We start from the raw sequence: 72,089 nt of genomic DNA, 5'->3' as shown, positions 1-72,089 counted from the left end.
GCATTTCCTTTATGGCCAAGGATGGTAAGCATTTTCTCATGTGTTTTTTCAGCCATTTGGATTTCTACCTTTGAAAAGGCTCTGTTCAGTTCATTTGTCCATTTCTTTATTGGTTCATTGATTTTGGGAGAGTTTAGTTTTTTGAGCTTCCTGTATATTCTGGTTATCAGTCCCTTGTCTGATGTATAGCTGGCAAAACTGAGCAAAAAGTGCAATGCTGTTCTACTTTCAACTTCAATGAGGTCACTTTTTAGATTTTGCCTGTGAATCAGGTCATGTGTGGTAGTGTTTGTCTTTCTCTGCCTGATTTATTTCTCTTATGTCATCCACATTGTTGCAAATGACAGGATTTTTATGCTTTCTTATGGCTCTATTGTATATATACAACATTTCCTTTATTTATTTGCCCATAGAAGGAGAATTAGGTTGAATCCATATGGTAGCAATAGTGCTGCAATAAACATGGGAGTACTGTTTGAGTGCACATGTTTTCATTTCTCCTGGGTATATAGTACAAGAAACTTGAGCCATGTCTCAAGTGGTAGAGTGCCAGCCTAGAAAGCTTGAGGTCCTGAGTTCAGCTCCCAGCATTGCAAAATATGGTTACATCTCTGGAAAAGTAAAGTATAATAAAAACAAAATTCTTCTTTTTTTGGGGGGGGAAGTGGTACTAGAGGTTGAACACAGGGCTTGTGCTTGCTAGGCAGGCACTTTAGCACTCCAGCCTTTATGTGTTGATTATTTTTGAGACAGGACTTTACTTTGTGCCTCGGGACCCTCCTGTGTTGCTGGGGATGACAGGCATACACTACAATGTCCAGCCATTTGTGGAAATGAGGTCTCATGAACTTTTTGTCTGGGCTGATATCCAATTGTGAGCCTCCTATTCTCTGCCTAATCATTCTTCTTTTAATTTTTATATAGTTATTGGTTACTAACATTCATAATATTAAAAAATCTTACCATTTTAAAAACATATTTCATTTTTAACTTTTAAGTTATATTTGAGTTTTGAGTTTATTCAAGAAAAGATACCATTTGGATTATTATTATTATTTTTACAATTTATGAGAAAGGATTAAGAACAGAATATCAGTTTGCTACTTCAAATATTTCAGGAGATGAAATACTCTCAAATCATGCACATTTTTCAACATAATAAAGAATATAAAAATTATGATAACAAGGAAAAAGTATTAGAGAAAAATATCTTTGTTTTCCACTTACCTCAGATAAGTGTCTATTTAGTGAAATAGATACGCAATGTAGTGACTATGGGAGCTAGTAGCAGCCAACAGTGGTTGGAAATTTGTGATTCTTCACTCCATGTTAAACTTTTAAATCTTCTCTGCCAACCCAATCCATGTGTAGTTATTCTTTTATACTAGGAGTTCATTTCATGATGGGATATTCACCATACAGTATCAGTTTTATCACACTGCCTTTTGACATTGGTTACTTATGCATGCACATACTTGCATGTATGTATTATAACACCTCTAAACTATGCGAGCATAAAGAAGTAAAAAGTTGTTTTTTTTTTTCTAAAAAAAAAAGTCATTGTGAGAACATTTCTTTAGGCGACAACACAGTCTTGCTCCCTCATGGACCGCAGTCCAGAATCAAGCAGATTCTCAGTAGGCTTTACTTCCCACACCCCCAAATCCCAAACCTTGTCTCGAATGTCCGTGGGGGATAGAATAGTCAGTTTACTTTGGTTTGAGCCTAAACGAACTCTTTAAAGAATCTCTTTTAAAGAAACCCATTAAAAATCCTCCCACCCTGAAAATGTCTTGCCAAGACTAACTCAAAGCCGCAAAAGATTTAGGGTTGGTTCTATACTGGAAACTGTGTGGGCCTTGAGCTCAGCAAAAATCCATCTGTAACAAAAACTCAGAATATTAAACATAAGAACACAAAGTAATTTTCTAGACCCAAGAGAATTTGGGACAAAACCATGAAACTCTACAAGGGAATTCCCCAAATGAAAGTTGTTGTTTTTTTTTCCAAGTGAAATGAAAGAATCACAGTGCTCTCTAGAGAAGGGTTGGGTCTTGGACAAGGCAGAAATCTGACCTTGCCATGGAATCCATTAGAGATCTGGGTCTAGCTACATAGTCTCTTCATGTTTACTGTTTTCTAATAAAGTAAGTGGCTATAAAGGTAATTAATCCTTTATCCATTAGCTATCTGCTTATATTAGGAAAAATTTCATTGCTTTACCCTCAAAGTTAGCAATAAGAATAATAGCTCCCATTATGAGCACTCAGTTTGTGCACTGTGAGAAATAAATATTAATTATTCAATAAATATTTTCACTTGCTTGTCAATAGTATGCTCTGTAAATAACTTCTGGCTAGAACTGAACAAGCAAACAAGTTGCTGCCTTTCCCATTTGAATTTTATAAAGGGTCCTGAACTCTTTTCTAATCTACAAGAGGGAAAATTACTTTTTCTTAGACTACTTACAGTATTTTATTTACATTAAACCAGATTATAAATATTTCTGTAGACCGCAAATGAAACTTAATGAACTTTAATTATTCCAGGTTTTCCCAAAAGAACATGGAAGTAGTCCATTTAAAAATAGTCTCCATGGAGTTTTGTTTTCCTAAAAATGTATTTTATCCTGAATATTGTCAAGTCCTAGATTAATAATGTATTTACTAATAAAAACTAATTTTTTAACAGATTAGTTAATAGTATTAAGGAGTGCTTAAATTTTTAATTTAGTATGGCGAAACTAAAGACCCCAGAATTATTACCATGAAGAAGGAAGTTTGCCCTCACAGATGCTTATGATCAGGAGGCCTGGCACAATGTGAAGGGCCCACATGGCCCAGCACCGTGGGTGGTTATGCTGCGGAGAGAATGCAGAGGATATGGACAAGAGCCTTTGTTGTGTTTTCCTGAGGAAAAGCAGGGCAAGCCAAGAGATTTATGATTGGCTGGTTTGAATAATGTCGGTGGGTTCTGGGGCATTGGGGCTGTAGCTAGTTGTCTGGTGTCTGCCTTGGGGTAATTAGGGCAGAGAATAGTATGAGAACCTGATAAGGTGGTCAGAGGTATGGACTCTGCATCTGCTGGCTTGTATATAAACAGTGTGCCCACTTGGGGGGGTAAGTTCTCTGTCTTTAGGAATTAGGTGATCCTGGGAGAAGCAGTCCCTTCAAGGTCAGTCCATCTCCAAGATATCAAAACATCAGAAAACACAGACACTAAAAACATGATTAGTGCTGGGCGGAGTTTTGGTGCTATCATTAAAGAACAAGACAAATGTTTGAATTCATACATGAGATTTTAAATGGCAACAAAATTGAGCCTTCCAGAGGGGAGTTGTTAGTTAGAAGTCTTTAGCAACTTCACTGCAAACTAATTTCAGCCACTAAAGTCGTGGCTCCAGGCATAGCCAGTCTGAAGGACTAGAGTTGTGTCTCTCACCCTACCTAAGGGAAGATGTGGGACTGTGGAATGTGAAAGCTTTCCTGTTGGAAGCGTGAGGCATCCTTGGGTTGGGATGATTGCTCCTGGGGACAGAAAGGCAGAATTCTGAAAAGTGACCAGAGAAGTTAAATGCCTGGTGGACACAGATTCTGGAAGTCAATCAGGAGGTCCTAAATTCCTCTGTTTTGGTTGTCAGATAAATATTTATTGGCCATGTAGTTTGTGTTATTCACTGAGGATGTAGTGCTGAGTAAATGAAAGAGAGTTTTTATATTCAACTTGCTCTAAGACTGTAAAGGCCATATTAGATATCTAACTGGTAAGTACACATGTTTCTCTTGATGTTCCCAAAGGGCCAAAAATGACCACAGGGAAATGGAGTAGCTATGTGATCCCCCATGGCAGACATTATTGGAACCTGGCAATGATAGTGGGGAACAGAATAGCATCTCTTGCAGAAGTCTGCTGTCCTGGTGAAACTTTCTTTCTGGGAATGACTTTGACCTCTTTACTGTTAAAACACTTTTGTGTCACAAGCCTGAGATACCTGGATATTTTACAAAAAGATTCTCTAGCTAGGTTTTAGTTTTTGTTTTGTACTTGCTATGAAATGGTCTCATTATGAGCTATTTTTTTTAACTTAGTTTAAGAAAGCTTATTCATAGGAAACTGGGCCATCATGTCACTACTCTGATTAAATAACTCAATTAGCATGGCTATAGACTTGGTGGAGAGCTGGGGATTGGTCAGGGTTGGGAGTGGAAAGGATTTGTGAATTATGAAAAAGATTCATGATTCAAATACTGGCATGTTTGGAAGTACTCTCTTGACAGAACAAGATGTGCCCATCTTAAGATTCATATCGGTAATGTGACTTTTCACAGAACTCTTAGGAATGCTTATTTTGAAAGGATTTTGAACCATGGAATCCTGAGTCACCTCCTATCTCTAGGTTTTTGGTTTGCTCATGAGCAAAATGAGGAAGTTGCATAGATGTCATTGGAACCTGAGAATGCTGATCCTAGGGCAGCATTCAATACGTACCTCAGAATGTAATGGAGTGAACACTAATTTGTAGTCAGATCTGGGTCAGATGGACTTTCTACGTGTTTGCTGAAGCATTTTAGGTGACTATTTCTCAACCACAAGTTAGTTTGTTTTCCAGAGATTTTGACAACATCTGGAGACATTTTTGATGGTCATAATTGGTGGTAGGTGGTGAGTTGAGCATGCACCTATTTGGTAAAATCAATCCACAGATGATCCTATACACACTATAGAGCCCATAACAAAGAATTATCCAGTCCAAGAATACCTCGGTTGGAAAACCCTGATTTACACAAATCACCTCAATCCTTGGCTTCTGTGTTTGTCAAATACTACTTGTGTTGTATGTGTGTTTTGAGATTAGTAAAAGAGATAGCTGTGAACACACACAGGAATGATACAGTGTAGTGACATTTGTGGTCATGTTGCCTTCAAAGGGGCAACAGCAAAGAGGGAGGTCTGCAGAGAGGAAGTCAGCAATGAGGGAGACCACTGATATGCTGCCCCCCAGAAGGTGTTACAAAGACAAACTGTTTCCCTGACACTTCTGTTACTGTTGGTTTTTCTTTTCTTCCTGTGGCCTTGATCATAGTATTTCATGGAAGGCATGGTGGACACTGATATCTGGGCAGTTGTGTGGTTGAGGTCTTAATCTCTCAAGCTAGAGAGACATAAGTGTGAATCTTGCTTTTCCATTTCTGGGCTCTTATCTGTCCACTCATTTTTTTTAGCTCTTTCATCAGACTAGAATGTCCATGTTAGTGGCTGCTTCTTTAGCCTGGATCCTAGAATGAGAAGTCCTGCAACGTCACCACTCTTCAAAGATCATTAATAAGAGCATGAAATAGACCTTTGTTGTTTTAGCCTCCTGATATCTGAGGTTTGGACTACATCATGGGTAACAAATGGAAAGTTGAGAATTAGAACCCAGGCCTCTGCCCAAGCCCTGTTGGGCAAGGGGGCAAGACCACTGAACTTGTCCTAGGTGGGGAGGGTATAATTTGCTCCCATTGTCAGGACAGAAGCTCAGAGAAGGTGTGTTTTTGTTATACTCAGTCAGAATTTAGAATAGAGAGTCTAAATTCATTACAACTTAGAAATTCTATTATTCTTTGACATCCCCAAAGAGACATTACTGATTGTCCATTGTTACTACTAACCTCAGTACTGTGTGTGGAATGATACAGTTGAAATCTACCTATGGTATTAATCTATGGGAATGACGGAAAAAAAAAAACCCACTGTACATTGTATTCTTTATATGAAAAAAGTGTAGAAAATAGGCAAAAAAAAAGGTATACTTCTGAAACAAGCTCTTGCTTTACCTTAGGATTCATATAAAACTGAGAAACCTCAGGTGATGTTTTCTGATGAAAATCACAGGTTTTAAGGGGGTGAGTGTGATTCACATTCTATCCACAAGGGGGCAACACAAGTCAGTACAGACTCACACACTATTTTCTTCTGATAAATTTATGTATTTTATCCCTAGCCTTGTTTTCTCTTTCCTCAAATCCAGTTTTCTTGAGTTAAGGAAGTTATTTTTTCCAACTACTATAGTTAAAGATAATTATAGTCTCTTCCAATTTTTTTTAAAGTCTTCATTATAATCACCTTCTGAGTTCTAGGGATTAGTTTAATTTCTACTTGACTTTCAGGTATTTTAGGTGGTTTTCCCATACTCTTTATCCTGAGGATATGCATCTAAAACCAGGAGAGATGAGGTAATTTGAATTACTCAGAATTACTTAGTGACAATTTCAAGTTTACAAACCAGCAATTTGCCTTTAAAAACTAGATTGAAAAGATGAAGGTAATTGTTCTTTGCAAAATGTAAAATAATGATAACAGCTATTTATCAGTCATCGGTTACATACTCCAGGCCAGAATTTTATTGCACAGGATTCTATTTGACCCTGTCCAGAGCATCTGGGAAGCTGTATCTCATACTCCCATATCCTCATTGTTTGGGATGAGGACTATGAGTCCTAGAGATGTCACTCTGTCATAATACTGTGGGATTTCAATAGGGGAGAGCAGCATCTAATCTCACATCCTTCAGAAGTCACAGTCCACAAGTTTTCCTCTGCACCACACTGCCTTTCTCATATTTGGCTTTGAAATGAGTTTCTACTCTGGCTATCATACTTGCCATCTCGAGTTTCTTCCTCAATTACATATTTTATTTCCAAAATAAATATTTATTCACACAAAGCTCCATCTGCACAGGAAGCAGAAAGTTAAAAGTCGCATAATCACTGAGAATTTATCTTCCTACGGGAAAGGGAAGTTGTGGTTTGCAAGAAACACACGCAGGACCCTTGTGGCCATTGGACCAAAGGAAGGTGAAGAAGCCATTGAGAAGGCAGAGAACATATGTCCATATTTGAAATTACTTCATAATTGATGGGGATAATTTGAGTTCATTAAACAATTTGTGACAATCTCTTTAAAAATAAATGCTTTATCTTTGTTCCACTATTAAAATTAGAAAAATCCATGTAACCTTCCAACCACTAGATGACGCTGTTGTTTATGAAATAGAACTGCTCATTCTCTGGTCAAGTGTCAGTGTGGTGTGTTGGGTGACTCTTGTCCTCTTCTCTGAAGTTTATCCTTCAACCAAGAGCTGTGAATGATATAAAAGAGCTAAAATACATGGTTCTTGCCCACAACGTATTTGTGCTTTTCCTCAAACAGGCAGGATAAACCTATGTGAACAGTTACAGAATATCCCAAGAGTGTGCATTCATTTATGAGTAATTGCAAGTATGCAGGCCTACGCTCTCAGATGCATGTAGGTTACAGTGGCCATAAAGCATCCACATGTTGTAAGTTGGGTGACACTCTAATGGAGGAGTAGGAGTAGAATAGGAAAAGTTCCAGATCATTCCAAGGAGGACTCATGGAGGCAGAAATAAAGTTTGGGTGAAGTGGAAGATTCATCTGAGAAAGAGTAGGAGGTGGTTGTGTGTGTGTGAGGGGAGGATTGTCCAGGACCACAAAAAACGGGAGCTTTTGAACTTAACTTCCCTCCTGAATTTACCTCTAAATGTGTTTGAGGAGAGAGAGAGAGAGAAAGAGAAATAATTGAAGTTGATTGATTAACTGTCAGTGGTGGAATGAAAAGATCTAGGGGAGTGAATCATGATAAGAAGTACACACATTGCTAAGAAACGAGGACAACTGCTACTTTCTTAGCCCTACGTGACTTTCTCTAGTTGACAATTACATGTTCTTCAATGGAATAAATTTAAAAATCTAGAGGCCTAAAACTTCTTAATAGCTGTCTATTATTCTCAGGTCAAGGACTGTCCACACTATGCAGTAATGTCCTGTGTATTGTACCCTCTGTCCTTCTTTGGTTCCCAATGTTACCATGCTGCCTCCTGCTTACAGGCCCTTTCTTGCTTATATTGTTTGTCCCTGACTAGAACTCCCCTCTCCACTCCCCTCCTCTCCCTGACTCCAGGTTTACTCACACTCATTCTTTAGCTTCAGCTCAGCCAGCACTTCATCAGAGAACCTTTCCCCCTGTATATGTCAGCTTCTTCATAACATGCACTCTCTTAGTCAGCTTTTGCCACCATGATGAAACACCTGAAGCGGCTACTTATAGTGAAAACAGGTTAATTTAACCTTCACAGTTTTGGAGGTTCAAGGACAAAATGTTAGCATTGGCTCCGTTTTTGTGAGGCCCTCTCAACTGTGTCCCATCATGGAGGATGGAAATGGTGGGAACACATGCATGAGGAAGAGATCACATCTCAGACAGGAAGCTGGAGGTAGACTAGGTAGAGCCCGGCTCACTTTCCTACCAAAGGGTGTGTGAAAGATGTTCTCTCAATTGACCTAAGGACATCCTACCTGGCCCTACCTCTTAAAGGTTCCATATCGTCTCTCAATATTCTCACCCTACACACTAAACTTTCAATATGTGAACCTTTGAGGGGCATCCAAACCATATTCAAACAACCACACTCACAGAATCAGGTGCTTTTCCTTCACAGAGTAAAAGGATTCCTTTTCATTTATATCCTGTTTTTTATGATGATTATTAGACTAACCTCTGTCACTCACAAATTCTATAGCAAGAGGGTCCATTTTGTATTTTTTCATCATTATTTGTATTTTTATTACTTTGGAAGACAGAACAATTGCTTTTCTACTCTATGTCTCTGATGATCCCTCAGAGAGGAGAGGAGGTAGTTAAGAAGCTAGAAATTCAAAGTTAAATAACTCCAACTGAGTGTTGTAATAATTTTAATATTACTGCAAATTGCAGGAAAGAAGCATCTATGTGGGTCATTAACATGACTTGCAATACTGAGCAACTCATATTCTGCTCCTTGTACAACATAGAAGCATTAGTGTCTTATAATCTTTTTAAATTAAATGTCATAGAGTTATGACTGTTGTACCCAGTAAATGAGATGAAGCTAAAAGAATTCAAGCCCTTCTGAGGACATTTTCGCAAACAATGAGGATCTTTCCTAAAATGGCTCTGCAAAGTCATTAGGAACTCTTGGTCAAGACTTACCAATATTGCCTTCAGAGAAAGAGGTCCCCATGGCAATCTGGGACTAATAGCCTGACATACTCTTTTGATTGCAAACATCAAATTCATGCCTTCGAACAAAATTTGTAAGTAAGTCTTTCTTGTAAATAATTCATGAATGTGTTGTTTGACATGTGGCCAAGATAACACAACAAGCATTTTGTGAAGTGATGCTAAGATTTCCCATACCCACCCTACTGTATGGGAAACTCCTGTTGATGTCTTACGAATGACATAAATTCTTTTCTTGGCTCCATGCTGGGAACCCCCTTCTAGAAAGCAATGAACTGATCAATGATCTCATGCAAGCTATTAGTGTGATTAGATCAGGACACAATAGAGTCATGGAAAGTGGCTCTATTTGCATTTTATATTGCTCTTTCATGTTTAGAATTAAGTCATATTGTATATTTAATAAATGATCAAAGCCATAGTTCCAGTTCCATATGCTCTTACAAAACACTGCCACATCCCCTCAAGGGCTGAGGTCTCCCTCCTACCTTTGAAATTGGGCATCATTTTGTAGATGTCTCAACAAGTACAACATGAAAGTGACACTGAATGACTTATGCACAAGGTCAAAATGTGTTAAGGATTCTACATGGTTTATTCACTCACATGATGTTCCTACTTGGAACCTAGCCACCATGTTGTGAGGAAGCTCAAGCTACATGGACAGGCCAAAAATAGGTTTATCAGCACTCAGTCCTGAGCTAGAGTCTCAGCCTTATCACTTCACATGTTAGTGAGACTTTAGTCAGTTCTTTCCTTCACCAGATGATGCCAGACAGAGCCCAGATGAACTATTTTCACTTTGCCCTGTTCCAATTTCAGATTCATTAGCAAAGTAACTTGCTGTAGGCATTTGTTTGCTGACTACTTGTAGCTAACTGGAGAAATAGTCAAAAACAGAGAAAAACTTTCTATTTCAGCTTGCCTTTCTGCTTCTTTTGTTGAGGCTATATCATAGGACTAAAATACCCTCTCTGCCTTTTTATTTTACTTTCCTGTTCTTCTCTCTTGTGTAACCTTCAGGCTGGTCCTTCACGAATGCATTCAGGTGTGAATCTCTGTAGGAAGTCTTCTAAAATCTTTAGTCAAATGCCCCTCCTGCTTTGTACATAAACCTCAATTACAGTCCCAGTCAAATGAGCTGCCAGGATCCACTTAAATGCTCGATGTCTATACCAGCCAGCACACTCATCTTTGCATTATTCATCTTTGGATCATTAATCTTCATACATCCAGGGACTAACAGTGCCTGGTTCTACCACCTACTACCTCTGTGAACTTTGGGAAGTAATGAATGTCTCCAAGACTCCCTTTCCTTATCTGTGAAAGGAGATAAGGGGGCCAACTCACGGTGTTGTGAGGCTTAAAAGATAAAGTCATCCAAGGTGCTGGCACATAGCAAATACTACATGAATTTTGCTATTTGCTATTATAGTTATTAGGGTAACTTGAAGATAGAAGAAAACATTGAACATTGCAAAAAGCAGAGCTAACAAATACTATTTGAGATACATTAGCCAGAGATCTTGACTTTACTTTCTGTTCCTCTGCTTGGCAGTTTTGAGCCCATTACCTTTAATCTACCATGTAATTCTCTTTACACATTGTTCTCAGAAGGGCTTATTCTTATTCAGCTTAGAAGAATAATTCCAGTTGGATTGATGACTGGAGTTTTAAACTCATAGCAAAGACAAAAGTCTGGAAAGCCAATTGCTTGAGACAGATAATTCATTTTAAAGTTCAAAGACTTGGCTTTGGTATCAGAGTACAAAGTCTTGAAGGTAACAAGATGTGGAGATTTTGCCAAAACCAGTAGAATGTTTGGTGGTGTAAGAGTAATGAGAGAGGCCTGAATTTGGCCTAGCTGCCTCTTCTTTCTCCATCTCCCAAGCAGAAAAGATTTGATTTGTTGTATCTGAGAATTTCACAGTTTAGCCAGGGGAGACTAGAAAACTGTTAGAAGTTCCTTGATCATCACAGTGTTAGAATGCCAGTCATGGCACAATAGAACCTGAAATAAGATCATGATGACCTTTGAAGAGTGCTGTGTACCCCAGGGGTAATTGTATAGATCTAAGCAAGGTGACATAACAACAAACACCCATTGAAAAGGTTTACAGATTAGCAGACACCAGACATTACAATAGTTACATTTTATTTTGATATGGTTATTATAAATTTCTAGCTGTGTGGTGAATAATATTTATACAACTTATTTACACCCTTTTCCTTCAGTCATTCCTCCTTTAGAATGGAAAAGATCTTTTAGTCTTCAAGTGAGTTGTCAGCATGGTTGTCCAGACAGAGTGGCAGCAGAGTTCTGTGGCAGTTTAGTGGATTTAGGGCAATCTATTGACCATTTCCTGTTGACAGCCCTTCCAACTGCATGAATCTGTTGGATGTGGTTTTTCTAGTTTTCTAAGCCAGCTCCTCTCCAAGAAGCCAACGCACAGGCTTTAGTGGAGGCCAGCGGAAATGTCCCTGTCTCAGAGATGTGCTGCCTGGTCAGGACTTGCAGCTCTCAGCAACCTCACCCTCTTATCACTATAATCTGGAGGAGCACATGCTGTTCTCCATGATCTTGGCAACAGGCTTTATGAGAAAATTTTATGCAAGTTGTCTTTTCCAGTTATAGCTAAGCCACCAGGGTCAAATTCTATTTTGCATTCAAGATCCACTGGTGAATACTGTTGCAAAGGCTGCAATATTCAGAGACGAAGTGCTCTAAACTCTGAATCTTGTGCAATTCAGAAGGGAAGCACAATAGAGGAGCAGTTCTAAGAAGGACAGTTGAGTAAACTCTCCTTATCTCAGCTTCAACATTTAGTAGATGGAAGACCACCGGAGGTGTTTTTACTGTGCTCTTCAGTTTTCTTTTTCTGTACAACAGGCAGTAAAGTGCTTACCTTGTAAGAGTTGGAGATCGAATGAGAAAATGCATCCAAATTCGGTGCCTGGCTTGTTGTGAGTGCCCAGGAAAAGTTGCTATTGTTCTTGTGTTTATTATTATTACTGGGATTGAGGGTGACAAGATATCTGGGCTGGACGCCATACAGACATTGCCTGCTGCTCTGTCTTCCTTGTAATTAGCCACTGACTTTGTATTTTTGTCTTCTGTGCCTGAGAATACAGAGGGCTAGCATTTCCCAACCTGCTGCTAAGCATGGCCATGGGACTTACTTGTGGCTATGAAATATGAGATGAAGTTTGTCACCTCAGACAATCACACAGCAGATTTGGAAAGTCTCAGGGGAGACAACATGCCAAGAGCAAACTTCATGAAATATATTCTACTCTTCAATAAATAGTTTTTGTGGCATCCTTTTACTACTGTCCTCCCCATCCTCTGCTTTTTTTGCAGTACTGGTGGGGTTTAAACTCAGGGCCTTACAATTGTAAGCAGGTACTCTACCACCTGAGCCATGTCCCCAGTACTTTTTTTACTTTAGTCATGTTTTGCATAGGGTCTCACATTTTTCACCTAAGGCCAGCCTTAGATCATGATCCCCTACTGACACCTTTCACATTGCTAGAATTACAGGTGCCACCAAGCCCAGCTTGTTCATTGAGATTGGTCTTGCTAACTTTTTGCTTAGGCTGGCCTCAAGTCACAGTCCTCTCTGTCTCAGCTTCCTGAGTAGTGGGATTATAGCCACGAGCCACTGTGCTTGGTCCTCCACTTACTCATTTTCATTTTGATTTTTTCAGCAGTTGTTATCCCTACAACCATCAGTTTTTGGTGCAGATTCTTGGAGATTATGATCATTTTTGCTCTTGTTATTATTATTACTACCACTTTTTTGACGATGGGGATTGAACCTAGGGCCTTGTTCATGCTAAGCATATGCTGGACTATACCCCCCTCAGCCCTCCTAGAAATTATTAAATCATAGTGCATATCATGCTGCATTCTTTTTAGGTTTTATCATTGGGAGCTTTCCTTTGTGTCTACTATCTCTAGCAAAGTCAATTTGCTTGTGCCAAATAGTGTGAATCTAAATTATGATAAAATATGTAAGCCCACTAATTTTCTCATCAATAAAAAAGCCTTGGTAGAAAGGGAACAGAACACAGAACAGATTCTGGACTATAACTGATATGTTCCAGGCCTGGCTCCATCATTGCCTGCTGAACCACTTGGAAAAAGTTACTTAACTACTCTGTGTTTCACTGTTTTCATCTATAAAAGAAACAATATTAGCATCTATCTCAGAGGACACTGCATGATAGTTAATGAGTCGCCTTCTTAAAAGCTCTTAGAATAGTGTGCAGAACTATAAAAGCTATATTGCATTTTTATATGAAATATATACATATAAAGACTTTTTAAGTGAACAACATACATAGGTTTATCTATTGTCAATTTTATTTTTTATTATTTGTACAAAGTATAATTTTTACTTGCTGCGACTATCAGTTCTATCAATGAGATGTAGGAATTAGTTTTTTAATCTATAAAAATATCACTATGAGTAGAATATTTGTGTTGATTATTTCTACAATAATGTTAATTATACATTATTTAAGGCATATATTTAAATTTTATCAAAGCTATCAGAAATTAGTGAATATACAAATATTCAGATTATTCTAGGTCTCCACAAATATTTTCAGATTAGTCTATGTCCAGGATTGGTTTGTGGTATTACAATTTAATTTTCTATATACTTTGAGTCGATTTGTAAGTGATGGGTCCTGCTAAGACAAACAGCAGAGTCAAAATGTCAGGTTAAATAGCAGTGGTGTCAAAAAAGCAGTGCAGAAAGAGTGAAGTCAAAATCTATGTCTGCTTTCACACACATGCTCATCTTCTACCTGGTAATGTTTATCTTTATTCAATCTGTAATCGGTTCTCCAGCAGATGATAAGTGACTACCTGCACTCAACAAAGAGCAGGGCACAAACGACAGAGCCTTTGTGTCATGGGATTTATATCATAAATGGTGGGAGATAGACAAAAGCAACCAACAGATGCATATATTATATACAGATCGCAGTAAGTACTCTGTAGAAAAGTAAGGGAGAGTATAGAAGACAGGCCACTCCTGGGTGTGAGTGAGAGAAGGTATTCAGGAGACTAAGCAAGCAAGCTTAGTGAGCATTGAACAGAACCTGAAGTGGGAGATTGCTTGGTTTGTGTAAGGTAAACCAGTGATATGTAGTACCTAGAAAATCACTGCGGGGACCTTGGCTTTCACTCTGTGTAGCATGGGAAGGTAATAGGCACTCTTAGGTAGGGAATGATGTACAGTGAAAGGACTCTGGAGCTATGGCTGCCTTTGTTGGGTCCTGGCTCCCTGACCTGTGAGCTGGGTGACTTAGGGGAAATGATTATTGTTTTTTCCTCAATGTCTCTATTTTTCATTTTACCTGTAAAGTGGGATGAAAAAAGCCAGGCATGTTGGTATATTCCACCCACTCAGGAGGCTGAGGCAGGAGAATTGGTGGTTCAAGGCTAGCTGGGTAACAAACAAGACTCTGTCTCAAAAGAAAAGAAAAAAAAAGATAAACCTAATACATTCCATATGATGTTAGAATAAGAATAAAAAGAATTGATATTTACAAAGGGCTTGAGTGGCTTATGACATGTACTGAATGCCGTGGAAGTATCTACTTAAGTAAAGATGTGTTGACGGTTATCATTTTGGCTCTGGAGTGGAAGATTTATGTGAGTTTGGGGAGTGGTAGGAGGAGTATTCAAGATGGAAGCATGAAACCTGCTAGGAATCTAAACAAATGTGAAAACAATGTTGACTTGGACCCAGATGGAAATACCAAATGTGCTTAGCAGGGCTTAGATTTGGGTTATCTTTGAAGGTGAAATTCATGGACCAGAGGTGGGGTGTGAGAGAAAGGCAAGAGTTGAAGCTATCTCCAAGGTTTTCAGCTTGATCTACTAGAAGAACAAAATTGCCATTTTCAAAGGAAAGAATGACTACAGGGAGAGCTGTGGACAGTTGGTGATCCAAGAACGATCACATCCTCTTACCAGTGATCAAGAAAGGATTGTACAGATCCTGAGTGCAGAGCCCTCTGAGTGTTTAATGGATTTAAAAGGGTAAAACTTTCATTAATGCCTTCAAGGTAACCAGAGTGCAAGTTAGTCCCCATGTGTGGAGATTAGTTGGGTGTGGAACATTCCAGGGAATTAAAGACACAACAATAACTTTCAGGAACTTGATGGTGGACTATGAAATTTTGCACCAGTGGATTCATAGGTATATTTCAAGTAATATTTCAGAAATCCTTTGGAAAGTGGAGCTTATAGAAAATGAAAAATTGCCAAACTCCTGATCTGTAGATGTAGCCAAATAAGATAGAGGTTAAAAAAAACCAAACAAGCAGCAACCATCAATCACCATTACCAACTACACCACAAAGGATAGGCATTCTTCCTCTCAGTTGCCAAGCTTTAGTAGAAAATGCGTTATTTCCAAAGATGAAGTAGAAGCTATACTGATCTTTTTATGGTTTATATTCACTAATTATAGACTTTCCGTTATAGCTAAAATTGTTGAGTTCTGGAGCCTTTAAACTATCTATTCATAGACATTGAGGAAATTAGTTTGAGAAAACATATACAGATAATAACTGAAGTTGAATTTCTTTGTCAAAAAAGAGTTGAGGTACAAATTATCCTTTGTGATTTGTCACATTTTGGACTTATATTGATTTCTCTGAACACAAATAAAAAATCCCTTAACCACCTTTGTTTCAGAGTGCAGAAGAACCACTATATTTCTTTTCAATGAGGAAACTTCTGTTCTTGTTCATTGTGCTTCTTCTTTTTCTTCTCCTCCTCCTCCTTCTTTTTCTTCTTTTAGTTTGTTTTTCTTTTTCTTTTCTTCCTTTCTTCTTTCTTCTCGTCTTCCTTTCCTTCCCTTTCTCCTCCCCCCCCCTTTCTTTCTCTTTCTTTCTTTTCAGCACTGGGAATGGAAACCAGGGTCTTGCACATTGTAGGCACTCAACTACTGAGCTACATCACCAGCCCTCTTACAGTGCTTCTTATTGCTGATTTAATACATCTACCTTATTTCTTCCTTAATTCCAGGTTACTGGAATCAGATTAAGACAGCTCCAACAGCGAGAACACTAGGAATGATTTTGTACTTCATTGTTAACTGAAGTGGCTTGTGATTTATGAAGTGTTAGAAACAGAAAGGAGGAGTACTATACAAAGAATGATAAACTTGGAAGACTAAAAGTTCTGATGCTACTTTTTCATTGACATTCTGAGTTTCCTAGTCATGTCCTTGAGCTAAAGGGAACTCATGCTTATATTCTCTAATTTTCTTATTTGGAATCTAATTTAGATAGTGCAATATTTTTTTCAGTAAATGATTTGAAATTGAGTAAATTGCAGTGTCTTTATGTTTGCCTTTCTTGGGGTAAAATATTTGTGGCAGTGGATATGGGGAGGCGGAGTGCCATGGTAGCATTAAGATGAAGATGACCTGACTGGAGCCTGATTTCCTAGGCAGCTGCTCCAGCACAACCTGCACATTCACCCCAGTTACACCTCCTCATTCAGAGCCACAGTGCACCATTAGCAGAGAGCTTGCAAGATATGTTAACTTGAGGTCAAGGCTCCTGGTTTCTTATGGCCTAAGCTGTCATGCACAGGATTCAGATGCTTGCCTCACATGCCTGTCACCTGTGCACGTGTGTGTGTGTGTGTGTGTGTGTGTGTGTGTGCATTTGTGGTTGGGTATGGCAGTGCAGCAATGCAGAGAAGGAAGATGAGTTTGTTCAGGCCTACGGCCAGGATGAAGAGTGCAGGGATTTTTCTACTGGTGGCCAGTGGCTGGAGACACCAGCAGACACCACCAGGAGATCTCAATGGTGCCAGAGAAACCAGTGGCAATTTAGTAGATAACAGCACAAGTAATTTGAGATGTGGCCAGGTGAGCCACCTTACTTTAGATGCCAACATAAAAACCCAAAAGTAGTACACAGGCCTGAGGGGTAGAGCAGTAGCCACGAATTTTTCAGCAGGAAGCTTTGCATAAACTCCTGTTTGTTTTTTGTTTTGTTGCTGCTTTTTGAGACAGGGTCTTACTATGTTGCCCAGGCTAGCCTTGAAATCATGATCCTTCTGACTCCTTTCTTCTGCCAAGTACTGGGATTAGAAGCATGAGTCACCAAGCCTGGCCATAAACTCCTTCATGGTCCCAGATGCCAGAAGTGGGGGAAGAACCTGAAAGGCTGAATATTTATTTCAAGTAAATTACTTTGTGCTCACTTTTAAAACAAAATTGTTAGGTGAGGGTTTCAAACAGGTAAAAAAAACAAAGAAAATAATGTAATAAACCACCATATATCTCAATTCTAGAATTATTAAGATATTGTTATGTTCACATGTTCAGATCACCTTTCTTTTTCTTTTCTTTCTCATTAAACTTTGTTTTAATGGGTCTTAAGATTCTGTGATAGATTTTTGGTAAAGTTGTTTTCATTAAAAAGTACTGATTTAAAGCTGGGTGTATAGCTCAGTGGTAAAGCACTTGCCTAGTATGCACAAAACACTGGATTCAATCTGCACCATTGCAAAACAAAACAAAACAAAACCTTAAAGTAGTTAAAAAACCTAATAACTTAAAATTCACACACACACACACACACACACACACACACACACACATTACACCAAGCATTCTCCTTCCCTTCTGATGGTTTTGTGATACACTATTACAATTAGTCAGTCTTCACTATTAAACTTAAATGGCCAGCAGAGACAACAGCTCTGAGATGTTCTTCCACCACTGACGGAGACAGGGTGGCAGGGTTAGGAGTAATATTGATTTAGTCTTCTGTGCTATCTGGTCAGACTTGGTGACTTTGCTAGCTCTAGCAGCCTTCCTGTCCTCTGTTTTGATGACACTCACAGCAACTGGCTGTCTCATGTCAAGAACAGCAGAACAGTCCAGTGGAGGAAGAGTCAGAAACTCTCAACACACATGGCAGTATATGTTAACAATGGCAGTGTCATCAGATTTTAAGAATTTAGGGTAATTTTCCAGCTTTTTACCAGAATGGCAGTCCCTTCTTTCAACTCAGCAATCTTGTAAGCAATGTGACTTGTGTGGTGACCCAGGACAGGGGCACGGCCAGTGCTGACTTAGCAGAGGTGCTTTAGGTTAATTACCTGAGCAGTGAAACCAGCTTGAATTAGTGAGGCATTTTTGCTGTCACCAGCAACATTGCCACAACAAATATCACATTCTTGACATTGTCTGCAGGAAGAGATACACTCAGAACATCATGGTGCCTTTCAACAAACTTTACTTCACTTATGATATTGACTGGAGCAAAGGTGACCACCATGCTGGATGTGAGAACACCAGTCTCTTTCTGACCTACATGAAGAGTGCCAGTGACACCAATTTCGCAGAGAACCTTGGAGGGGCAGGTTCAAGGGGATGATGAGTTGAATTAATTAATGATAGGATGTGATCTAGAGCTTAAAGCAAATGGATTTCACAGCATTGCCATTCCAACCATAAAGCCGGCCAAATGCTAATGTGTCAGATTTATAGCCAATTTTCTTAATGTTGCTGCTAATTTCCTTTATGATTTTCTCCTATCTTTTCTGGCTCTAGAGTGGCTCAGTAGAAATCATTTTGTGAACATCAGCAATGAGTTGTTTCACACTTGGTGTACAAGCCAGGGGGCATGCTCAGTGTCTGCCCATTCTTGGAGATGCCAGCTTCACACTCAGTGACACCACCAGAAACAATCAGGACAACACAGTTCATCTGAGATGTGCTGGCAGTCATGTGTTTGATGAAGTTTCTGTGTCTTGAGGCATCAGAATCACCACCTAATACTTGCTGTCCTCAAATTTCCACAGGGAGATATCAATGGTGCTCACGTTCAGCTTTCAGTTTATTCAAGACCCAGGCATCTGTGAGGAGCCCCTTCCCAGTATCCTCCTTTCACAGCTTTCCATGGTTCTTTTGTTGATCACACCACACTTGTAGATTAGGTGGCTAGTACTGGGGAACCTGCCCAAATCTGTGACTCCAATAATGATAACGATATGAGTCTTTCTTTTTCCTTTTTGGCTTTAATTTGGGGATAATTTTCATGATAACTAGGTTTTGGTTGCACAAAAGCTCTTTTTTTCTATTTGTTTCCTTTTTTCTCCCCTTTACTCTTTTCTCATCCTCTGCCCTCCCCTTTATCATCTTTTTCTTTCCTTCAAAACCATTTTAAAGCAAATCCCTGATACAATGCCACTTGAATTTCTGCATGTTTCATTATTCCCAACAAAAGAATACAGACTTTGTATGAGTTCTCTATTAGATCAGAAGATATGTGATGCTTTCACTTGGGAAATTTAATGTTTTCCCCTCTTAATATCCAGCAGTAAGTGTCTTGAGACAAGATCAAATCAATTATAGAAAGAAATGAAGCTATTTTTTCTTTGTACATGTTCTTTTAGGATAAAACCTTGTTGGACATCTTTATATGATATGTAGTAAATTTCTAATTTGAAGCATATTAATTTAAATAATTCATAAGACCACTTCTTCACAGAAATGGTGATTATAGAAACTATAATTTTTTTGGTTTGTTTGTTTTGGATGGGAACTAGATCTTAGTTTACTTGAAAATCTTGAAGAGGATTTTCAACAACTCTTTATAGTGCTGACATTTACTATATTTGAAGAGTCTTGTAAGGGGGATAAGAAAGAATAATAGATGTGGCAAATATGGTAGAAATATGCACATATGTGAAAATATCATGATGTAACCCATTTGTACAATTAACATACCCTAATTTGAAATGTTTGTAAAAAAAGTAGTATAGTGGTAAATATAGAAACACCAACAATTTGGGGGGCAGGGAACATAAGCTAGTGACAGAAGACATTATATATCTTTCCCTTTCTATCTATCTATCATCTATCTATCTACCTATCTATCTATCTATCTATCTATCTATAATTTATCCATCCATCCATCCATTCTGGGGCCATTTGACATTTTGATAATTTGATGAAAGGTAAGGATGCTATTTCTCAAAATTAAACATAATTACAAAAATCTGCATATATTTTGTCTATTCCCTGAAATGAAGTCTTATGTCTACAGGCTACTCCTCTAGAAGTCATGAACATTTTCATCTCACTTTTTTTTCTCTACACATATTTTGCCTCTGTTAGCTGACTCATAGCATGTGTTTGCAACAAGTTTAAGTACCAGGGATGTCTTTTATCAGTAATGCTGAAGAATGTTTCCCTTCCAAGAAGGTCATTGCCCCACTCACTTGGCACTTTGCACTGTGTATTCTGCTTGCCAATCCAAATGCCTGTCTCCCCTTTGAAACCATAAATCTCTCAAGAACAGAGACAGGGTCTAGTTTAGAGGGTTATCGCCAATCTCAAGACGTATCTGGCCTTAGAAGACTCTAATTACTTCTTGAATTATGCATATGGGCAAGTATTATTCTAATTAAATACTCAAGAAAACTGAAATTATGTAAGTTTCAGCAATTTCCCCAAAGTCAATCAGCTAATAAATGGCTTAGTGGATATGACACTGCTGATTACTAGTTCAAGGTCTTTCCAGTGTATGACCTGTCAGGGGCAGACGAACAAATCACTGTTAGTATGTGAACCCTTGCCAGAGACAAGGTCTCACAGCTTGAGACATGGGGCTGAAGGAGTGGCTCAAGCAGTAGAGTGCTTGCCTAGAAAGTGGGAGGCCCTGAGTTCAAATCTCATTACCACCAAAAAAGATATCATGGCTTAGGGCTGACTGTAGGGATGGAGCCCCAAGATATACAGGGCAAGGAAAGGAAACTTGAGTTGGAGAGATGCTTCCAGAGAATAAGGCAACAAATATCTTAGAGAAACTCTGTTACATTCTTCAAAACAATGGCAAGTTTAGGATGTATAAACTACTTTTTATTTAAATACTTAAAAATTGAAGTATTTAAGGATGTGTAATTCCATGGGTCTTAAGCATTTTCTTCTTTCATTACTTTAAGAAAGATTTTACCCAGGACATCAAATTGCAAACCCAGTAAATTGATTAATTGTTGACTCTTATTCTTATTGGCTCACGTCTCTCCATCCACCTCCTCTCCACCCACCAATTTCCACAAAGAGATCTCATAATGTCTTTCATTCTTAGCAAGTCCATGTTTTCTATAATTTTTATTTACAATGCTAAGCATGCTGCCTCTTGTTTTATGAAGGAGAATGTTGGATGTTTGTGAAAACAAGGGATGGACCTCATTGTTGCCTTAGTCTTTATCCCTTACTCACCTCGACTGGCTTAGGACAGTCCCTTTATTGGGAGTGGCACAGAAGACCTAACATGTCTTTGTAGCTTAGTAGGTGATACAACCCATTGCGTTACTGATTTGTTTTTGTATTTTATTGCTTTTACATTTTCATAATATGTCCTTCATGAAAGTTGCTATGTCTTCTCAAAATAGAAAACAAGCCAATAGAAAATTATTCTCAGAAAAGGCAGTCACTAAAGTGAGCAAAATCAATAAGAACATATTGCTGTATGTTGTACTCAAATAATGAACTCATGTTTAACATGGACAACTTCATGGAAAAGGTTGAAGAGATATGTTCAGAGAACAGTCTAACTTTGAGAAGAATTTCAGCCATTCCCTCTTTGGGAAATACGTGAAATATACAATAAAGTTGTGTTTTTGTTTAGTTTGGTTAAAAACCTATTTGAGTATAGGGTCCTTTTAGTTCTCTTGGATAATTTATTTTAAAGTTTGACTTAAGAAAGCAATAGAAAAGAACAAAAGCATTCAGAAAATATTGAGAAACGTAAAGCCCACCCCATCTATTCCTAAGGCATAAAAATCCTTCTCTTTGTCATTCTATATTATTCCTTAATTTTTAGAGAATCATCTGCTAATAGTGAACACCCCTATCCCTAAACATCAAGCAACAGTTATAAAATATCTCTTTATGTAGAAGTACATTCTTGGCATGTAATTATGAATAAATTTGTATTTAAGGTTGGACAAATTCATAGGTGGTACAAGTTGTTTTGGGGAGAGACATGTATTGTGGCAAGAGTTCTTGTTGAAAACCTATCTCATACTACCTTCTTCCCATACCTGAAATTGTCACTATTACTTTCCTAAGGAAGTTACCATTTGTTAAAAATTGTATGTTGACAAAGTATTTTTGTCTACCTTATGGGGTATCTAGTGATACTATGATACATGCAAATAATGTAGAATGATTGAATCAAGCTAATTAACATATCTACCACCTCAAATATTTATCATTTATTCCTTCTATCTGAAACATTGTATCCTTTGATCAATTATCTTCCCCTTCCCTCCACTCCTCAGCCTTTGGTAATCACCATTCTGCTTCTGTGTGTCCAACTTTTTTAGATTCCACATACAAGTGAAAACATGTTATAGAAGACATTAATTCTTGTTAACAGTTCTAGGGGATCTCTGATATCCTGTATACATCCATGCACATCACAAAATTGTAGGCAAATGAAAAAAAAACTTCTAAGTATAGTTTAAAGATGCTTACAGTGAGAAATCAAGTGTTATCAAAGACTCAAAGTGATTCTAAGGATGTGTCAATCTTGGCCTAAAATTATTTATTTATTTTTTGTTACTTGAAAAGATGAAAAGCTAAACCATTAGTTCAACAGCACAATGACTTTGCTAGATAAGCTGGCCAATACCAGGTCAGACAAGGGTACTGATGAAAAAGAACACAGGGTATGTGTTTATTTATTTACTTTAATGAAACCTGAGGCAAGCTAGACAAGAAAGGAAACCCATGACAGTCTAGAATTTGTAATTCTGTAATTCTGCATGGAGACTAAAGGCTGGCCTGAGGTACCTGGAGACTTCAAGAGGGAAGAAAGGAATGCCAGTCATTCATGTGGTCTTTTTTTTTTTTAAATACAGGGCTAAGCATCAGCCTGCAGAGAAAATAGATCTCATCAAAAGAACAAATGGGACTTGAGTAAGTGAGCAGGGGTCATTAGAACAGTCTGGGGCTATACCAACATTATCACTAGTTTCTATTTGTTTGCCAGGCAGGTGGAAAAGGGCACATAAAAGAGCAATTTGAGTAATATTACCAACAGAGGGTTCATGATGGATTGAGAGAAAGTTACTGAGAGAGTATGCTTGAGGAAAAGACATCTTTGTAATAGTCTCTGGGGTACCGACAATGTGCTAAGCTCTTCTATAAGTTCCTTTCTAATGAAATACTTAAGACAATTCCAAGATGATGCTATTAGCACCTCCATGTTACAAAATGGAACATTGAGGCTTAAGGAGACTACGTAACTTTCCCAGGCTCTTAATTCACAAGTAGCAGATCTAGGACTGAAACCTAAGGAAGGGAAAAGCATTTTTTAATTAAACATTCTGATGGGAAAATGATATGAACTAATGATTTCTTTTATCATATGTAGCACTTGAGGGCAGAAGTAGGAATTAATGGGAAGCTAGATAAAAATGTAGAGTTTAGTGCACCATAAGGAAGTGTTTTCTGAAGTCTGGAATGAACCCAAAGGTTTAACTTATCTGTGACATAATCATCTTTTCCATTACTAGACACATTCAAGTTGAGATTAGATGATCCCATGTTGGGTATGCTTTAGAGGGATTTCAGATTTGAGTGGGAATGTGAACTTTAAGTCCTTGTGATATAAGATTACCATCCTGTGAGTTCTTCAGTGTTTGGGTTCTTATGGATTTGGGAGCCTAGAAAGTAAAATCTCATTCTCGGGTAACTTCGATCTTCCTGGGAGGTAAAAAAGAGGGGGATGGTGGTGAATATATTCATAATTTGGTAATAAGGTAGAAAATTAGTTTATCAGTGGCAGCAAACTTTTCCATTGCCCTCATCTTAGAGGATAATTGAATACAAAGGACAATATTTATTTGTTAAGCTCAGTCAAAAGCAAGAATTGATATAGATGGAGTTTCAAAGTGATTTTTAAAATATAAATATTGTCAACCTCTTTTGCATTGACATATGTCTGTCCTTGACAATCACCACCTTACTTGGCATTCAGGGTCTAGCTTTTGACACTTATCTAGGATGCCATGGTCCTGAGAAACATACATAGATATGCTTTAAAAGCTATGCATTTATCATATACTTATAAGTTAATCCAAATTGAATCAAATATGGTAATTATTTAATTTCTTATTAGTACTATGTATAGTTTTTTTTTGCAGATATCTAATCTTTGATTTTGTTAGTATATATTAATTGCATAAGTTAATGGGCTTCATTGTGACATTTTCATACCTGCATAAAACCTGCTTTGATGGTATTTATACACAGTGGAATTTTATGCAGCCATGAAGAAGAACGAAATGTTATAATTCGCAAGTAAATGGATGGAACTGGAGAACATAATTCTGAGTGATGTTAGCCTGGCCCCAAAGACCAAAAATCATATGTTCTCCCTCATATGCAGACATTAGATCAAGGGCAAACACAACAAGAGGATTGGACTTTGATAGCAAGATAAAAGCAAGAGCACACTTGGGAGGTATGAGGACAGGTAAGACACCCAAAAAACTAGATAGCATTTGTTGCCCTCAATGCAGAGAAGCTAAAGCAGATACTTTGAAGCAACTGAGGCCAATAGGAGAAGGGAACCAGAAACTAGAGAAAAGGTTAGTTCGAGAAAAATTAACTTAGAAGGTAACACACATGCACAGGAAATCAATGTGAGTCAACTCCCTGTATAGCTATCCTTATCTCAACTAGCAAAAACCCTTGGTCCTTCCTATTATTGCTTAAACTCTCTCTTCAACAAAATTAAAGATAAGGGCAAAATAGTTTCTGCCTGGTAGCGGGGTGGGGGGTGGGGGTGGGGAGGGGCGGATAGAGGGAGGGGAAGGAGGGCAGAGAGGTGGCAGGGGGAAGGGGGAAGAAATGACTCAAACATTGTATGTACATATAAATAAAAGAAAAAAAAAAAACCTGCTTTGATCATATGCATCCTACATTGCCCCCCTTATCTTCTTCCTGCTCCTAATGTTTCCCTTCTATTCCCCAATAGTCTCTATTCTTAAATATAGATTTAACAGCAAAAAAAAAGTGATAAGATGAATTAACAGTTCTCAATTCAATTGACATATTGATCTTTTTGAAATCCACAGAGAGTTAACAGTTTCAGCAGATGGAAGACCAAAAGTACTTCTGGTCCTATAATTATTTGTGAGCTGGATCACTTCTTTTTGAATAAGGAACCACCCCCTCTGCAAGATGTTTCTTTTTTTGGGTGGTACTGGGGTTTGAACTCAAGGCCTTGTGCTTGCCAGGCAGGTGCTTTACCACTTGAGCCATGCCCCCAGTCCAAGAGTTTTCTTACTTATTTACCCTGAAGATGTTGGGGGAACGATGACTTATAAAATCAGTGATTGATTAGCTTTACAAGACAAAGAGATGAAGAAAACATGCTTGCACTTCTTAGCTGAGCAAAATGAAATAGTAACACATGTCTCATGGGTTACATGTGTAATCAAAATAGGGGGTCATCCAGCTATTAGGGGAGTAAAGTAAATAGAAGAAAATGCAGATGCAAAGACTAGAAGTATAGTGAATTCTGCTTTGGGGCAATTAAATAGGAAATTAAAAAACTCCTTTTGATAAGGTTCCTTAGGCATAGGATAACTTAAAATAAATCACAAAATATCTATTTCATCCTTTCTAGTACAATTAAGTGAATTAAAAAAGTTCTGCCTAACTTTGACCTTGAAGAAGACATAAAATGAAACACAATCTCTCTCTCAAAGAGTTTGCCATCTAGTCCAGGATCAACCAAATGAGCAAATGACTATAATAAAAGGCAGCCTATCATCCATTTGTAACAAGCTTGTAAACAAGATAAAGTTGAGTTCAGGAGAAAGAATGCTAGCTTCTAATTTGGGATGGGATATAGATAATGCTTTGTGGAAGAAATGACATTTAAAAAAGGGGTGAGATATTACAGTTTAAAAAGGAGTCAGGGAGTACCAGGCAAGTATGAGTCAGTTCTGAGATAGTGTGCCAGGTAGAGTGGAGAATGCACATGTGAGGAGGTAAGGAACAGGAGATAACACCAGAGATGCAGACTGAAGTATGGCGAGTCTCCTGTGAACCAACGGTTGTGTACTTATTTTCACAGGTGATGAGGGGCCATTAAAATGTATGGAATTTAGGGACAGAAGGATCATGGCTGCCTGTTGTGTACAGATTGTGAATGGCAAAACCGTAGACAGTGCCATTCATAGGATGACTCTTTAGATTTCTAGATGTATTATGACTATGTTTCAGTCACAATAAGGATAAGGATATTCCATAATGACAAGTTTCTTGGTACATGGAAGACAAGTGTCTTGAAGATTGAATGCCTTTTCTGATTTGTACAAATGTGCCATAAGGGGTAATGGTAGTCTGAGACAACATTGCTGTAGGTAGACACATCTTAAAGCAGAAGATAATCTGATTGCTACAAGGGAAGTCTGGAAACTTTGGCAATAGTTCACACAAAAACAGGAGCTGTGCTTGGAAAAAGGTCAATGAAGAATCTGGGTGGGAGGCAATGGAAGAAGGGCCCATACATGATTTCAAAGATGGATGAAAGCTAATTGAAAAGAAAGAAGGGAGATGTATGGAGTATGAAAAGGAAGGGAAGTAGACGGCAGAGATGAGAAGTTCCATTTTGAACACATGTTGGAGCCAGAGGTGTTAGATGAATGTAAAGATGGAAATGCTAAGCTTGAGGTTGAATTGCTGGTCTGGAGGGTGGGGCAGGAGATGGTCAGAGTTAGCCAAATAAATGTGATTACTTAGTTTCAGGGATTTCATGAGTGAAGAGGAGACCCTGTAGAAAGAGACAAGCAGAAGATAACTGGTGTTAGAAGCAATCCTCATTCTAATCACATTTGGCTGTCTAACCCCAAAAGAATCAAGAATAAATTTTGCAAAAGAAGCCTGCTTTCTTAGTAATGTGGTTGTTGGATAGCTGTTTCCTTTCCAGTTCCTGCCAACCATCAAATGCAGTCAGAAAGCCAGATTTTATATGTAAACATGTCATTTTTTTCATTTTAAGATTAGGTAGGCGTGTTGGCAGGAAAGACGTTCTGACCAAAGGCAGAATCATCTATGACTTTGTCATGTTTTGATGGTGAACTGGAAGCACAGAAATCAATTATAAATGTAATCAACTCCTCATTCAAAGAAAAAAAACACTGACAAAACCCACCTAAAAGCATTTTATTTGACCCTGTCAGGCACCATATGTAGCTCCATATTTCATTTTCAATGTTTTTCATAACCGATACTAAAGTTAATTTATATTTTGTAAGACCATAAAATTAATGAAAAGATAGTGACAAGGTGCATTGGGTGGCAGAGAAACAATTCTGGATGGAAGGTGTGCCTTGTGTAACATCTGTGTGGAGAATGAGGAGACACTGTCCCGAGTGTCTCTGCTTGTATCTTAGCTTGTTCACCAAGGAGGTTTCCTGGGTTTAATGCTGTCATACTTACCCTGCTATGATGACCCCAGTAGACAAGAGAGTTTCAGTGTTCCAAATGTTATACAGAAATTGACTATTAAATAAATGACTTGTTATGCTATTGTAATGGACACAAGGGTCCCATCTAAGCTGGCAGTCAAAAAGCACTGGCTCTTCTGTGTTTTTAGGAAAATTTAAAAAAAGCAATATTTGGGTAATATAAAAATTTTAATTGACATTTTTAAGTTCCTACTATGACTACAATTTATTTATTTATTTTTTCAGGAATGTAGAACTGTTTTATGTGCCAGCATTTCTAGGTTGGTAGAAAAAAATATTATTCTATTTGAAATTTAACATCCTGATTACCTCATCTAAATGTAATATGGCCATGACTGGTAACCAATTCACTAGCTGGTATTCCCATTGAACTAGAATGACTTCTAAAAAATGCAGTAGGCTGTATTTAAAGATACCACTGGTGGACTAGAGTGATCTAATCAAATCTAATGCATTTCATTAGCACTTTGATCTACAAATAAAAATATGCAACTTATTAAAGAACATTCAATGTAGATCAATATTTGTAAGAGAATCAAGAAAGTAAAGCTTGTGCTTTTATAAATAGTATTTAGAGAATAATATCCCTAAATTTCACTGTCCTTTTAAGAATATTATAGTTGGCAATATTAAATTATTTGAACAAAAATACTCTTATGGCAGATTGGTTCTTCAAATACTACTTAAATTTTAATAATCTCATTGTCTCAACCATTTAGAAATTGTTCCAAATTACTATCTCATATTTTTTTACTTTACTAATTAAAAGACATGCCTAGTCTTATATTACTAAAAAGGAAACATTCAACACATAACTCTTCATAAATTATAGAAAGATGTGAATTGGGGTTTTTACTTAATCTTGTAAATTTTCATTTAGAGAAACTAAACCAACACACCCGCTCAACAATATGCTTTTTAAACACACCAGTCACCAGTATGCTCTTAAATATACCAGTCAACCTTTTGAACGGAAAACTGCTGCTGAGCTGTATTTTGTCAGTAATAAAATATGTGTGTGTTCAGTTAATACAGTTTGCTCAGCTGGTCTATTATAAATATTTACTAAAGTCAGGTGACAACTGAGAAAATTAATGTGTACAAGAATATAATTTCCTAAAGAGTAAATCAGGTGAAAATTCAGAAGGGAAAATTAATGGCAGTGGAAAGTTTTATTGGATAGCTTGAAAATTAACCTGGAAAAATGAAAACATATATGGTTTCCAAGGAACAAAATTTAATCCAATTTTCATCTAGAATATTAAAAAGCCCATCTGAAGTGTTTATAGATTTCTTAATTTCATTTGAAAATACTTCCCAGCCCAGAGGAAGTCTAGAGGTCAGAATACTAAAACCCTTTGTGGAAAAGTGTTGCTTTCAGCTTTCCCTCTGGATGTGAAATCTCCTAGGAACAAACTTGCAGATTATAGGGACGTTCTTCTAAACTTTCACTTAGCCTTGATAGCATGCTTTTTGATGTCTTTTTCCTGATACTGAGCAAAACATAAAATAGCCAACAAACCATGTACAAAAAAAGCTGTGTGTATTTGTGAAATCATGAATGCCTATGGTGAATACCTCTAAAAATATGGTTAAGGGTGGTGGTGCATGCCTGCAATCACACTACTCAGGAGATGGAGATTGGGAGGATCATAGCTCAAGGTCAGCCCACAAAAAGTGCGAACCCCATCTCAACAAAAAGCTGGGCATGGTGGCATGGGTTTTTAAAATTAGCATATCATAATTGTTCTGGGGGTACATTGTGACATTTGCATAAGTGCTTACAATGTATCTTAGTTAGAATTACCCTCTTCATCTTTATCTGTTTTCCCTCCCATCCCACTTCTTAGAATACTTTCAACAGGTTTCATTGTTCTGTCTTCATACATGGATACATATTTTCACCATATTGCCCTTCTTCACCCTTTCCTTATGTTCTCTCCGACACACTGGTACCAACCTCTGGACAGGACTTGTTTTACTTTCCTGTCCTTCATTTTTTTAAAAAAAGACATTTTTGTTTGTTTATAATGATTGTACAAGGAGCTCCATTGTGACATTTCCATATATCTCTATCTACCTACCTATTTATCATCTATCTAGCTATAAGTATGTGCATATGTATATGTATTATACCCAGAATTGGCTCATCCATTCCATTATTCTCCTTTCTACCTTCATCCTCTTCTTAGGGTGATTTCAAGAGGTTTGTTCCATATTCATATTTACATATAAAGTATATCAATCATATTCACCTTCTTTACTTTCTTCATTTACCTTCCCCCCTCATTAGTGCCCTCTCTTTACCGTGACCTGTTTTACGTTCTTGTCCTTCATTATTTAGGTGTCTGTTCATTGTTCAGTGAGATTTTTTCCTTGCTATTGTGCGTGTACATGTATTATGCTTAAGTCAATGTAACCCCCCCTCCGCTGCACTCCCTTGCTTTCTTCTCCCATTCTGTATGTTCAACAGTTTTCAGTGTATTTTGTTGTGTCTTGTTCCCACATAGATGAAGCATAGTTAGGAGGATCAAAACCTGAGGTCAGTCCTGGGGAAAAATTCAAGACCCTCTCTGGAAAACAGCTAAAGCTAAAAGGAGCAGGGCATCACTCAAGAGGTAGAGTGCCTAAGTGCCAGGTCCTGAGTTCAAAACCCCAGAACTGCCAAAATAAAATATGGTTTGATGGATAAGTGGGTGATGATGCTAAAAAAAGGAAAGAAATATAACTTCTTATTTGCCGTGGGTGATAATATAAAAGCTGTACTTTTATTTGCCCACATCTCTTTTGTTTTTCTTTAGCAAAACTCACAACTAATTAAGAAAGTAAAACTCAATAAGTAATTGTTGTGAACTGAATTATGTCCCTCCCAAATTCATATGTTGAAATCCTAACCCCAATATACCTCTAGATGTGACTATATCTGGAGACAAGGACTTTTTGGTAAATAAAGAGCCAAAGAAAGCTAAATAAGGTGGGACACTAATCCAACCTGATCAATGTCCTTAGAAGAAGACAATAAGAAATGTGACATCAGGAATGCACATTCACAAAGAAATGGCCATATGAGGACATGAGTGAAGGAGGCCATCTTCAAGTCAAGGAGTGAAACTTTAGGAGTAGCTAAACTTAACAAGTTAATCTTGAACTTTCAGCCTTCCTTTCTGACTTCTCTTTTCTCCAAACTGTGAGAAAAATAACAGTCTGTGGTATTTTGTTATAGCAGCCCTAGACCAAAAATACAATGATAATTAAGTAAGTATTAATTCTTTGAAGAAAAACATTTATTCATTCTTATAAATGTACATATTCTGGCATTTAAAAGACAGACTCCTGTATATATTTTACTTACTTTGCATCCCTGTTTTTCTTTCCTTGTTATTTCTCATTCAACAAATGTGAACATCAAGCACTCGTTCCTCTGACTGCTTTTTCATTGCACTTGGAATACCTACTGATTCACGTAACATACAAGTTATAATTTTTGCCATTATTCAGTGTTAGTTTAGTGGTGTTAAGTATACCCACATTATTGTGCAATGGATGTCCATAACTTCTTCAACTGTCATGAGAACTAAGATACTTCATTGAGAAGACCCAACTCTGTGAGATTAACATTAATTTCTTCACAAATGTCATCATGACCTAATCACCTTCCACTAGACTCCACTCTAAAAGCTTCCACCATTTCTCAACATCACCACACTGGGAAACAAGCTTCTAAAACATGAAATTCTGTCCAATCCATAGCATGAATGTTCTCTGTTCTTCAAGATTTTGAGGAGGATTGATTCTAAGTATTCTTTAAATGTTTGGCAGAATTCTCTTGTGTTGGGTCTGAAGACTTAAGGCAGATGAGTGAGTATCCCATCCCCACCCTGGAGAGCACTATCATTCCTGCATCCTGAAATCTGCATTCCTGCTTCCTGAGGAGGAGTTGTAAATCTGCATTTCTGCATTCTGAAGAGGAGACACTGGGTCTGATAGATCTGCCATGAGACTGATGAACAAAATGCTCTCAAGATTGCTTCCCTTCTCCCAATAAGGGGCAAAACAAAATAGTTCACCTAAGTTATTCCCACACCCAGTTTGTCAGGCCCTTCAATCCAAAGCAGCTTTAAATCAACTGTTAGGTGCTGGCAGAGGCAAAGTTTTCTGCAGAAAACTGAGGCCATGCGGCATTCATGCCCTAGCTCCACCCCCACAAGGGGAGGTGGGAAAACAAACAGACATGCTCATGCACAGGGATGTTGGTCCCTGGGTGTAGTGGTAATGCCTGCCAAAAGCTAAGGTAATCCATAGAGAGGGCCCAGAGTACATCCAAAGTCACCAGCCATACAAGGTGGGCTGCAGTGTCAGGCATGGACAGACAGGGTTACTTGGCCTGGGCGTGGGGGTGGGGGGTGGCACTTTGTACAGGTCTTGTTCCCAGTCCCACCTCACACCTTGGACCTGACTGACTGAGCCCTTGGAGTCAATTCTTATCTCAAAGTTATGGCAAAAAAAAAAAAAAAAAAAAAGCACTAATGTAACCTTCCAGGAACAGCAAAAAATGGGTGTTGCTATGCTTCTCATTTAAAATTTCCTATACTTTTGGCCTCAGCATAAAAAATTTTTTTCCTCCAATTATTAACACTAGTTGTCCCTTGTGGCACTGTGATTGCCCTAGGACTCCCTCTGAACGCCCTTCTCTAACCTTACAGGCAAAGAGGCTGCCTGCTGTTAGCTAAAAGGCAGGATCCTAGAGGTTTTTTTCTCACTACCTCAGTCAAGTGACATATTCCGACTAGTCGCTTCCTTCGGTCCTGGTCACAGATGGTGAGAAGGAAGTCATGAGACAGGGACTCCTGCTCTCATTGGTTAAGCCAATCCTCAGTCAGGATGCCAACAAGAAGGGACTGACCCAGTTTTTTATTGTTATTGTTCTTCTAGATGGGACCTGCCCCCTCCAATCTTCCCACCTCAGGACCCAAGTGGTCTCGCTGGACTGTTTACTTAAGCGTTAAGGACCTTGATCCTATTAATCTTAAGAAAAGGACCCTCATCTTTCTTTGTACTGAGGCCTGACCTCAGTATCCTTTGGGTGACCAAGAGAACTGGCCTTCACAAGGTTCCTTACATTATAATACCATACTCCAACTAGACCTTTTCTGTAAAAGGGAGGAAAAGTGGACTGAGGTCCCTTGTATACAGCTTTTCTTTTATCTCCGAGACCACCCAGTATGGCTCAAAAATTGCTATCTAGATACTCAAACACTTGCCATTCTTTGTAAGCCACAGGATAAACATGGGGAAGGAGGTCCAAAAAAACCACTTAACAATGACAAAGGCCACCATCCCTACTGCTCCACCCTTTACCCTACCTTCTAAGCCACCCCAATATTCAGAACCTCCTAATGGGTGTTTCCCTCTTCAACAGGCAATGGTAGGAAGAGGAAGAGGGTGAGTCTATGTCTCCTTTCAGTTATCAGATCTAAGGAAGATTAAAAAAGATCTGGGTAGCTATACTGATGCCCCAGACCAATACATCCAAGCCTTTATCTCTGTGATCCAAACTTTTGAATTGGCATGGAAGGATTTTATGCTTCTACTAGACCAGACTCTTTCCTCATTAGAAAAGCAATGGGTCCTGGTCCAAGCCACTAAAGTTGGGAACAATTTTCATCTACAATGAGCACCTGAAAATGAGAGAATAAGGGCACTGACAGTCCCCTTGGCAGATTCACATTGGGATCAAAATGGTGAGGAGGATGAATGGCGTTGATGCCACTTCATCCATCTTATAGTGGAAGGGCTATAAAGGGCCAAAGTCAAACCTCTGAACTACTCCCAGGTGACTGTAGTACAAGGCCCTGAAGAAAACCCCCTTTCTATAGTGCCTTAAGGGTGCTGTCAGAAAGCATACCACAGTGGACCCCAAGTCATGGGTAGGAGAGGTTCTCCTCAAAGATAAATTTCTAACTCAGTCAGTCCCAGATATCTGTAGAAAACTCCAAAAAGTCTGTGGCTGAAGGAGAAAATCATTGGACCAACTAATACAACTAGCTATGTCTGTATACTATAACTGGGATGTTACTAAAAAAGAAAGAAAAGGATAAAAGACACCATGACCTTTTTGCAGGTCTCAGGGAGTGACCCACCCAACTGGGCCTACATCCTGAGCTTGCTACCATTGTGGACAGGAGGAGCACTTCTGCAGAGAATGCCCAAAACGGGGACAGCACAGGAGACAGCTCCGGCCCCCACCAGGACCCTGCCCTCTCTGCAAAGGTAACCACTGGAGGTCTAAGTGCCTCCATCTCCAGATGAAGGCGGGGTGCCACCTCCTATGGATTGATGGGTCCTGGGGCCTCCTGTCCAGACTCCAATGTTGAGGAGCCTTGGGTAACCATAACGGTAGAGAAGCGAAAGGTCATTTTCTTCCTAGACAGTGGAGCCCATTTCTCTGTCTTACTATTCTCTCCTGGTCCCCAGTCCAATAACAAGGTTATCCTTCGGGGCATATTTGACTAGTCCCTAGAGGGCTATTTTACCCAGCTTCTGGCCTGCTTTTGGGGAGACTTCCACTTCTGTCACTCTTTCCTCATAGTCCCTGAAACTCCAGTGCTCCTGCTGGGATGGGATTTACTATCACCCAGATGGACTATTTCTGCTGTCCCCTTCTTCAGGAACAAGTAGATTCCACAGTGTGGACTGATGGAATAACTTTAGGGTGAGCCAGAACAGCACCCCCAACTCAAATAAAACTCAAAGATCCCTTGCAGTTTCCACATCATAAACAGTATCCCCTCAAGCCTGAGGGACAAAGAGGCCTCTTATCTATCATAAATTCCTTAAAAAAACAAGGGCTACTAATCAGTTGCTCCAGTCACTACAATACTCCTATTCTTGGTGTCTGCAAGGGACCAAAAAAATGGAGGTTGGTTCAAGACCTCTGGCTCATTAATGAAGCAGTCATTCCCCTCCACCCAACTGTTCCCAATCCCTATACTCAAATACCCTCAAGAGCCCAATATTACTCGTACTAGATTTAAAGGACACTTTCTTTTGCATTCCTCTGCATCCTAACAGTCAGCCCTTGTTTGTCTTTGAAGATCCCACAAACCCTTCACAACAAATGACTTGGACAGTTTTGCCACAAGGGTTTAGAGACAACCCTCATCTTTTTGGACTGGCCCTAACCAGAGACTTATTAGGTTGGCACTACCCAGAGGCCACCCTTCTTCAATATGTTAATGACTTACTTCTGTGCAGCGCCACAGAGACCCTCATCTCCAGGGTGACTGAGTTCCTTTTAAACTTTCTGGCCTCCAGGGATACAAAGTCTCTAAGGAAAAGGCTCAATTATGCCTCCCTCACATCACCTACCTAGGTGTGATCTTAAAGGGACAGACTTGCTACCTGAGTCATGAGTGAGTCAAACCAATCTTCCATTTCCCACTCTCCCAGACCACAAAGCAGCTGAGAGAGCTCTTGGAAGTTACAGGATTTTGCAGAATCTGGATCCTGAGATATGCAGCCCTTGCCAGACTCCTATACCAGCTCCTAAATGAAGCTCAGTGAGGCTCTCAATGCCTTTTAGAATGGGACCCTGAAAACACAAAGTCTTTTAGGGCCCTCAAACTGTCACTCTAAACTGCCCTGGCATTGAGCTTGCCCACCCAAGACTGTTTCTAGCTGTATGTCTATGAAAAAGAGGGGGGACAGCCCTAGGAGTACTAACCCAGCACTGAGGGCCCACTCCACTACCAGTGGGATATCTAAGCAGAGAACTAGACAATGTGGTTAAAGGGTGGCCTGGGTGCCTAAGAGCCCTGGCAGCAACCTGACTCTTGATCCTAGAGGTCCAGAAATTAATTCTTGGACAGCCCTTAACCATATATACACCACATGATCTAGGAGGACTTCTAACAGCTAAAGGAGGACTATGGTTATTGGTCAACAGGCTACTTAAGTGTCAAGCCCAATTATTAAAATGCCCAGATGTGAGCCTTCAGGTGTGCCCTGCCCTAAATCTGGCATCACTCCTCCCCACTGAGGGGGACCCACTCATACATGCCTGTGAGGAGGTGCTAGCTGAATATTATTCAGCTAGGCCTGACCTCCTTGACCAAACACTACTGGAACCAGACCTCATTCTCTTCATGGATGGAAGTTCCTTTGTCTGGGAGGGAATTAGATGAGCAGGGGTGGCTGTGGTCTCTCTCACTGAGACCCTATGGACTAAACCTCTGCCTCCTTCCACTAGTGCCCAATTGGCTGAGCTGATAACTCTCACTAAGCCATTACAACTATCTGATGGAAAAACTGCCAACATCTATGCAGACTCTAAATACTCTTTCCTGGTCCTGCATGCTCATGTGGTTCTTTGGAAAGACCAAGGATCATTAACTACTGAAGGATCTCCTATCAAACATTCCAGGAGAGGTTATTGCTTAGATCATAGAAGATGGTGGATAATTCCTGAGTGCAAATTATTTCTCCCATAGAGTAGCCAATGGAAGGTTCTAAAAACCCTACACCAGACCAATCACCTTGGGGTCCATAAGACATTCTCTTGGCAAGGCAGCTATTTGAGGGAATAAAATTTGGAGGTACTCTCCAACATATTATTAGAGGATGTGAAATCTGTCAGCATAACAACCCCTGCAACACTGCACTGCCTATCCCTGAACTCAGAGGCAGGGGACATATCCAGGGGAGGACTGGCACCCACCTACCAGGGGGCCCAGCCTCTAGTTTGCTTCTGGTTCTGGTGGATACCTTTACTAGGTGGGTTGAAGCATTCCCGTGCTCTTCTGAAAAGTCCTGGGAAGTAGTTAAGGTGCTAATTACTGAGATTATCCCTAGATTCAGACTCCCCCAGACTCTTCAAAGTGACAATGGGCTGGCCTTCCAAGCCAAAGTCACTCAGGGAGTTTTTAAGGCTTTTGGAATCAAATATCATCTCCACTGTGCCTGGAGACGCCAATCCTCAGGCAAGGTTGAGCGAACCAATGGACTACTCAAGACACCCCTGTCTAAATTGGCTCAAGAAACTCACTTTCCCAGGCAAAAATTACTACCTCTAGCCTCAATCTGATTTAGAAATACCCAAATAAAATGGGCCTTACTGCCTTTGAAGTCTTGTATGGGAGACTCTTTCTCCAAAAAGATTTAATTTGAGACCCTGAAGTAACAAACCTAGAGTCTCACATCACTCAACTAGCCAAGTTCCAGCAGGTCCTCTCTGAAGTAGGGAGGGAGCAGTCCCAAGGCCTCTCCCCAGCTACCTTTTGTCCTGGAGATTTAGTCTTTATCAAACTCCCCCATAACTCCCAGGGTCTCTCTGAACCCCTTGGGAAGGGCCATACCCGGTTTTATTATTTACCCCCACAGGAATTAAGGTTGCTTGGCTGTGCTCCTGGATTCAGATCTCCTGAGCCAAACATTGGACACCAGAGCTCCTGTGAGCCAGTGGAAGACCTCAAATATCTTTACAAAAGGAACACCTCAAACACATAACTTATGCCTCTTCCTCCCTTTTTTGTGGGCTGTTTTTATTCTGGTCCCCTTTATTCTGAGTGTCAGCTTGTGGGCAACTTCTCCCCCTGAGTGTGTATGGCCCCAACAAGTAGACTTGAGTGGTGGATATCTCATCCTGTGTACCCTGCTCTTTGTGCTCTCCTTCCTCTTATAGTCTGCACCTTGGCTATGGGTCCTTCTCCCTGCCCTCATGATTGCAGTTACTACAATGCTGTACTTTGTTGTTCCTACACCAACCTTCACTGTTTAAAAAATGGACAACTATATGTAAAGCATTAGGCACAGACTTTGTTGGCATGTATGGTCCCATCCAATGCCTTGGAAGAGCAGGCCAGTGGGTCTGTTGGCCACAGGAGGGGACAAAAGGAGAAAATAAAAAAAAACGAGACTATAAAAACAAAAGTCAAAATACTGGCTGATATGTCACAGGAGGATCATGTAAACTATGTACGGCAGAGACTCCCACTTCCCACTCCCACTCCCAGAAAAAAATTAAAACCCCACAGCCTCAGCCACCTGTGGATCTAAATCCCCAGCTGTACAGGTTACTAAACTCTGCCCACCATGTTTTAAACTCTACAAACCCCACTTTGACTGAGGATTGCTGGCTTTGTCTCTCTCCAAGCCTTCCATAGGTATTAGCAACCCCCATGGACTCACTTGAGGTCTCACCAGGTAATAAATTAAACATTCCCTTAACAAAACCTAATATTACCAGTATAGAACTAACCCATCCTGGTCCCCAGTGACTCCAAAGTTTCCAGGGGTCAATTCCACTGGGGGAAATTTCCAAAAACCTTTGCATCAATATCACACAATCAACAAATGACAGTCAGTGTTTGTTTTTTCCTGGAACTTATTTCATTTGTGGAACTGCTGCTTACACTTGCCTACCTCCTGGCTGGAAGGGAACCTGTACTAAGGCTCTCCTAACCCTACAAATTGATGTCATCCCTGGTAACCAATCCCTTCCTATTCCTCTACAGGCCTACACTCAATCAAAGAGAGCCATCGAAGTCATTCCCCTACTGATAGCTATGGGGATCATGTCTGGAATAGGTACTGGCATTGGGGGCATCTATACCTATCAAAAACTGTCAACAGAATTTAATAATGACATAGAAAGGATCACACAGTCCAATGAGGTCTCACAGGACCAGGTAGATTCACTAGCATCAGTAGTGCTCCAAAATAGGCATGCACTTGACCTATTAACAGCTGAAAAGGGTGGAATGGGCCTTTTCCTAAATGAGGAATGTTGCTTTTATACTAACAAATTTGGGGTGGTCAGAGACATGGCCTGACAGTTAAAAGAACATGTTACAAAAAGGAGACAAGAGCTAGTCAATTCATGGTCCTTCTGGAACAACATATGGAGTGGGGTGTCTTGGGCACTACCTCTGGCTGGCCCCCTTTGTATGCTCCTTCTAATACTCCTATTTGGGCCTTTCATAATAAAGCTCTCTCCAGATTTATATCTCAACAGGCCCAACAGATCAAACTCCAACTCTTAGCCAAGGAATACTCACCTCTGCCTATGCATAAGCTCTCCATCCCATTCTATAGAGGGCCCGTGGAGACTACAAGGGTCAACCCCTGAGACAAGTACCACCTCCTCCACTCCCCTCCCCTGTCACCCCAATGTCAGCATGAATCAGCTAGATGAATCATCACCCCAACAGCAGTTGGGTACTTGTCTCAGAGTGGGGACTTGTTGGGTCTGGAGACTTAAGGCAGATGAGTGAGTATCCCATCCCCACCATGGAGAGCACTATCATTCCTGCATCCTGAAATCTGCATTCCTGCTTCCTGAGAAAGAGTTGTAAACCTGCATTCCTGCATCCTGACAGGGAGTTATAAACTCACATTTCTGCATTCTAAAGAGGAGACACTAGGTCTAATAGATCTGCCATGAGGCTGATGAGCTTTTTAAAATGCTCTCAAGATTGTTTCCCTTCCCCCAGTAAGGGGCAAAACAAAACAGTTCATTTAAGAAAGCCTGCAAATCCATGGCCAATGAAAAGAATACACCTAAGCCAGAGTTAAAACGTCCATAAAAACCCCAGCTTTTACCTGAGCAGTGAGCTACCAGTTTCCGGGCTCCGCTGCACTGTTCTAGCTGTAGACTTTCCTTTCCCACTAATAAATCCTACTTCGTATACTGGCCTTGGCTCATCAGCCAGCTGCCTTACAAGCCAGTTCTCTGGCCTGTAAAGACAAGGACCTTTGACACCTGCCTGTAACTCTTCAAATCAGCATATAGCACTAGAGAAGCTATTTGGTCCTGAGCTATTTTGCTGTTGTTGAGAATTTTTTGATTACTGATCCAGTCTTCTTAGCAGGTATAGGTCTGTTTAGATTTTCTAGTTCTTTATGTTTTGGTCATGATAGATTGTGTGTTTCTAGAGATTTATGCATTTTTTCTGGGTTGTCTTTCTAACTTGTTGGTGTAAAAATTTTCACAGTGTTCTGTGATAGTCCTTTTAATTTCTGTGGCACATCACATACTATTGCAGGTTGCTGTGCCCTACTTACATTCTTTCACTTAGCACTTTACTGTCACATCATTGGTTCTTAACAAATAATATTAGTAAAATTTTAATTATATATGAGAAATTCTTCTTCTGTAGATCACAAATGTATTTCTCATCCTTTCTTTCAAAAGAATCAAACTCTAAACATCATGCTTAATATACACATTTACTGCTTAGGAAATTTTAATCTTATTATTCTTGTACAGTATTCCTCTTGGTTTTAGGGCTCTTCTTTGCATGTGTTTAGCTCAGTATGGCAGATAGATTACTTCCCCAAGCCTTTCATTATTAATTTCCTTGTACAGTACTATGAATTGGTAACTCAGTACTGGTTTTCCTCTCTAAGATATGTTTTTGTGACTGTACTTTTTATTAAATGGAATAATTGCAAAGTCATTCCATTTACTATGAGAATTTTTATTTATGTAACTATCTTATAAACAGCTTAAATGAAGTAGAAGTTCATTCATTACTTGTGTTCCTGCTTTTAATAGATATACCTTCAATTTTTAGGATGGAGGGAACATGGATTTTTTTTTTCTGGACTTCTTTTTATAGGTATTTGTTGGCAAAGCTCTTGTTTGACTCACAGCTTGATTAGACATAGCTGAATTTTAATTTTGACCTTATTAAGCAGTCTGAAAACAATTCTAGGCATGGATAATGCATATTAAAATTTCCCCATTAAATCATAACCCCAAAGCAGCATTTAGCTTTATGAACAAAGGGAAAATCCTTTGATTCTGCTGGTAGGAAATTATATAGAGTGTGTTTTATTGGCATTAACCTCTGATTATTCTGTGAATCATGGAGGTTAAAGCATTTACTGTTGGAGGGAAAAAAATGGGATCTGGGTGTAGAGAGAGGAAAGAACTTTGTTGCATTTTTTGCAATAATTGCAAGACTATTAGAAAATTCGGCATTTTTACATTGGGCCTTGTTGTCTGTAAAGCTATTCAAGGATAATATTGAAGACACTTGATTTAAAATGGTAGCTATCAGCTTTTACCATGTTAATAAAAAATTCCCAAATTTCAGATGCTTCAAACAATAAACATTAATTTCTTGCTTATGTAACTTGAGGACTGTGGTATAGCTGTAGCTTTGATGGTTCGAGCTGGGCTTCATGTGTCCACTAATTTCTGGGCCTTGGCTGATGAATGTAAGCTATTTGGACGTACTCTTCTCTTGGTAAAGAGAGCTCAAGGTGGACATAAGTAAAGCACAAGAGCACATTAGACTGTCATGTCCCTTTGGTCAAAACAAGTCACCAGGTCAAGCCCAAATCAATGGGACAAAGATGTAAACTTAGTTTTCAGAAAAGCAAGTTTTGGGCAGGTGTAAGTAATCATGAATGATAATTCAAACTACTATAATAAATGATCTTGGAAGTTCTGTGGATCTTTTCTGAGCAATTTCATAATATGTATAACATGTCAATTCAGACTAGAAATAAATGATTTCTATGTCAAGGAATTTGATAAACACAAGTTTTTTTTTTTTTTTGAGTCATAGATTCCTTCATTTAAAATGATATATGTTGAGTCCAGAAAGTGGGGCCCAGTGTCCTGCTTGTTGATGTCTGTCTCTCTTCTTGCTATTTCCTGCTCCTTCTTCTTACTGTGTTTTCCTGGAAATTTCTAAAAAGATTTTATAGAACATAGCTTGAAAATTGCCACTATGGCATTCTCCATGTAGCCTCCACAGATGTTAAGAAATGATAGATTATAAGAAATGCAAAGTGTTCTGGGTGGGTTGAACAATGTTAAGCAGAACTGCAAGAAATCTTAGCTTTACAGAGTTAATGTGCCCTGTGAACATCTGAGAAGGAATATAGGTCTCAGAATTGCCCAAACTTTTTATGAAGACATTTAGTGTTTTGGATCACATCTTAGGAAAGGGTGCATTAGACAATAGCTCTTTTATTTAAAAGAATATATCTGGGCAGAGACTCAAAATAGCACAATTGATTGAGTCTTTTCTTATCTACTTAGTTGAAAAGATCAGATTAAAATTCAGGTCTCCTCATTCCCTCTCTAGGAGTCTTTGGTCATGTTGCTGAGTTTGTTCCTGTGACCTGGACATACTTTGGCAATGATGTAGTCATTTGTTGGGGATTTTAACCTTTGAAAACAATAGGCCTGGTCAATGCCTCTGCAAAGATCCAATAGGAAGGAAATTGAGTGACCATGAGTAACTAGTTTTACAAAGTGAATGAAGGATTGTATGATCCAATCTGAAGCAACTGTTGGGATAAGTCACAACATTAGCAAATACTCAGGGACTTTTTGTCCTTTTCCATGAATTTAAGGCTCCACTCATAAAGAAAATAATGGATCTTGAAAACTGTAATTTTCCATAATATAAAAATTGTTCTTTTCTTTCTCTTCCTTTTGTTCACAAGTTAATGACTCTTATGAATCTGTATAATTTGTGTTCAAGGTTACTGTTTGGAATGTTTTCTAAAAGTGATATGTCATTAGGAGACAAATTTGAGCCTGATTCTTATCTATAGCATCATATTCAGATGCTATATTCAGAGGAGAGATAATACCCAATTAAAATATTTGTTAGAAAGGGGTGTAGCATGGTGAATATGGTGGAAATACTATGTACTCATGTTTGAAAATGGAACAATGTGACCTGTTGAAACTATTCTAAGAATGGGAGATGGAGGATAAAGGAGAATGATGGAGGGGATGAGTTTAACTAAGATATATTGTAAGCACTTTTGTAAATGTCACAGTGTAACCCCAGTACAACAATAATACAATAATAAAGTAAATAAATAAATAAAAATTATGCTTAAAAAATCTTACAAATCAAAGGAAAATCCAAAATATTAATCAGTAGTGGGGGATAGAATGGAGAGGAGACTGATATTTGTTACATGAAAATCCAAAATTTAAGATGAATCAAATTAATTAGCAAACAGAAATTATCAAAGAGAGTAAGGATGAAAATTTTGTTATTTCATGTTTCAAAGTATCTGTAAAGTACAAGAAGTAAAGAAAAGAATAGGAAAAATGAGTCAGAAAAACAGTTTAAATTTTAATTTAGGCTGATTCATAAAAATTGAATAAGCACAGCTTCAGATTTTCTTCCATTGTTTTTAAGGAGAAAACTTTCAATGACTTTTATCTTTATTTGTGGTTGAAAGAGGCAAGTCTGATGTTTATAATTTTGTTAGCCCTTACCTTAGGCATCTGTGATAGAAATGGCAAAGCAGCAAATGGAAGACCTTTCAGATGTCTGTAAATGAAGACTGAATGTGAGATAAAGGAGTGATTCAAATACAGATTATAGATGACTGATTTTCTTTTCTGCCTTTGCACTCCTCTATTTAATCTTGGCTGCCACAATCAGGCAAGCAGAAAGGACATATTTTCTCCTTATATGTGTAAAGTAGATGCAGGCAGTGATTTTGAAGTCAACAGTTAGTGTGCAATTTTGCTTTAGGTAAATACAATGATCTATGATGTTATTAACTTTCAGGCACCTCTTGTAGATTCTTCCATTATTTTAACTATGTGTTCTATCAACAAATTAGCAACTTTGTAAAAGCTGCTCTAAGCATTCATCTTAAGAATTTTTTCTCTTGTCCTCCATAAAAGGCTTCAATATTTCCCTGGCTTTATTTTTCCCCCCAGCTAAAAAACAAAACAAATCACTTTTAATTGATATATAATATACAAAGTTTGCACAAAGTATAAGTGCATACTAAATAAAATTTTAGAAATTGACCACACCAAGAATCAGCACTCCTTTCTGGATGCTCACAAACATTTGTATATAAAAGTAAAATTTGATTTTCAACATCCTTTGGGAATTAAAGTAGACTGTGTAATTATGTTAGAATGAGCTTTCCTGCTGATGCTGTAAATATTTGCAGTTACTTTGATATTTTCCCCAGAGCTGGGAACATTCACTAGTGCTTGGATTCTTTTTATCAACTTGGAAGGCTGTAATCTTGGACACAGGTGCTTATTTGAGTTTGTTTGCCCAGGTTTTAGCTGTTATATTAGATAACATAAAGAATAACTGAGATTAAATATTCAATTTTAGAAGTGTATGCATACTTACTACAAGTACATCTACATTAAAGTATATACATTTAGAAGTAGAAATGTGAGACCTTCTCTTCTCCCTTTTCCTTCTGGGTCTCTAATGTTCTTGGAAAATATTTGCAACAGTTGTGTGTCATATTTAATAATAAGGGTAATTTTTAAAAAAGAGGCCTTTAGTTGTTTGCCATTAGCTCTTGTGCAGTAATGCCACTATAGTAATATATCTGTGTAATTGCTGTGGTTATTAGGTACACAACATATTCATATGCAATGTGTATATATAGTATATGATAATGCAGTTTGAATTTGTATTTTAAAGTATTTATTTGTATTTTAAAATTTGCCAATATTTTCTTGGTGTATCTTCTTGGAATAGCTTAATATAATTTCTTCAGAAGGATCATTTTTTTTAATCTTCCTATTTAAAGTTCTTTAATCTTGTTTTTCTCTCTTAGAGAAAGCATTCTTCTCTTCTTCTATTTACAATTGTGTATAAGAAAAGACTTGGAGTTACTATTTTAGTGTCAAGCCTTCTTAGTAGACTGAAGCTCACAGGTTAAAGAGTTTATTTAGTTCATGGGTTTATCTGCTGTGCTGAACATATGGTATGGATACTACAATATTTGTTGCTTGAATGAATGCTTGAAAAATATGATTCTGTTCTTTAAAAAAGAAAATAGCAGTTATTGGGTCTAGGCAAGGTTAATGTTTCTGAATACACAGGCCTGTCCTGTCCCTATCCTTTTCTCTGCTCCTTCACATCTCAATATCCTCTTTAAGTCTCTCTGTATAATGAGAGCCATCTGCCTTCCATTCAGAGCTCAGCCACAACCCATTAACCCTCTGAGTCTGAGCTCTAGAATATTCTTATTTCTTTCCCTTTCTCTCTCCCTTGGGCCCCTTTAGAGAACCAGGCCTCAGCCTCTTTCAGGATTGGTGTTGTCCATTAGTTGCATGAAGATGAAAGATTCTAGCTGATGGGCCGATGGGCCAGAACCTCCTCTATGGTCAGCTTCATCCATTTTCATCAGGATGAAAGTTCCACTACTTTCTTGTAAACTAGAATGCAAGAAAGTTGAGACATTCTGTGCTAGGTCTAGTTCGTGGTAATAAGCTTTCAAAACCTCAATGATCCTAGGGCTACACATTTGGGCTACTTGTCATATATCTGGATACAGAAGCTGGAGCCTACCCTAAAGGACTAGTTGGGTGCTGGGGTGCTATCCCTGATGATATACTTCTCTAATGCTAGATGTCAGGCTCTCTAAAGGTTGACCATTATCATCACTAGATTTCTCTCAAGTGCTCAGCTTGTGCTATGGATGCCCAGTGGATTGGGATGAGATTCCTGGCTGTGAGCTACTTACAACCATGATTGCCATACTCCTTTGGCTGCCATTTTAGTCATTACATTTGCACTAACAGCTTAGTTTCTCCATCCCCTGACAAGTTCTAGCTCTGAGTTATGGTGCTTTTGTGTCTACTTTTTGGGCAAAAAGGCAGTAATGGGTAATGTTCAGGGACATGCCACTCATGTTACTTATGAATTGTACTTTTCACCTGCGTACCCCATTCATGGTCTATCATAATTGGGAAACATTCCAAACTCACATATGCTAAAATCATGTTGATTGATCTTGGTTTAAAATATCATTTTCAGTGTACATGGATGAAAGCCTTATACCATTAAAGTGGAACTATAACAGTGGAAATAAAGGCCTCTGCAGATAAATGGGGAATTGTTTTTTCTGGGTCCCTGGCTTTTCTGCTTATTTCTGAAATCCACTCTGAGAGGCAGGTCTCCACAATCCAGGTTAAGGTGCTCTGGGGTTATGGCATTTGATTTATTTTTTCAATATTCCAGATCCTATCAAGAAAGGAACTGTATTGGTTTACAATGACCTATTTACATATGAAAGCAAATCCTCCAGAAGCTGGCAATAAAGATTAAGTAAGCATGGGTTAGTTAGCAGAAAGAACTTGAAAGCAGAGTCAAGTTTTGCAGACCAGGCAGGACATTGTGTTGCAATCAGCTAATTACAGAGTAGTTATTTGGAGGTATAGCTCAGTAGTAAAGCATTTGACTGCAGAGTAGTTATTTAAGGAAATGCTGTATGTAAATTACTTTATTTGTGAATGAAGTTATTATGAATTTAAAATTTTAAGGAATTACTTTCAGTAAAGTGACTAGATATGTTTGCTTTTATCTTTCTTAGGGGGATCCTGAGATGTTCTTTTCTATTGTTTTGAGTTTGTGCCATCTTTCTCAGAAGGCAGACTAAGCAGGTTTGTAAAACTGAGGCAAGCTGGAAAGAGCTATAAGGTGACATGAAAATCATTAAAAAATTAAAATTACTAAAAAAAGCAAATTCAGGAATTAAGACAGAGCAGGAAGTAAAGCCGAAAATCACTAATAGCAGCAAAGAACTGAATGTATATACAGACATTCCTTCCATCATCTTCCCTTTGTTTAGATGTTAAATGAGTTGCAGTCTCCCTAGATGAGTAATTTAGGGCAAGAATAGAAGATGATTCTTTGACTTCAATGGAATGCCTAAAAAGGTTGCATCCATTATCTTCATGTTTAAGGCCCTAACAGACCCACCCTAAACCTATTGTCTCCATGCTTGGGAATTTAGCAAAGTGATTAGGAGTTTCTAGGGGGCCATGACCAAGTGTCTAGGTAAGGGTTCAGGTTGGAATACCCCAGCTCAGAAGTTATAAATGTACCCTGGACAAGGGCTGCCATTTTGAGCCTCTCACTCCCACTGTTAAGATGAAAAAAAGGGCAGCCATGTTAGAACTGGACTCCTTCCTCCTTGAAGGTGTCCTATTGGAAACTCTCCACCCTGCCCTACAGAAAAATAAACATCCAACTTTAGCCATTTACTGGAAACTCCCCACCTGGCCTGGAAGAAATTACCTGCTCCTAAGCCATTATCTCAGGAGGGTCAGAGGGCCATTGAAGATTTTCCCGCATAGTGACCTTCCTGGTGTTAACGGTAAAAAGTATTTCCAGAAGATCTTCGTTATTGCACTCTGGCATGGAAGAATCCAAGCAGAACTCGTGGGTATAAATAGGGTTTATTAAAAGTTAAGAAAGAGAAATACAAAGGGGAGCATGTTGAGGCCCTGGTGGTGAAGTCTGCCAGCAGAGAGAGTGAGCTTCTCTTGTTAGGTACTTTTAAAACTTAAGCTAATCTATGGGAAGGGAGGAACTAGGTGATTCCCATCCAATAATCAATGAGTAGAGAGGGGCATTGCAGTTCCCAGCCAGGTGAGGGTGGTCTGGGCCATCCCTGGGCAACTTATACTGTAGTCCTGAACTTTCCCTATTTCTAGCCTACCTCAGTGGGACTTCTCCACTGATCTCCTGTATCTAACCCCAGTCTGTAATCAGCTGTGGGCTCCCTCCCTTGATGGGAACCCAATCTGCAGGACCACTTCTCCCTAATAAAGCCTGTGCTGCCTCTTTCAGTCTAACACCTCCATCTCCTCATCTGTCGCTCCATGCAAGTCTAACACCCACCTCCTGTGTTTTGGGGTGGGGTGTGAGGGGGGTGGGGGGGGTGAGGGGAGAGTACTCATTTTTCCTATTTCTTCCTGCTTTGCTAAATAAATTTCTGTTGACCTTTCTTCTTGTGAGTTTTCCTTTTTTGTGAAATTCCTCAAAATGCTTTTTTGGATTTCAAGGGCCTTGGCTGTGGAGGGCTATTGGGAAGCTGAGTCAAAGATTTCCCTCTCTCCTCCCCAATAAGGAATTTTTCTCATCCCCAAACCTCTCCTGGTGACAAAACAACACATGCCATCTTTGCTGTTGAGACCAGAGTGAGAAAGGCTTATGGGAGCCAAATAACTAAGAAAGCTCAGGAGAAAAATAAATGACACTATGTGGAGTAAAATTCCCACAGGGAATTTAATAACATTACTAAAATACTGTTCAAAGTTCTTTAAAGGAAATATGTTTTCTTTCCAGTAACCATTTTCATCACCCTTTCCTCTTACAGAAGGTGCAAAAGATAAATACTAATTTCTTTAGTGTTTCTTGAAGCTGAAGGTGTGATGTGCATCCAGTTAATGAGACCTATAAAGACAAGGGATAGAAAATTCTAGCTAATGTCATAATGGGAAATAAGGAAGCCGTGTTGTAATGAAAACTTTACAAACATGAGAAAAAAGCCAACTCACTATGAAAGATATGTTGCTGAGTTACTGAGTATACCTGTGCAAATACATGCCATCAGCCCCCAATTCTAACTTTCTTTGGGAATTCTGGGTACTTGTAGCTAAAAGAATGGTTGAGTACTATTTTTTAAAATTTTATTTTATCACTTTTATATTTACTCACGTATGTATACATTGTTTAATCCACTTTCCCACCCCCAACTTCTGGAGGTTGAATACTATTATTGTAGGCCCCAAAGTGACCACACGGAGAGGAGTGATCTGGCCAAGAGATTCTTTATTGCTGGATGGGAGAGGGAGAGAGCCAAGAGGGAGAGAGAGAGAGAGAGAGAGAGAGAGAGAGAGAGAGAGAGGGGCGGGGGCTTAAATACCCCTCAGTGAGACTCAGCATGATCTGATTGGTTAGAATCTTATGGTTCATACTGATTGGAGGTTGGGGCAGAAGGAGAATTCAAGCTAGACTTGAGGCAGGACCGTGACCCTGGGAGGCAGGACTGTGACCCTGGGAAACAGAAGCTTAGGGTGCAGTAAGAACCGAAACCTATTGGTGCCATTATTGCCAACATTCCTCCCTTTTTTGTTTGTTAAGGAAGAGGGGCGTTGTGTTCTCTCTGGCTTCTTTGAGCTGGCAAGGGGCAGTGTAGGGGAAGGGAAGGTTAGTTGGCAAACAATGTTGGGGTGGTAAGCCTCATGATGGCGTACACCCAGTCTCCAAAAATGAAAATTTCCTCTTCCCTGAAGTTGATGAAGGTCCCATGTAGCCATAGGTCATAGAGTCTCGAGCCAATCCTCTGACCTCCACAAGGTGGGTATCAGCCAACTATCCTCATGATTTGGAGAGGTTGGTATCCCTGGAGGTACAACTGGTTAAATTTTTGATTAGCAATAGCAGACATGTAGTATGATACAAGGGAGGAAGCTTAAGAATAAGACAGCAAGAACATAGACATTAAGATGGGCATTGGCCAGGAGAACCACTGTGAAATGTTCTTCCCTAGACAATTTCAAGAGTTCTCCAATTCCCTTCTCCATTTTTCTAATTGTTTCTTGAGAGGTGCCACCATTGGGGGAACTCATTGAGCTTGACAGCAGTGGGTGTCATGAGAATGACCAGATGAGGGCTAGTCCATCGAAGTCCCAATGGAGAGGGTAGAAGATCCTTTTTGGAGAACAAGATGCCCTGGTTTAACAGAAATTGTTATAGGGTGGGGCAGGATCTGGTTTGCATGCTCTCTGAGAAGTTCCCTGAGAAGGCAGGTAGTCAGCCAGAGGAGCAGAGTGTGTTGGAGGCAAGTTTCTAAGAGAAATGGGTGACCATACATTATTTAAGACCCAAATAGGAATATTAGGAGGAGCATAAAAAAGGAGTCTGCTCAGGAAATACATACCTAAGGATCTATATTCTGCAAAATCCTATAACTGCTGGGAAAGCTGTAAGCTGTCTTATGGTATGGGGGTTGGGAAATGGAAGATTGGGTTGGTGTATTTATGACTCAGGGAGTGAGTCTGTCCCTTTAAGGCCACACCTAGGTAGGTGACCTGTGGGAGGCAAGGGCTGTCAGGATTTAAATGTAACACTCTTGGATAAAAGAGAGCTTTAACTCATTATTTTATACAAATTGACATTTTTAACCTTTTAAATGTTTGTACCATATTTAGATAACACTGTTGCAAGTTGGTCATTTAAGACACATAAGCAAATATGTAAATGAACTCTGATTTAGTAATACTTAAAGCTTGACAAGATCAGCAGAAAATACAAATAATTTCTTTGATAAAATCTTTCTCTGTAATGGTTTTTTATGGATGTTACTCAGAGCAGAACAATATTAAGATAACCTTGTTATTTCATAGACATAGAAGATTTGATTTTAGTTTGACATGACCTGAAAGGAATAGGAGGTCTCAGCGGGCCCCAACCCCCTTGTTGGAGAAACCAGTACCAAACACCCCATGTAGATAAGATAAGCAATGCGGCAGGGCTCAGTTAGGGCATATAGAATGTGGGGAATGTGAGCGGGGGGTACATGCAAGATGTGAAGTACGTGGAAGATGTGAGGTACGCGCAAGATGTGCTCTGCCTGCTTGCCCAATGTTGATAACGAAAATATGCACGCCACCGCGGTCTATATAAGATTTCCCCTAAAGAGGATCAGGGTCGTGTTTTTCCTAACCGGTCCTGCGTGTCCGTGTGGGGGCTCGACCCTGGCTAGCCAGCCCAATAAACTCTGCTTTGTAGATTGCATTCACGCCTGGCTCTCTGTCTCTCGGGGGAATAGGATTCCGGGTCCTAACATTTGGAGGTCCCACTGAGATTTTGTTTTCTCGAGAGACAGAACCTGCCTGCGAGAAAGCAGGGGCGATCCCAAGTCCTAGGCATTGGGAGGGGATCCCAGACCCTCATTTGGAGGAACTTGAGTGTTCCATTTGGGCTGCGGCGGGGATTCAGCCAATCCCCAGGGAGATTCATTCTGGGAATCTCGCAAAGAGGACCACAGGGTCCTATTGGGAGAGGCTTTCCTCTCATTTGGGCTAGAGCATTTTAGGAACCCTGGCGCCAGGTGAAGAACTAATTGAACTAGTCGACCGACCACCCGTCAAGTGGACGCCTTTCGGTCTGATATCCCAGTTGGATGGTGAGGAGGTTGAATGGGGTGCGCACCAGTGTGAGAGAAGGACCGGTCCGAGCGAGTGCTGGAGAGTGTTTTGTGTGTGTGGAATTATTGTTGTCTTCACCCTTTTTGTTCTGTCTCTCTTGGTGTTTGATTCTCCTTCCACAATGGGACAGGGACAAACAACCCCAAAGTCTTTGATCCTTTCTCACTTTTCAGAAGTTAAAGAAAGGGCCTTAAATGCAGGTCTGGTCATCAAGAAAGGTAAGTTTGACACCTTTTGTTCTACAGAGTGGCCCACCTTTGGAGTCGGGTGGCCCATTCAAGGTTCCCTCTCCCTAGACATGATCACTAAGGTTAAAGCAGTCATTTTTCAGCCAGACAATCGAGGCCATCCAGACCAAGTTCCTTACATTTTGGTTTGGGAGGATCTGGTGAAGAACCCTCCCCCTTGGTTAACAGTTTTTCTGACCCACCCCTCCAGTTCGGCCCTCGGGGCTAAAACCCCAGTCACACCCGCCTTGGTCATAAAGGAGGAGGAAAAACTTCCTCTTCACACCTTGACCGGTCCTCAAATTAGGGCATCTCCTTCACCATCTCCGGTCTTACCAGAGAGTTCCCCCCTTTACCCATCCCTCGCAGGGGCAGAGGAAGATCGGCCGCCTCCATATATGACTCCCCCTAGCCAAGCCAGTGCCCCGGAGGAGGAAATTTCCTCATCCTCCTCAACAGGACTGGCAGCAGGAGGAGGAATGTGTCGAAGACTTCGCCCCCGAGGGATCCGGGAAAGGGAAGGGGAAGACGAGCCCTCCTCATCAACACAGGGGGAGGAAACTGTCCCTACACTTCCAGTCCGGATGGTGGGCCAAGGGGGACTGGGAGGAGGGCAACAGTTTCAGTACTGGCCCTTCTCCTCCAGTGATCTATATAACTGGAGGACACAGAACCTGCCCTTTTCTGAAGACCCCAAGTGTCTCATAGATCTCTTGGAGTCCATCATGCATACACACCGTCCCACTTGGGATGACTGTCATCAGCTGCTCAATACTCTTTTTACGACGGAGGAACGAGAGCGCATCCTCAACGAAGCGAGGAAGAACGTCTTGGGGGATAATGGGAGACCCACAACTCTCCAACCGGCCATAGACGAGGCTTTTCCCCTACGCCGCCCTGATTGGGATTTCGGGACCGCAGAAGGTAGGGAGTGTCTTCGGATCTACCGCCAGACTCTTATGGCCGGTCTCCGAGCGGCCGCTAGAAGGCCCACCAATTTTGCAAAAGTGAAAGCAGTCATTCAAAGGGAAAACGAAAGCCCGGCCGGTTTCTTAGAGCGCCTCTATGAGGCATACCGTCAGTACACCCCTATTGACCCTGAGGCGGACCTCCACCGGTCTGCTGTGGTACTCTCATTCATTAATCAGGCAGCTCCAGACATTAGGAGAAAACTCAATAAACAGGAAAACTTAGGGGAGATGACTATAAGGGAAATGCTACAGGTAGCGGAAAAGGTCTTTACCACTAGGGAAACTCCAGAAGAAAGGGAGGAAAGATGGAGAAAGGAAGACAGGGAGGCCCAGGAAAAATTGAGAAAGGAGGACCGGGAGTTCCAGGCTAAGGAAAACCGAAAGCAACAGAGAGAAATGGCCCGTATTTTCCTAGCGGGTGTCCGGGACCAACCCAGGGGAGGGGGCCACGCCAGGACCCCAGATAAGGAACACTGTTTTTACTGTAAGGAAACTGGGCATTGGAAGAGAGAATGTCCTAAGTTAAAGGGAAGAAGAGGGTTTGGAAGGAGACCGGGGGAAAACAGGGAAAGGGAACGAGCAGTAGAGCAGGCCAGAGTCCTCCTAGCCGGAGAAGAGGACTGAAGGAGACGGGGCTTGGACCCCCTCCCCGAGTCCTGGGTAACAATACATGTGGAGGGGAAGCCGATGGGGTTCATGGTGGATACCGGCACCCAGTATTCGGTTTTAAACAAGGCACATGGACCTTTGAACAAGGCACGAACAAGTGTTATTCAGGGGGCCACTGGTACGCAGTTATGTACATGGACTACCAAAAGAAAGGTGAACTTAGGAAAACACCAGGTCACACACTCCTTCCTGGTTGTCCCTGAGAGCCCCGCTCCCCTGCTCGGACGGGACCTACTCACCAAAATAGGGGCCCATATCCATTTTGAACCGGATGGAATAATTGTGACTGATCGAGAAGGGAGCCCGATTCATGTCTTGTCCCTATCATTGGCTGACGAGCATCATCTGTTTGAGAGTCAACAGGAACCAGGAGGGGACATGACTCATTGGGTAAAAAGATTTCCCACGGCCTGGGCAGAGACTGCGGGAACCGGTCTCGCCAAACACCTCCCGCCCGTAGTTATACAATTGAAGGCTTCCGCTCTTCCCATTCGGGTGAAAGAGTATCCTATGCCTGAGGAGGCCCAAAGAGGCATAGCCCCTCATATCCACAGGCTAATAAAGGAAGGAGTACTGTGGCCTTGTCAGTCTGCCTGGAATACTCCTCTGCTCCCCGTCTGAAAGCCGGGAAGCGGGGACTATAGGCCTGTGCAAGACCTACGAAAGGTAAACGAGTGGACGGAGGACATTCATCCCACCGTTCCGAATCCCTATACCTTGCTCAGCCACCTACCCCCCTCACAAGTATGGTATACAACCCTTGATTTGAAAGATGCTTTCTTCAGCATTCCATTGTCAGAAATTAGTCAGCCGCTATTTGCTTTCGAATGGCAAGAAGATGGGGGCCAATCCGGACAGCTCACTTGGACCAGACTGCCGCAAGGATTTAAAAACTCTCCCACCCTGTTTAATGAGGCCCTGAGCCAGGACCTGGAACCTTTTCGTCGGAGCCACCCACGAGTCACTCTATTACAGTATGTTGATGACTTACTGTTAGCGGCAGAAACCCGAGAGGAAAGCATCAAGGCTACTGAACACCTGCTAACGGAATTAGGTGAGCTGGGGTATCGGGCAAGTGCCAAGAAAACTCACATCTGTAAAAGGTCAGTGACATATTTGGGTTATCGGATTGCAGATGGGGCAAGATGGCTGACTGATGCCATGAAACAGACTATTCTGGCTATCCCATCCCCGACATCCACTAGGGGGGTGAGAGAATTCCTGGGCTCCGCGGGGTTCTGTAGACTCTGGATTCCAGGATTTGCGGAAATAGCCAGACCCCTATATGAGGCCACCAAAGAAGCTCCAGATTGGAGTTGGGGAGAGAGAGAACAACAGGCCTTTGATCAGCTAAAAGACGCTCTTTTGCAGGCCCCTGCCTTAACCTTGCCAGATCCTACAAGACCATTCACTCTGTTTGTAGATGAGAAAAAGGGGGTAGCCAAAGGAGTCTTGACCCAACAGCTAGGTCCCTGGAAGAGACCAGTGGCATACTTTTCCAAGAAATTAGACACAGTAGCGGCAGGATGGCCCCCCTGCCTCCGCATCATAGCGGCCATTGCCGTGCTGGTGAGAGAAGCCGATAAACTAACCTTTGGACAGGCCCTCTGGGTAACGGCCCCTCACCCGGTGGAGGGAATCCTTAAACAACCCCCTGGGAAATGGATGACAAATGCCAGGCTCACCCACTACCAGGGGCTCTTGTTGGATTCCCCTCGGATCACATTCACAGATCCCGTAATCCTGAACCCTGCCACCTTGTTGCCTAACCCGGAACTGCAGACACCTGTCCATAACTGCAAAGAATTCCTCTCCGAAGTTACACAGGTACGGGCTGACCTAAAGGATACCCCCCTGTCCAGCTGCAAATTAAACTGGTACACGGATGGAAGCAGTTTTTTCCAAGATGGAGCCCGAAGGGCAGGGGAAGCTGTAGTCGACCAAGAAGGAAATACGGTATGGAGCAGCGCCCTCCCACCCGGAACATCAGCCCAAAAAGCGGAATTAATTGCCTTGGCAGAGGCCCTGGAGAGGGCAAAAGGAAAGTGAGTCAATATCTACACCGATAGCCGCTATGCTTTCGGTACCATCCATGTCCACGGGGCCATCTATCGTGAAAGAGGATTCCGCACAGCAGAGGGAAAACATCTAAAGAACCTAGCCGAAGTTCAGCATCTATTAATGGCAGTGGAAAAACCGAAGGCAGTGGCAGTGATGTATGTCCCAGGCCACCAGTCTGCCAAGACGCCGGAAGCTGTCAGTAACAACAGAGCAGATCAAGAAGCAAAGAGAGTAGCAATGGTGAGTCCTCCCATGGAGACAGGGCAACCTTCCACGGTTGCGGCGATAGACGTGCCGGTCCCAGAGCTCCCTCTGCTACCCCCCCGACCAGAATACTCCACAGAGGATTTCACTTGGATGAGAGCCCACTCCCCCTTTAGAGAAGGGGAAGACGGATGGAAAAGCGACTTGGAAGGCAAGTTAATTCTGCCTGAAAAACTCGGACGATTCCTGTTGGCTAACTTACATAAGTCCACCCATTTGGGGCGGAGAAAATTACTAGACTTGTTGACATCTGCGCAGCTCCGATTTCCGAACCAGACCATAGCAGTCCGCCAAATTGTGGAAGATTGTGCCAGCTGCACAATCATGAAACCAGGACGAAGGGAGGGGCACCATACAGGTACTCGGGAATGGGGGAGGGCTCCGGGAAGAAGTTGGGAAGTGGATTTTACTGAGGTAAAACTGGGAAAGTTTGGGTACAAATATTTGCTGGTATTCATAGATACCTTTTCAGGCTGGGTGGAGGCTTTTCCTACAAAGAAGGAGACCAGTCAGGTAGTGGCAAAGGCTTTGCTAGAGGAAATCATACCCAGATATGGGGTGCCTGAGGCAATTGGGTCAGATAACGGTCCGGCTTTTGTTAGTAAAATCCTGCAGGGACTAGCCCAGATTATGGGGGCCAATTGGAAGCTACATTGCTAATATAACCCCCAGAACTCAGGGCAAGTAGAAAGGATGAATAGGACACTAAAGGAGACCTTAGCCAAATTGGCCCTGGAGACTGGCGGTGATTGGGTGACGCTCCTTCCCTTGGCCATCTTCCGGGTCCGGAACTCTCCATATGTCCACGGGCTAACTCCCTTTGAGATCCTGTATGGGGCTCCACCCCCCGTCATTCAGAGGACCTTAAGCCCGAGACTAGGTGATCTGGCCCCAAATTATCGTGTTACTCTACAGGCTTTAGCTAAAGTACAACAACAAATATGGCCCCTAATTCAAGCGTACCATACTGCAGAGAGGACCCCGAACACGGAGCATGGCATAGTCCCGGGGGATATGGTATGGGTTAAAAGACATCAGTTCAAAACCCTAGAGCCTAGATGGAAAGGACCTTATGTTGTACTGTTTACTACCCCTACCGCCCTCAAGGTCGACGGGATTGCAGCATGGGTACACAATTCCCATGTAAGACGGGCTCACCCTCCGGAGAAAAAAACAGGAAAATTGGTCTGCACGGAAGCATCCAACAAACCCACTCAAGCTCCGGCTGATACGGGATGCTCCGAAAAACGAGAACACTCCAGATGCTCCGCAGCCCTCCTAGAATGGGATTATCACCTGGGTCCACTACACCCACATCAGACCGGCAGATCCGGTAGCTATGAAGAAAGGCTTCCTGCCAACAAGAAGGGTGTCCCACCACAAGGAAAATTTTTTCAAACTCAAACTTCATACTGGACCTCGGTAACTTTATTCCTTTTTCTAACCCTGTCCACCACTTGCTGGGGGCATACAAATCCACATCAACCTTTTAACCTGACCTGGATGATTGTAGATGTATCCACAGGAGACATTCTTAACCAGACCTCCAAGGTGACCCCTCCCAGCACCTGGTTCCCAGAATTATACTTTGACTTAAGGGCCTTATTCACTGGCAGGGGACAATGGGATTTGCGCCAAAGTTACTTCTATGTCTGCCCCGCTCCCCAACCCAACCACAGAAAAAAATGTGGAGGAATCGCAGACTATTATTGTAAGTCATGGGGTTGTGAGAGCTCAGGGGATATATGGTGGCCACCCCCCAAACAGGGGGACCTTATTCAATTAAGTAGAGTCTCTCAATCTGGCATTACATACCACCAACCTAGACCTATAAATAAGGGATGCCCAACTCCCCCCAATTGTAATCCCATTATGATAAATTTCACTGATTTAGGAAAAAAGGCAACGAATTGGGAATTGGGTAAATCCTGGGGAGTCAGACTCTACAAAACAAATCATCCAGGAGCCCTTTTTACTTTGTGGCATGTGCAACAACCAATCTCTACTCTAACAATAGGCCCTAATAAGGTACTTAGGCCACCCTATGTAAAGCCACCTCCCCAACCTTCCACAGCTCATCACCTTCCCTCAACCATAGCCCGGGCTAATGTTACAACTCCAAGACCATCAGAAACCAGCCCTCCCCTGGTGAGGCCCAGTCTCATGACCGGATCTAAAGACCCCCTCTGGGAGCTAGTGGGTGCTGCCTTCCTGACGTTAAACCACACCAACCCTAACATGACTAACTACTGTTGGTTATGTTATGATGTGAGGCCCCCATTCTATGAGGCAATAGGGCTAAACACCACTCACGATACCTCATCTGAGGAAAACCCTACTCAATGTTCCTGGGGAGACCGTAAGAGAGGTCTGACCATACAGCAGGTAAGCGGCCAAGGAACCTGCTTAGGAAAAGTGCCAAAGAACAGACGGGACTTATGTACTGTTATTAACGCCAGTTCTACCTGGGAAAATGCTATTAAATGGGTAATTCCAAAGAACAATGGGTGGTGGCTATGCTCGCGGTCTGGACTCACCCCGTGCCTATCAACTAAGGTGTTTAACAGCTCTAAAGAATTCTGTGTTATAGTGACTGTGCTGCCCCGCATCCTCTATCATTCGGAAGAGAGTCTATATTCATACTGGAATACAAAAATGGTTGAAAAAAGGAAAAAGAGAGAACCTATTTCCACAGTAACTATTGCTACCCTACTCAGCCTAGGGTTAGCGGGAGCAGGAACCGGCATAGCTTCTTTGGCCACCCAGCAGAAAGGGATGTCTTCGCTGCGTGCAGCCATAGACGAAGATATAGAGAGAATAGAAACCTCCATTAGCCACCTAGAAAAATCCCTCACTTTCCTGTCTGAGGTAGTACTTCAAAACCAACGAGGTCTGGACTTGTTGTTCCTCCAAAAGGGGGGACTATGTGTTGCTCTAGGGGAAGAATGTTGTTTTTACGCTGACCATACCGGAGTTGTTTGTGACTCCATGTCTAAACTTCGAAAGAGCCTGGAACAAAGAAAACGAGAAAAAGAGGCCGGGGAAAGCTGGTTCGAGTCTTGGTTTAACCAGTCCCCATGGTTGGCTACCCTTTTATCTGCATTGGCAGGGCCAATAATAATCATCCTATTATTTGTTACCATAGGACCCTGGATTCTAAACCGACTTATGACTTTTGTCAAAAGTCGAATTAATACTATCCAACTTCTGGTCCTCCGCCAACAATATCAGGCTCTTCATCCCCTTGAGAATGATTCCTCAATTTAGGCCGTAAGAAAAGGGGGGAATGAAAGGAATAGGAGGTCTCAGCGGGCCCCAACCCCCTTGTTGGAGAAACCAGTACCAAACACCCCATGTAGATAAGATAAGCAATGCGGCAGGGCTCAGTTAGGGCATATAGAATGTGGGGAATGTGAGCGGGGGGTACATGCAAGATGTGAAGTACGTGCAAGATGTGAGGTACGCGCAAGATGTGCTCTGCCTGCTTGCCCAATGTTGATAACGAAAATATGCATGCCACCGCGGTCTATATAAGATTTCCCCTAAAGAGGCTCAGGGTCGTGTTTTCCTAACCGGTCTTGCGTGTCCGTGTGGGAGCTCGACCCTGGCTAGCCAGCCCAATAAACTCTGCTTTGCAGATTGCATTCACGCCTGGCTCTCTGTCTCTCGGGGGAATAGGATTCCGGGTCCTAACAGACCCTAAAAATCTTTTAGGCAACTCTTAGATTATATTTAACTTTAACTTTATCACACACTGAAACTTTTATTTTACACTTTTCAAACTTACTCAGACCTTCATACAACATACTATAAACTCTTTGATGGTTTGTCCTTATCCTTCCTATTTGAAACAATCTTTAGGACAAACCCTTCTTTCCAAAATCCCTTCTGATCCAAAAAACCATTCCTTTTTCCTTTAACTTCTCAAAAAATACATTTATTACCTATCTATATCCTTTCCAGTTGTTTATTTTGTAACTTGTATTTTAAAATTAACTTTTATAAGAATTTTAAATTTATTGTAGGGGCTGGAGCAACTAATTAATAGCCCTTATTGTTTTAAGGAATAGGCATAAGGCCTCATCCTCCCTCAGGCTTGAGGGGATATTGTTTTAGGTGTGGAAACTGTGAGGGATTTTAGAGTTTTATTTGAATAGGGAGGGCCATCATCCTGGCTCACCCTACACTCATGTCATCAGACCACACTGTGGAGTCTCTTCTTTCCTGAAGGAGGGGCAGCAGAGATAGCTGCCTGGGGGGAGGAGAATTTGAGACTTTAATTGAGATGGTAAATCCCATCCCAGCAGGGACAATGGAGTTTTAGTTACTATGAGGACAGAGTGACAGAAGAGGAGGTCTCCCCAAGAGCAGCCAGAGGCCAGGTAAACTAGTGCTCTACGGGCTTGCCAGATTTGCCCCAAATGATAATTTTTGTCATTGGAACAGGGACCAGGAGAAAAAGGTAAAACAGAGAAACAGGCACCACTGTCTAGGAGGAAAATGACCTTTTGTTTTTCTGCCATTATGGCTCCTCAACATTGACACCAAGAAGTGGAGTGTGGACAGGAGGCTGGGACCCATCAATCCATAAGAGGTGACACCTCGCCTTCCATCTGGAGGTGGAGGCACTTGGACTTCCAGTGGTTACCCTTGCAGAGAGGGCAGGGTCCCAGTTGGGGGCAGGGCTGTCTCCTGGGCTGTCCCCCCTTAAGCATTTTCTGCAGAAGTGCCCCTCCTGTCCACCACGGTAGCAAGTTCAGGATTCAGGCCCCAGTCGGGTGGGGCCCTCTCTGAGAGCAGCAATGAGGCCATGGTGTCTCTTATCTTTTTCTCTCCTTTTAGTAAGGTCCCGGACATACAGACATAGCTATAAATACAGACATGGCTAGCTGTATTACTTGGTTCAGTGACTTTTCCCTTCAGCCACAGTCTGAGCTTTTTAAGAATATCTGGGGCTGACTGTTAGAAATTTATCTTTGAGGAGAACCTCTCTCACCTGTGACTCTGAGTCCACCATGGTATGCTTTCTGATAGCATCCTTAAGATGCTGTAGAAAGGTAAGAGGATTTTTTTTTTTTTTTGGTTGTTGCCATAAAGTAAGGTTGTTATTTTACATTGACACCTGACACTCTGGAGAGCAGGTCTCTGAACTGTTCTGGGCCTCAGTTTCCTCACTTGAAGAATGAGGGATCTGGTCTAAGTTAAACTATGTTTTTCTACTATGAGATGGCTGAAGTGATATTAATGCCACTTATCTTCTTTATCATTTTAAAATTTTTTTTAGTAATACTGTGGAATTGAACCCAGGGCTTTGCACATGCTGGGCAGACATTCTCCCATTGAGCTACTTCCTCAGCCCCAAATATTATTATTATTTTTTTTTACTTTGGCTGTACTGGGCTTGAACTCAGGACTTTATGCTTGTAAAGTGGCACTCTACTGCTTGAGCCATATAATCATTTCCAACCTGAATGGCCTGGGTCAGAACCCATTGCTTTTCTAATTAGATAAGAGTCTGGTCTAGTAGAAGCATAATATCCTTTCATGTCAGTTGAAAGGTTTGGATCACAGAGATAAAGGCTTGAATGTATTTGTCTGGGCATGAGTACAGCTGTTTAGATGTTTTTAAATTTCTCTTAGATGTGATAACTGGAAGGGGACATAAGACTTGCCCTCTTCCTACCATTGCCTGTTGGAGAGGGAATCACTCGTTAAGAGGTTCTGAGTATTGGAGTGGCTTAGAAGGTAGAAATTTGTATAGAGAACCTCAGTTTACTTTTTTTTTCTTTTATAGAAAAGGTCTAATTGGAGTATGGTAATGTAATTTAAGGAATCCTATGAAGGCCACTTCTCTTGGTCACCCATGGTGTACTGAGGCCAGCCTCAGTACAAAGCTTCTGACATCTACCAACCAGAAGACTGGAAGATGCAGGTCCCATCTAGAAAGAACAAAACGTTAGGATCCTGTCTTTTAGATAACAGCAGGCAGCCTCTTTAATAAAGTCTACCTTTTTAACAAAGAAACCATTTGTAAAGTTAGAGAAGGGCATTCTGAGGGCATTTCAGGCCAATAACAGTGCCATATGGGACAACTAGTGTTAATATTTGGAGGGAAAAATTTATGTTGGGGCCAAAGGTATAGAAAATTCTAAATCAGAAGTTTAGAGACCACAGTAATGTCTATTTCATTATTTCTGGAACTACAACCTTGAGTTAACAATTGACTTACAAGAACTGGGTCTGATGCCCTGAGGTGTGAGGTGGGTCTAGGAGCAGAACTTCTGCAAGGTGCCACTTCCTCCACACACACCTGGGACAAATGACCCTGACTGCCTAGGCCTGATCCTGCAGCCCATCACCCCTCCCCCCTTCCTGTGTACTCTGCGTGCATTTATTCTAGGGGAAGTGGTGGTGGGCTGCAGCCATCGCCACAAGTGGCTGGCGGCCCAGGATGTACTGGGTCCTCTCTATGGATTTTCTTAGCTATGGCAGGCGTTTTTGCTGTGTCCAAGAGCCAGCATCCTTTACACGAGCACGTCTGTTTGCTTTCCCTCCTCCCCTTGTGGGGGCGGAGTTATGGCATGAACATGGCAGCCGCAGGTTTTTGTAAGCGCTTTTTGTAAAGCAGCTGACTTAAAGTTATTTTAGACTGAGAAGCCTGGCAAACTAGTTGGAACAACTTAAGTCATAAGGTACCCTGCTACAAGTTTTTCATGGGAGGCAGGGTCCCAGTAAGCCCAGAGAGGGGAAGGCAGACAGAGACAAAGGACATTTGGTGAGACAGTGGAGGAAGCAGAAAAGGTGTGCTGACATCTTAGGTAAGGGAGGGGAAGGCAGAGCCTGGAGGCATGACACATGCTTAAGGGATTAGCCATCACCTGTGCCTCTAGGTCACTCCCATTGACTGGTACTGGCACATTTTCAGCAAAACAAAACCTCCACTCTCAAGTCGCTGTCTCAGGAAAAATGGACATTAGATGGGGGTGAAGAGAAGCAGTCATCATATGACATAATCAAACAGGACTCTGCTAATGTAGCATGAAGCATACCTGAATAAATCTGGGTCTTGGTCTCAGCCCACAAGAAGGGAGCATGAGCTCTCCCAGAGCTGGAATCGCCTTGAGGCCAGAGTTGGCAAGGAGTGGTTTGCTTAACTCCATGACAGGGAAAGTTTTTCAGGAAGATTGGAGGAGATAGGTAGAAACTGGTTTACAGGTTAATAGAATCTGCACAGGGAACAGAAAGTATGGAGGGAGGATTTGAAGTACATGCTTTGGTTTGCAAGTGGTGTAGAGAACTGGATTTAGATGGAGGTTTGAAAAGCTTGAATATAATGGAATCTCTCCTCATCGTCCTGATCACTCATAGTAGTTATAAGTCCCATAAAATGTTGGGATCTAAAGACCTGAAAAGTGGCCAGTAACTTTGGTTGTCTAAAGGATAAGTGGGCTAGATTTGAGTGCAAAAGCAGATCAAATATTTTGGTTTTATATCTGGGGTCAAACCCAAGGTGTTCAAATTATTGAGGAGTCCTCTCAGTGGGGAGTCAGATGGCAAAGAGGAGGTACCCCCCATGGTAGGAGCTGGTTGGAAGGATATATGGAATCATGGGACACCCTCATGCTGCTTGAATATCCTGAGAATGGTACAAGGTGCACGAGAAGCAGTCATCACTGCATTCAAGTGGCTTGTAGGGCCCCTGGGGCCCGGAAGCTGTGGGTCACCCTGTGCCGGGCTTTTCAACGAGGAGGTCTGAGACCCACAGCAAAATAGATCCAAGCCAAATGGAGGGAAGGGAACCCCCCTCTACTGTCTGAGTCCTAGAGATAGCTGAAAAGGAGGAGTGTTTAAACCCCAGAGACCACAAGGGGAGCCCGAGAAGGGTACATGGACTCACCAAAGGATGTCTGGTGTTGGATGCTAGCGAGGGAGATCAGGAGGATGTGTCCTGGCCAGTCACATCCTCAGAGTGGTCATGGGGTGAGTCGGAATCGGGGTCCCACCAGGATTAGTGGGGAGACCCAATCTGAGTCACAGCACCAACCTCGGTTCGATCCGAGTCATGGCAACAAATGTAGGACCCAAAGTGACCACATGGAGAGGAGTGATCTGGCCAAGAGATTCTTTATTGCTGGGTGGGAGAGGGAGAGAGCCAAAAGAGAGAGAGAGAGAGAGAGAGAGAGAGAGAGAGAGAGAGAGAGAGAGAGGCAGGGGCTTAAATACCCCTCAGTGAGAGTCAGCATGATCTGATTGGTTAGGATCTTATGGTTCATGCTCATTGGAGGTTGGGGCAGAAGGAGGGTTCAAGCTAGACTTGAAGCAGGACCATGACCCTGGGAAACAGAAGCTTAAGGGTGCAGTAAGAACCAAAACCTATCGGCACCATTATTGCCAACAATTATGGGCCACAAAAGATATACAGGTATGTTGAATATTATCCTTACAACATTGTGAACTGAATAGTATGTATGAGTAAAGTAAAAGAGACTGGGAAAGGTTAAAGTATTTGTCCTTTTGGGATCTTCCATGTTAGAGTTGGAATTCAAAATCAAGTTGCCAGGTTGCAGGACATAATGCTGATGGATATTCTGATGGAATTCACACAAATTTATGCCAGTGTTGGAGTGCAAAGCTGAGTTTTTTTCTCTCCCCAAATGTACACATTTGTGAAAGTTATAGTTTTCAAAACAGAATATAAGGATTCTCAATCTGCAGAACAATGTTTAGTAGGGAGGAGTGATGATCTTGATTAAGAATCTAATTTTTCTTTTGAGCCATGAATAAAACAGAAATGATTGGTAGGAGTTTACTCAAAACCTCAGGTACCTTTGGAGAAAAGACTTGATTAGGGTAGTTTAAGAAGTTTGGTAAGCAGACAACTTGTCTTGTCTTATTTACATTGTTTGCCCCTAAACCAATCTAGTTTGTAATGAACTTAACTCAGCAATGAAACTTCTTTTTAAAAATTATTATTATTTTAATTATAAAAATTTATGAGCTTTAGTGTGCTGCTTTGTTACATGTATACGGGATGTAATATTCAAATCTTGGTAGCTGGGATTTTCACCTCCTTAGATTTTTTTTTATGTTCAATTAACATATAATGATTGCACATATTTCTGTATACAATATATGCTGATCCAATCAGAGTAATTAATATCTCTATCTCCTTGTCATTACTTTGTGTTTGGAGCCTTCAACCTCCTGCCTTCTAATTATTCATAAAATATGTAAGAAATTACCAGGAACTGTAGTCCCACTACTGTGCTGTAGAACTCCAGGACTTATTATGTTTTCCTAATTGTGTTTTGGTAACTATTATCCAACCTCCCACTCTCTCTGCCCTCTCTACTTTTCCCAGCTTCTACTGCAATCAAAATTTTTTTTTTTAGAAAACAACTCTGATGCTTCAGAAAGAAAAGGGTGTCTTTTACTCTTCATAGAGTCTGTTATGATTTTGTGATGTGGATAAAAACTGAAAAGCTTAATCTATCTAATAGCTGTTAGCATATTTTCACATACTCTATCTCAAGAAGTTCTGGATCTTTTCTCTCTAGTTGACAATTATTTTTAAAATTTTGATTTGGGAACTAAATTATCAAAATTTAAAGCTGTGAGTTGATTGGATGTGTTAGGCAGTAAGTGTAGGTTGGGCTATGGGGAGCCAGAGTGTCTCTGGGAACATTTTAACCAGTTTTTTATTTGATACTAGAGAGAATTGTTGGCTTTATCAGCCAAAACTATTTTTTTAACAATTAAAACTTAATTGTCCTTAAAAATGAGCTTAAGAATGAAGTAAGCATTAAAATTTAGGCATTAAATTTCTTTTCTTTTTTACACTATTCATGGGGGAGATAATGCACAAAATATGGCTGCTTGATTTGGTTTAGATATTTTTCTGTCTTGCTTTATTTAAAATTTCTTATCTAGAAGATGGAGATATAATTAAATTGTCTGCTGTGCCCTTTTAAGATGCTATCTTTATCTAAAAACAAAATGGTTTTCGATTAAATATATTTAATGTAATGATACAAAATCAAAAGAAAACTTTTTATCATATCCACACAGGGGAGTGTAGTAAATGATTACAAGTATTGTTTGCATAATTTTTAAGTACTAGTTTTTAAAAAGTAGTCCTAAAATGAAAACTAAAAGGCAGTTACTTGAGTCAGAAATAGATAAAAGGAGTTTCTTATTAAATTTAAAAAAACTGGCTGAAATATGCACACAATTTTTTAGGGTAGGCCATGAGATATATCTTTAAAAATTAACTTTTAAATTTTGAATTGAAAAATTTTAAATATATATGCTATTGTGAAGTGCAATAGCAGTTGCAGTGTGAGTTCCTTAGACAGATATAAATACCTACTGGTACTCTTTAATTTTTTTTTGTTTGAACACTTGAAAGCTCATTTTGTTCATGGGACATATTAAGTTATGCAACTTATACATTATACAGTAGAGTTGGGATGTAGCCAACAGATGGACTCAATATTTTTGTTTTACTAGCACTTAGAAGATTACATCGTAGAGATATAGAAATTGCACATTTTAGTGGCTGGAATTCTGAAAGTTTAACAAGAAATAAAAAAATTTCATCTGGGTAAAGAAATATGATAATAGAAGTTTCACTTCCAATTGACTATCACAAGGCCATGCCCATCTTAGTACTACTATGCATAGGTTAAGCTTTATTCTGATGTTATTTTTGTTTGACTGAAATGCTCTAACTTCATGAAGAACTTTCATTAAATATGTCTCTTATGCATTTGTAAAGTGAAACATTGGCCACTTTCCTGAAAGCTGCTGGAATTTCCTGTTTCACAAGTCTTCTGTTCAGGGAAGTGACTATTTTGGCTACGCTGTGCACAGTTGTTTAGGATCAACCTTTGCATTAGTATTTTGACCTCCTGGGACATCTTCCAAGGTTTCCTGAACAATTTGTTCTGCTATACAATGAATATTGGGAGTTTTCAGACATTGTTTACAGTAGCTCCCTTAAGGACTGAATTGCAATCTTGCTTCCCTCATATTGGCAATCTCACTGTAAGCTGTCATGGCATAGGCGAGTTTCTAGGTTAAAGCCATGGGAAGGCTTCAGGAGAAAGAAGTCTTCTTTCTTCACATATTGTATTCAAATGTTGAAAAAAAACCCCAACGTCCCCAAACTAAAAAATCTTACTCTTTGCTGTGGTTCTTGCTACTGGAAGATCTTCACATGATTATACTTTGAGAAATGTCAATTAATGAGTCAACTTTATGAGTCTATGAGATCAGTATCCTATACTGTAAGTACATATATTTGAATTTACTCAGTGAGTTTCCACAAGAAAAGGGCCTTTCTACTTTTCATCAATAATATCATAGAGTAAAAAGAATTCATTAAGTATTAATTCTGTTATTTGTATACTCTCCCATTTAACCTATTTCTAGTAGGTAGCTAAGTTATATCACTTTAGTTCAGGATTTTCTTTCTCCTATGTGGACAGCAGAGGACATTCTATTATGTGTGTTCAATGAAGTAGTTACAGATCTATGTTGCTTCCTAGTGCATTATGAGAAATAAAGTGACTGTATGTAACTTCTGATTATTCATTGTCCCTTAAAGAAAAATGAATGTCCAGTTGATTTGTTAAGACTAGTTATTAACATTGATGTAACTGAGTAAAAGATGAAATTTGAATATGGTTTAAATAAGAATATTAATGACATATCTTAAAATTGTTTATTGTATTGGAGCTATGTCAGAGATGATCCTTTTCTCAAGAGGCACATGTTGAAATATTACAGGGATAAAGAGGTCTAATATCTATAACTTATTTTTCAAATGGTTTAAAAGTGTTTTTCATGTACACATGCTTATGAATAAATAGAATACAATACAGAGAAGAAGAAACATGTCAAGTAAATAATTGGTGGATTTGGATGAAGAGTCAATAGTTCTTGCATTTCTCTCAGTTTGAACTTATTTCAGAATAAAAAAAATAAAATGTGTCTGCAAATGAAGAATTAAGCAAAAACAAATTTGTGCTTCTGGCTACCAGATAGACAGGCTTTCTTCACTCCAATCCATGCATTTTACTTTGGTCATTTAAAATAATGAGGAAACATGCCTGTGATGTTTTACTATATTCAAAAAGTAGGAGGGGCAAGAGATTTCCATTATGGCTGTGGAGAAGTCCCATAGCAGCTACAGGATATGGATTATCAGAGCATTTACTTCCTGTCAGGACTGAAAACAAGTAGTCCTAGAGTACTACCTCTTTAGCTATGTGCTGGGGGTGAGGGGAAGTAGAGGTTTTATTTATTTCTAGTTTCTTCCTTCTAGTAAGAAATCAAGTGAATGTGATAACCAAATTCCTGTATACTTACATAACTATAAGAAATAAATAAGTAGAATGCTTTTTACATATTATATTCTTCCAACTACTCAAAATCCTTACTTTTGTCCAATATAATTTAAAGGTTACATTTAACTTAAGGTCTATCATATAATTATATCAAAAATTTTTAATCAGTTTTTCATCAAAGATAAAATTGACTGTGATTAACTATTCCAGGTTTTATACATTTTTAATTAATATAATTTAATTCTTTTTAATAATCACCAATATGCTTTGGTAAAATATATTATTTTTATGCCCTTTCAAATATCAAGAAGAAAAATTTCCTGTCAGACTGTTGGTCATAAAATGGGGTCATTTTGTCTTAACTCCTATAAATTATATCAGGCAAGATAGTGTTAGTGATCAACATTAGACAAGTAGGAAAATTAAGGTGTAGTAGACTGAAATAGCTTCTTTAAAGTCAAATAATCTCTATTTGAATTTACACGGCCATCTATGACTTTCAGCACAGAATGAGTAGAATTCTAAACAGGGCTTATGAGTTCTCTTAATTACAATTGTGCATATGCAGTCATCCTTGGTCATTCTCTCCTTTTGTTTATACTAGTCTGCAATTTGAAGGACTTTCTCCTCCCCCTCTGCCCTGCCCTGCAGTGTTTATAATTGAAAGCTTCAGAATCCAGGCTTCTGTGTAATTGTCAATTACAAAATATTTTATAATCAAATTTCTGAGGTTTGAAAAATGTATTTTAGTTGTTGCTATATCTTAAGAGTTATGATTTTAATTAATATGGTTCTGAGTGTTTTCCCACTTAAAGTGGTTTAAAAATCATGACTGAATATTGATTCATTTCTAAAATTAAATATGATACATGGCTATCACAAGTGCTCTCTCTCATTTCATGTTGCAGAAATCTGGGAAAGATATGTCTTGTGTGCTGAGGTAAAGTCTGGCTTCATCATATCTCTGAATATAGGCCTTCAGGGTTCAAAGTAGCCCAGGTTTGTGACAATGTCCTTATCCTTTATCACCTTGAATCTTGTTCTGGGTGTTGAAACCTGCGGCTCCTGTTCTGTGTCCTTTCCTCTCCTCTGAGTAACCTCTATCTATATAATATTATATATAATACACACACAGACATATATATGTAAGAATTATATTTCTTTTCACTCTTCTTATGTATCTTCTTTTAAAATTGAGTTACCATATTTATTTCTGCAAGCAAATCCCATTTGCTTACAACAGCAGGCCATGCCATTAGGAATTACATTAACAGATTATGTAATGAAAAAAGATTAAAGAAGAGAATGTTCCATGGTTCTGCAGGCCAATTGCAATGAAGCCATGAATAGTTTCCACTTTAACTGCCTTTTCACAGCCTTTCTGGCTAACAGTCTTTTTCACATCTCTGTATTTAATTCTTTGAGCAATGCTGTGGTCAAAGTGTTTGCCCAATTGGACCCTGTGCAGCACACATACAGCCTCTTAACATCAGCTTCAAGTATGGGAACACACCAGAAAGTATTTAGGAAGGGAGGAAAAGGATGAAGAGGGGAGAACAGAGCCTTAATGCAATGTTGGGGGCCTAATCCCAAACAGCCTCATATTTCATGGAATTTTCCATGGAGGTAAGGAAAAAGCATAAATGTTAATAGAGACCTCATAATCTCTAATGAAATTATAGAGAAAGTCTGTGTATTTTTTTAAGAGTTAAGACTTGCATTTATTTTATGGCTTTTAAAAACTAATACTGAGTTATAAAACAGGATTTATAAGATTAAAATTGTGTAATAAATTAACAGGTAACATTTCATTGTTTTTCCAGATTGTCCTTTTTAAATTATTGTTATAGTGGGGTTGCACTGTGACATTTACAAAAGTACTTACAATATATCATATTTGAATTCACCCCTCCATCATTCTCCTTTATGGCCCCTCCCCCCATTCCTGGAATAGTTTCAACAGGCCTCATTTTTCCACTTTCATACATGAGTTCAGTCAGTATTGTTGGATAGATAATTTGACGTAACAATTGAACTACACACAGATTTGATGATCAAAACCAGTTCTTTTCAAACATTGAAGTATATACAAATACCTAGGAGTTTTAAACACAGATTAAAACACAGATTGATACAAAAGATCTAGGAGGTGCTGGAGATTCTGCACTTCTAACAAGCTCCAAGATTTTGCTAACTTTGCTGGACCATGGGCCACACTTGGAGAAGTAAGGCTTTAGAATACCCTAGCTTCCTGGATGAAAACATGCATTTTACATGCTTCATGTATATATATATTTTGGAGCTTCATATATATAAGCTCCAAAATAACTCCTGGTGTACTCTGAACTCTAGTGTATAAATGAAAAATATGTGCAATGGAAAAATAATCAATTAAATGTGCATTTCTTTTACTCTACCAAAGCAATTATTTTGTTTCACACTTGATCATTAAAACAGACATCCTGTTTGATGATTTTTGCCTCAAATTTAGGGAATAAAAGTGATGTCATACTTTAACATCAGTATGTTAGGTTTAATACTCACAATATGTAACAAATGCATATCTCACTTATGTTTATATATTACCATTGGTTTACAGTGAGAAATTGAACATCTGCAAGTGTGCATTTTTCAGTATTCAATTAAAATGACAAGAATTCCACACAAAGCAATTAGACCTGAAATTCCAGAGAACTTTGCATTTGTATCAACAGAAACAGTCCCAGCACACATTCTATTAATAAGTGCTTTTGATTTTAGGAGAAGAGTATTTGTTTTTTATAATTGTATTTTTATTAGCATATATTAATTTATAAAGGGGTTTTATTGTGGCATATAATGTACTTTGATCAAATTCACCTCTATTAATCTTTCTTAGCCTCCCTTTTGCTCCTCCCCTTTTCAGTTTTAGTAGATTTCATTATGGTACCTTTATACACACACATAATGTACTTATATCATATTCATTCCACCATCACACTCTCCTTCACCTCCTGCTGTTTCCCTTCCTCAGCACTCAGCCTTGTTACATTCATGACACATTTAGGTCTAGATCCACATATGAGTGAAGACATAACATGATATTTTTCTTTCTGAGTCTGACTTGGGAGAAGAGCATCTGAACAGTTTGCTTTCTCATGTTCTGCCAAGGTTCACAGAAGCTCACAACTATGGCTTCCACTACTGCAATGTTTGTTCTCTACAAAATTTTAAGTTGGCCCCTGCAGAACTTGCACTTATACCTTCTAGGTTTGCAACATTGATATTTCTGAGTCTCATGTTTCTTTTAAATTTGATTATTTAATACTCACTGATAACATGCATGTGTATATATTTAATCATTCAAAATTCTTTAATCCTTTACAATGGTTTCCATGTACTCTCATTCCATCTTCAGTGTGCATTTATCTACTTTCTCCATGTTACTAATGAGGAAACTAAGGCTTGGATATGTTTGGAAACTCACCCAGGATCAGTTAGGTAATAAGTGCCAAAATCATCCCTTAAATTTAGGTCTCTTGTTGAAAAAAAAACTCAGTTTCTTTCCTTCAGGCCTTATTTACTTTTCTCATATAGAACACATATGGAGGTAATGTTATTGTTGAGCCAAGAGGATAATTTCTGACATAGCTTAAACAAAGACTGCAGAAAGTGAACAAAGAGACATCTTCTTCAAAATTGTGACAAAATCAAATCTGGAGTCCAGTTGCATGGCTGAAAGAGATATGTTAGCTCTGATTAAATAACAAGTTTTGACATGAAGCAGATGACGGATAACAGGAAGCTACCCATAGCTTGCAAGTGTACAGACAGGAAATAAATGACTGTGTCAGCAGAACATTAGCAATACAGGTTTTCTTTAAAGTTCATCCTCTTCTGAAACTGAAGAGTAACAACAGAAGAGGCCAATTTTGTTATAAATGGCTATGTAGCCTGTGCAAGGTAGCTTTGCTATTTGTAATAGACTTTTATATCTTGTTTAAAATTGAAACTCGTGTATGTGTGTGTATGCATGTGTGTGCATTTTCACATTTTAATACACATTTATGATGCAACTTAGAAGTGCCATATATTTCTTTAATCAGGTTCTCTTTCATTTTTATGTTGCTGAAGTATTTAAGGAGATTTGGAGATTGTTCATCTTCACTTCCTTGTAAACACCCTTGCCACCTAGAGGGCTACTTGAACTCACTCAGGTTGGCTTATTAGGGGTGTGGTTACACACTGGTATATAGTATTCAAATGTTATAAGAGGTAGGATTAAAGATGGCTGTAAGACTTACATTTGTATGGTGGCCTTTGCTAATATGAAGGGTAGGCAGCTTCCACTTAGATGAAATGTATTTTGTCCCCTGAGATTTGGAGAGAAGGCCTCCTGCACTCTGAGTTGCTTTTTTGATTAGCTGTATTGAAATAAGTCACAAAGGGTGTCCCACAGGGAGTGCAAAGAAAGATTTGTAGGAACAGGGATAAGGAGCATGAAGAAGCTCCCATCCTTGGGTGTTGCTAGCAGGAGAAGATGGGACTTTCTGGGCTGGGAGGCCAGCTGAAAACTCTGCTTGAAAAGCCAATTCTTGAGTCATTTTTTATTTTTGGAAGTACTGAGGTTTTGAGCTCAGAGCCTTGTTCTTGTTAGGCAAGTGCTCTAATATCTGAGCCATGACTCCAGCCCTCCTTGAGTCATATTTTTATCACAGGTACAATAAATTAAATTTATGTCCTTACCATGACCAATTTAATAAATTATAATAAATGTTATCAGCTAAAATATAATCTTATTTGCATATGCTATTTGGTCTTTGTTACTATGGTAAAAGTTCTTGTAAGGTTTTTGCCTATTCATAATTTGAGATTATCATAGAAGTACTAACAGCACAGGTATATATCATACTAGTATATTATATGTCAGTGCTAGGTTCAACATTGGATATCTTGTCTTCAGAAAAATTGTTTCCCCACAATAATGATAG

The 72,089-nt window shown here is 40.0% G+C and overlaps 1 pseudogene; it reads right to left on the bottom strand.

Moving 5' to 3' along the window:
* Nucleotides 1–17,778: 17,778 nt before the first annotated feature.
* On the bottom strand, nucleotides 17,779–62,833 carry LOC141418048 (elongation factor 1-alpha 1 pseudogene; annotated as a pseudogene).
* Between the last annotated feature and the right edge of the window lie 9,256 nt (nucleotides 62,834–72,089).

Source organism: Castor canadensis, chromosome 2 (genome assembly GCF_047511655.1).
Source record: "Castor canadensis chromosome 2, mCasCan1.hap1v2, whole genome shotgun sequence".
In the NCBI taxonomy this organism is placed as follows: domain Eukaryota; kingdom Metazoa; phylum Chordata; class Mammalia; order Rodentia; family Castoridae; genus Castor; species Castor canadensis.
The sequence above is the reverse complement of the archived record's forward strand: the minus strand, read 5'-3'. Positions and strand labels throughout refer to the sequence as shown.